General features: G+C 38.4%; 1 protein-coding gene, 1 long non-coding RNA gene and 2 pseudogenes across 2 annotated transcripts; all 4 read left to right on the plus strand.

The window, feature by feature from the left end:
* Positions 1-5,104: 5,104 nt before the first annotated feature.
* Positions 5,105-13,533, plus strand: LOC141352797 (uncharacterized). The gene is made up of 6 exons (XM_073858808.1): positions 5,105-5,376; positions 6,223-6,467; positions 7,513-7,693; positions 12,197-12,233; positions 12,352-13,164; positions 13,327-13,533. Exons 1-6 carry the CDS (start codon positions 5,105-5,107, stop codon positions 13,531-13,533), a joined length of 1,755 nt encoding a protein of 584 aa, XP_073714909.1.
* Positions 13,534-20,746: 7,213 nt separating this feature from the next.
* On the plus strand, positions 20,747-23,068 carry LOC129420979 (general transcription factor II-I repeat domain-containing protein 2A-like; annotated as a pseudogene).
* A 3,275-nt stretch (positions 23,069-26,343) lies between these two features.
* On the plus strand, positions 26,344-28,369 carry LOC141352798 (E3 SUMO-protein ligase ZBED1-like; annotated as a pseudogene).
* A 40,831-nt stretch (positions 28,370-69,200) lies between these two features.
* Positions 69,201-71,960, plus strand: LOC129446033 (uncharacterized). The gene is made up of 4 exons (XR_012360186.1): positions 69,201-69,732; positions 69,949-70,052; positions 71,406-71,469; positions 71,559-71,960. It is a non-coding gene; the product is annotated as an uncharacterized lncRNA (long non-coding RNA).
* Positions 71,961-72,089: the final 129 nt, after the last annotated feature.

Genomic DNA, 72,089 nt, shown 5'->3' on the forward strand with positions numbered 1-72,089 from the left:
AAATGGTGTTTGATCCTAGAGGAGTGGGTGATCATACGCCACTGAGCATCTGCAATCAAAATGTAACACAGGTCTCATCATACAAGTATCTAGGTGTCTTTCTTGATGACGCTCTTACATGGCATATATCCATGTTGATAATCTTTGTAGTAAGATAAAACAAAGATTGCATTTTTACGTCGTCTGAGAGTTCATGGGGTGGATCAAAAATGTATGGTTATCTTTTACCAGGCAGTAATTGAGAGTTTGATCAGATACTGTATCACAGTATGGTTTGGAAATCTATCTGTGCAGTTGAGGTAAAAAATGATATGTTTGATACATACTGCCTGGAAAATTATTGGAGTAAAAGATTTGACACCACTGCAGACTATATATGAACATGCGACTTTAAAACACGCTGAGAGGATTGTTTCTGATTTTTCACATGTCTTAAATGTAGAGTATGAGTTATTGCCTTCTGGCAGGAGGTTCAGAGTTCCTCGCTGCAGATTAAATAGGTTTAAAAACTCTTTTATTCCAGAGTCTGTACGGTTGCTAAATAGGGGAAGTATAGAGAGGTAATTTTATGTATTCTGTGTATTTTGTGAAATGTTTTTGTCTAATGTGTGTACTGTACGGCTGCAGCATGGGTGTTGGCCCAAGACAAATTTCCCCCACGGGGGACAATAAAGTTTACCTACCTACCTACCTAATAAAACCTTCTTCACACCTCTTCTTTGTATGGGTTCATCTGAGAAATGACAGGGGGTCTAGCTTATGCCAAAAGTGCAGTAAACAAAACACACACATGCATTCTCATTTTTCCTAATTTATGTTATTTTAAAATAAATATTTTCTGTACACACTGATAAAGATAAAAGTTTTGTGATAATTTACTTAGAACCAAACCTGCATTATTTCCTTAGTTTTGCTGACGATAGCCTATTTAGCCTATTGATTTTTATTTTAATTGATTGGAATTTTTTGTTTACAGATAAAGATTATGCAGCATACATAATGCAACAAGTGAGATCTGCAGCACAGAAAACTGGTAAGATATTTGTTATCCACATTTCAAATGATCCTAGGGATTTTTTATTATGTTTTCCTTTTCAGATATTACCCCTCAACCATCAACCAAGCATCATAATCAACTGTCCCCCTCCAATTACAATTCATCATCCAGCCTCTCTTGTCGACTGTTCTGTTGAAAAAAGTGAAATAAATGTCACTCCACAAGCCCCACAAACCCAAAATCCTCATCCAAACAGTTGGAATGTCAAGAAACCCAACAAGGTATAGCATTTTAAAATGCACTATGCAAATATGCAATATCCATTATCTTTTCAAATTAATACTTTTCAATTATAAACTGCTGTTTTCACACAATTCACATTCAGGACCACACTGCTGCTGCTTGACCTCACCCAAAAGTACCTGCATCTTTAGTATAAAAACAAATAGCATTTTACAAAAAGCTTGAGTAGGCATTTAAAGAAAAAGGTTACAACATTAACAATGAAAAATTAAGAAAAAAAGTGGGTAACACGATAACGACCTAAAAAAGTGCTACAGACCGGTGTCAGACAACAGGGGAAGGAAAGGTTACTTGGGAGCATTACAAGGTTGACATGTTTTATTTATTGCAATTACTGCAGGATCACTGGGTTTACATTTAAAATATTTTGTAATATATTTTATTTACATTGTTTTACATGTTTTCTTATAGCAAATGAAAGACCTATTTGGAAAATGTGGAGTTGGCAGTGGACCTTCAGGCACAATATGTTCAACTCCTCTCTTCAACACAACCTCATCCCAGACTACAGCTTCGCAGGCCTCACCAGCATCAAGTTCCAAAAAACAGCCTCCCCTAGAAGAGCAACCAGGTCCCTCCACTGCACACCCAGTCACAGAAAAAACAGAAAACAGTCAAGACAATCAACATTCTATGAAGATTTTGAGGCACATTCAGAGAGGAGAAGAGCTGCTTTGGAGTCACTGGTGCGGCTCGACTTGGAACGCCGTAGAAGGCTTAAAGAAAAATGTAGGAGACTCTGTCTTCAAAAATCAATAAATCCCAAGAAATGTTAATCGGTCTGTTAAAAAATAAAGTTTAACTATACAGACAGTTCTTGAGTATTTCTCTTTTTTTTATTGCTCATTGTTACAGTGGGTTCCCTTTCGAGGAACTCGAGCTGCGTCGCCATAGCAACGCTTTGGGGAACGCCTCGGCGTGACTGATCTGAAGCACGTGTAACACATAATCAATAATTTGATGATTGGATATAGGCTGGATGCCGTGCGGACCAAGGGTATAAGAAGGCATCCCACACAAACACACTCGCTTTTAGTGCCTCAGCAAGTGACTGCGTGTACGTTTGCATAAATCTGAAGTATGTTTTATGAAGTTCAAGTATGTGTATCTCCCTGTCGGCGCGATATCACAGACAAGGATACACATGTATATGTGTCTTCGAGCGAAGCACGCACAGTTGGCTTTTGAGAAACCTGGCTGTGTGCACTGTGAGCATCCCCGTGCACGTGTTGCGCTCCAGCTTCGCGCTTAGAGAAGGATATATCGGGCTCGCGCCCTTACGGATCCGGTCCCGCTTCTGTCGAGGCAAAGCGGTGACTGCACTCGTGCGTGCAGGCGGCGGTATCCCTGCCTACACCCATGACATCTGTCTTTCGCTCTCTAGGAAGCTTGGGCTCGCGGCTGCGATCCCGCTTCTCAGCAGCGGTTGCACTCGTGGGAGTCGCCATATGATTTCGTGCAGGCGGCGGTATCTCTGCTTGCACGTAACGTCCGCTCTCTCTCTCTTTCGCCGGATCGGGAAGGCGCCTTGCGTGAGAGCCACATATATTTCAGCTATCTGTCTCTGGAGAGATGAACCATCTTCATAATCCGCCTACTGTTTAAGGCTAAACGTGCAGTCTCCACGTGAAGCCTCCTCTCTTCTTACAGTATGGAGGTATTATATGTATGTACATACACATAATAATGAAAATAATAATATTTTTTCGATTTCTACACCTGTATATGTGTAGGCTATGTATGTATATCTGCTTGTCACAGCCTGTGTGAGCTGTGTCAAACAGTGATTTTGTGTTTATGCTGAGTGTTGCTTGTACAGCTGTACACAGCATATTCTCCTGATCGTCCGCTGGTCAAGATATGATCTTTTGTGTTACGATTCGAGTCCTTCATCCGCTGAGGCGGGTAACGTCTTCGTTCGTGGCACTCACTATTTCTTATTGAAGCGAAGCAGCTCACACCCCATTTATGGTGCCTGCTTCCCTTCAGTGCCCTCGCAGGGCACACTCACTGCTGTGCGTAGTACCACAGGCAGCTGCAATTAACCTTCACCTGCACTGGTGGAACTGCATACTGCCGGCTCCAGTGGGGAGCATGTATACATTCTTGTGCAGGAGGCTGTAGAACCTCCACATGAGAGAAATGATGACCTACAGCCGTTGCTTTATTGTTTCAAAAGGAGGGATTTGTAATTGTTCAATGATGCAGCTCAGTCCTATCCTGTGACTGAGACAGACTGTGATTTAATCAGATCCGAGGACTGATTCCTTACATTGGAGCTTATGTCTTCATTCAACACGGGAGGGTTTCCCCGAGGGGAAACCCATCTCGCATGATCAAAGTCACGCACCGTTTTTTGCGTGCTGTGGTAACAGGAAGAAAGCATGGCTTCTGTCCCAAGGTCCTGTGTTGGGTGCGCGTTGTCGATGTGTGAAGCTGACAGAAGCTTCCCTTACAGGTTGGTGCGATTATGGAAAGCCAAAAGGGTCAAAATCGCTGAAACTCATCATCGGCTATGGCACTGAAATTGCCTTGGAAATTATGGTGGTATGGGTTGGACTCCCATTTCCTTCTAGACCTAAGGAGCCATCATGTGTTTGTCTAGACAGACATCACATCGGTGGTTTCTTAAATTTCTAAGGAGGTCTGGAATCAAAGTCACGCATCGTTGTCTGCGTGCTCTGGTGGTGTGAAGAAAACCTTGGTTTCTATCCTAAGGACTGTTTTGGGTGTCCGCTGCTGGCGTGTGTTGCTGACAACAGGCACATCCCTTACAGGTTGGAGTACAGTTATGGAAAGCCGATAGGGCCAAAATCACAACATTGTTGATTTTGGGATAATGGCATTTGTGGTCTCTGGACAAACTGTACTCGTTGACGACAGTTTAGACCCAGGCCACTTGCATATGGCAGATGCCCTGTAAGGCAAAGCCCATTCCCGTGGAGTTGAGATTCCAGCCAGATGTGGTGAACCACATCTGGAGAGTATTTGGACGCGCAGAGGTGGATCTGTTTGCATCTCAGGACACCACACACTGCCTGATGTGGCTTTCTCTTCTTTCCCCCAACCACTCTGCCACAGAAGTTCTGGAGAAAGTTTGCCAGAGATCTGGTAGCTGTCAGCCTGGCCTCTGAGGGGGCCAGGCTCGCAGGCTCAGGTCTCCCAACTGAGGTTGTGGAGACCATACTTTACTCCTGACAGTCCCAGTCAACTGCCCTGTTGTTGTAGTGCTGAAGTTTCTGCAGGAGCAAATCTCTGCTGGCTTAACTCCTTCCACTCTTAAGGTTTAGGTGGCAGCAGTCTCTGCCTACCATACTCTTTTGGAGGGATGTCAGGTTCCCAACTGAGGTTGTGGAGACCATATGATTACTCCAGAGCTCCCTCAGGGAGCTTAGGCCCTAAGTGGAAAAACTTCACCTCATGGTGTTCAGCTCACGTGACAGACCCAATCACCTGCCCTGTTTATGTGGTGCTGAGGTTTCTGCAGGAGCAATTCTCCCCTGACTTAATTCCTTCCACTCTTAAGGCTTAGGTGGCAGCGGTTTCTGCCTTCCGTATTCCTTCTGGAAGGACCTCATATTTCATCTGGACTACCCTCAAGAGAGCTTTATGCTCTTAAGTGGAAAATCTTTCACCTATTGGTGTTTAATTCCCCTTACAAACCCAGTCAACTGCCGTGTTTATGTGGTACTGAGGTTTCTGCAGCAGCAATTCTCTGCTGGCTCACCTACTTCCACCCCTTAAGGTCTAGGTGGCAGCAGTCTCTGCCTACCATGCTCCTTTGGAGGGACCTCATGCTCCTGAATGAGGTTGTGGGAACCAGATGATTACTTCAGAGCTCCCTCAACGAGCCCTAAAGTAGAGAAACTTCACCTTTCGGTGTTCAGCTCACCTGACAGACCCAGTCAACTGCCCCTTGACGTGGTACTGAGGTTTCTGCAGGAGCATATCTCTGTTGGGTTAACTTCTTCCACCCTAAGGTTTAGGGGGCAGCAGTCTCTGCCTACCATACTCCTTTGGAAGAATGTCATGCTACCAACTGAGGTTGTGGAGACCATCATTACTCCACCTTTAAGGTATAGGTGGCAGCAGTTTCTGCCTACCATAAACTTCTGGACTCTCTGAGGGCAGTCTACATACCAGGCCACCTGAATGTGGCAGATGCCCCTTCGAGACATCTCCGGTGGGAGTGGAAACTTCATCTAGATGTGGTGAACCACATCTGGAAAAGGTTAGGACGCGCAGAGGTAGATCTGTTTGCATCCCAGGACACCACACTTTTCCCACTGTGGTTTTCCATGGTACAGGCATGGGCGAGGCTACGTCTGTATGCTTTCCCCCGTGGTTGTGTTTATCCCTCCACGGGGCGACTTTATTCCCTTAAGTGGGAAATGTTCACCTCTTGGTGTTCAGCTCATCTGACAGACCCAGTTATAACTGCCTGTCAACGTAGTGCTGAGGTTTCTGCAGGAGCGTTTCTCTGAGTTTACTCCTTTCACCATTAAGGTTTAAACGGCAGCAGTTTCTGCCTACCATACTTCGGTGGAAGGCTCATCAGTGGGTAGACACCCGTTACTGGCTCGCTTTCTTTGTGGCACTCGCAGGTTGCGACATGTTAGCCGCACAAGGGTGCCAACTTGGGACCTACCAGTCATGCTGGAAGGGCTCTCGTCGGCTCCGCTCGAGCCATTTGAGACTTTGCCAGATAGGTTTCTGGCCTTTAAGGCTGTGTTCCTTCTGCTATCACCTCTTTAAAGCGAGTGGGGGACCTTCAGGCCCTGTCAGTATCGCCGACATGTCTGGAGTTTGCACCTGGGATGGCTAAGGCTTTTTTACACCCGAAGCCAGGTTATATTCCCAAGGTGCTGAACAATGTGCCGAGGCCCATTGTTCTACAGGCCCTTTGTCCTCCCCCCCTTCAGGTGCGCGGACCAAGAAAAGCTGAATTTGTTGTGTCCTGTGCGAGCACTGCACTGGACACATACGTTCACAGGACTGCTCAGTGGAGGAAGTCCGAGCAGCTATTTGTGTGCTTTGGTTCACCCAGAAAAGGTTTTACCGGCGACCAAGCAGACTTTGAGCAGATGGATAGTAGATGCTATCTCACTGGATTATGAACATCAGGGCTTACCCTCACCTGTCGCTGTGAGGGCCCACTCTACCCGGGGTATGGCTGCCTCTAAGGCCTTAGGGTCAGGCGCCTCTCTTGACGTGTGTAATGCGGCCGGTTGGTCTTCGCCGCTCACCTACGTCAGATTTTATGGTCTAGACCTAGACCCCTGTAGGGTCCCAGGTTCTTTGCCTTGACTGTGTTCAGTTATACACGCTACAGGCATTTGGTAGTATGGAAGCGTGGGCATCTTGTTCCCCAAAGCGTTGCTATGGCGACGCAGCTCGAGTTCCTCGAAAGGGAACGTCTCGGGTTACGTAGGTAACCCTGGTTCCCTGAGAAGGGAACGAGACGCTGCGTCTCCATGCCATACTCCCTGCATCCCTGTAGGCACTTGCTTCGGCACTGGTAGCGAGTGTGTTTGTGTGGGATGCCTTCTTATACCCTTGGTCCGCACGGCATCCAGCCTATATCCAATCATCAAATTATTGATTATGTGTTACACGTGCTTCAGATCAGTCACGCCGAGGCGTTCCCCAAAGCGTTGCTATGGCGACGCAGCGTCTCGTTCCCTTCTCAGGGAACCAGGGTTACCTACGTAACCCGAGACGATTTTCCTTTTTTCCAAAATAACATAAAACAAACAACATCACAAAAAATCCCCCCCAGACAGGGGCAAGTGGTGGTAATAGTTCATTTTTGTTCATCTTGAACAAACCCATTCACATGCTAACAAAACATTGAAATAAAAAAGCTGTGTTTAAGTCAAGGGTTGAAGGTAACATGGAGTCAATGTAATGTTTACAGGCGGCCACAGTTTGTATCTCTATAGTGTGAGGCATCATTGTGAATGTGGCCTTGTGGTGGGTATGGTTTATCCTCCATTTCATCTGTCTGCTCATCCTCCTCTACATGGTCACTGGATTTCAGGCACATGTTATGAAGAATGCAACAGGCTGTGACCGCGGATGAAATGTTTCCTGAATTTAGTTTTTAATATACTAAATGCATGCTTAATTATTACACGGGCTGTGTTCAGTGTCTTATTAAAATGTCTCTGCCTGACAGTCAAGTGACCATTGTCCCTGTATGGTTTCATTAGCTGAGGTAAAAGAGGGTATGCAGAGTCACCAATTATATGCATGCCCTCTGAAACCAGAGAATGTGGATCTTCCTCAAGAAGGCGACCTACATCTGACAAACGAAATGACCCTGATTCATACCAGCTACGAGGGTGACCTACACAGACATGAGAAAACCGCTGCTGACTATCACAGAATGCTGTGAGTATAATCGAATAGAACTGTTTCCTATTAATGTAGGCCGCAGGATTTTCACTGTGTCATTTTACAATTGGAATATGGCATCCATCAACTTCACAGACAGTGTAAGGTCCTTAGGAAACCCAGCTTTTTCAAATCCTAACTGGGAAATGTGCAGGGCTTGTCCTCTGGGCCAGGATATGTAATCTGACAAATGAGTTCTTGCAAGAGAACAGAACTCATGCAGATGTTTTGAAACTGTGGATTTAGTGAAGTTAAATGTGTCTGCCACACCTCTATAGGACTCTTGGTTGGAAAGAGTCCATAAAGCAAGTATGCTGTTTGTCAGAGGCACTTTGGTCTGCTGTTTGTTCATGTAGAAAGGGCCAAGTGTTATTATAAGATCCTGCATTTGAATAAAAATACATATGAATTATATAATAATGGAAAACATGGAAACATGATTACATATCATATACAACGAAGGACATCTGACAATTTCCTTGTGCATTTGGAGCGATGTTAAATTCTATAATGTAGTGTTGCCTATATTCTATATAGCATATATTTTGTATAGTATACTTAATTCTATATTACTGTATTAGCAGTGTTAATTAATAACACTGCATCTCTATCCTCTGTTATGGACTTGCAGCTTCTCACATCATGTACTGTAGGCTACATACCTCCACATGCTCTCTAGAAAGTCTAAAATGACTTTGAAACTCAGAGGGACTGTATAGATGGATCACTTGTGCAACAAAATTAGGAATCTTAGGGACAATCCTAGCCAAAAGACAAACCATGTCCTCAATCCCTCAAACGCAACTTGCTATTGTTTGTATATCCTCCTGAGAACCAGGATATAGGCGGAAATCCCGGGGGGGTCGGGGGGACAGGACCCCCCATCTGAGGGTTGTCCCCTCCTAAAATGTCATTAAAATGTGTATTGAAAATAATTTCATGATTTATAATACTTAAAATAGTTGTGTAAGAAGTAAAACAATACAAATGCAAACAGAGCAACAACAAAAAACTTTTAAACATTTTGATTCCCCCCTCCCTTGCCTCACAGTGGTTTGGTCCACTGCCCGCGCCCCTTTTACCTCACCACCGTCACACAGTCCGGTGGTAGAGAAGTGTACGGAGCCGACGGGTTAATCAGCTATATACCTACAATACAACGTTTCCCATCACTTATCAGTTTATCCTCATATGTTTTAAAACTGGACTATTTGGACATATAAACATGAACATATTTCGTTTCATGAGAACAGAAGCAGATAAACGATCAAGAAAACATTTTTATGCATGTAAAAATAAAATGACTTACTATTTACTTGAGTAGATTTTTAGACCAGTAACTTTACTTTTACTTAAGTAGAACATTTTATTACTCTTTTCACCTCTGACCCTTCACCTTCATGTGTATTAAAATTAAATTTGTCTCCGTTCATAGAGAAAGAGAAACGTTTTCTATCTCTACACATTTCCTTGCAAGTACAATTTTGCCTGTATTATTGGTGTCCCCTTCAAAAATTGTTCTTGAAAAATGTTATGTTTATTGTCCCCCCCAACATTTAGATGAAATTTTCGCCCCTGAACCAGGAAAAAGTTATAGACTTTTTAAAATTAAGTGTTAACCAAGTAAGACTAAAAATGCTAAATAAAACTCAGTAAATCAAAGTGTGTTCACACCAGAAGCAGAAGAGGCGACGAAAACGCGCTATTTGAACGTAGTTGGATGCTTGAACATTTTGTGTTAACTTGCTTCAGTCGCGCGGAAATTCTAGTCATTCAAGACATTAGGCTTGTTTGAGATGCAGCTTGCCTCGCCTGAAATGTAGGCGAGAGTAGGCGGCTGCAATGAGAGGAGGAGTAAAAAAAAAGTGCAGGCAAGCCGGACACTTCCTGATTTTCGCTCTTCTGTAACCCCCACACTTCAGATATGGAGGAGATCGCATTCGTGGTTTTTATCGCAGATGAAGCAGATGGTAATGAGGACAACCACCAAAGGTGAACCTTGGTTATTACTTAAAAGCCCTTATTTAGTAAATGTATATTCTCCTGAGACCCACAATTCATTTTTGTCCTCTGTAGTGGACATGAGTTTTATGTCTCTACGTCGAGCACAATTTGTCTACTTTCCTGAGAAGAGGAAATCCTGGGCTTTCTAGTAATACCATATTTGGGGTATTTTGGGTCAAAAATTATAATTTTCATATTTTATGGCAACAAGGGAAATAATTTATAATTTTTTCTTCTTCCAGCTTGGTTTTAGCTGGTTTTGCTGGTGAAGCAAACGGGTCTAGCTGAGTTTTGGTTATTTTTTTAAGCTGGTCTACATCCAGATGTGAGATTTAGGAGATATGGTGCAATACATTTGCCTCAAGTGATGGACAATCTAATAGGTTTCTAAATGCAGAATCTCCAGTTGCTAAGACTAATATTTGTGAGATGAAATAAGAGCAACATGTTCCTACTGTATGTGTCTTCAAGAAGTCAGAAAGCTAGGCTAGATTAAATATTATATTGGATCAAATATCTTATATAAAACTCATAACTTTTAAATGCACATTGTGGTGTAACTGAAAGCTAAAATTAATGTATAAAATAAAATAAATGTGAAAATTGAATCAAATGGCAAAAACACTGAATTAAGATGGATGTAATTCAGAACATTAAAGTCCTATTGTCCACTACAGTTGTAATATAATTAAAATAAGTGTATTTTCATTTTTTTTGCAATGTGTTTCTTAACTCATGTGCTCTATCACATCATTTAAAAGTCTTTTTATTGGCTAGTGTCATGACAAGATTTGTGAAGGGTCTTGACAGTATTTACTGCTGTTGTTAATACATGTTTTAAAGTGTTTGTCTAGGGTTTTTTGTGTTTCTTTTCAGTTAATCTTCTACACCCCTGCACCACTTTTAATATATTCATTAGAAGTTAATCTATTTATGCTTTACTAGCATGTTTTTCATGCACCTAAATGTATATTATATGATCTATACTGATATAACTGGTATATACCAGCTAATAAATGTAGTCTTACTTCGGGTGGTCAATCTGCATTTGAAAGTCAATCTGCAACTTATCTACTGCTGCTCGACTGCTGCAAACGCTTCGAAGGAGTTTATAATAAAAAGGGTGTACTCAGAGTGAAGTTAGTGTCTTGTTAGCATTTTGTGAACTAATTTGTATCATAAACCCTTTCAACATATGTGCAGCAGGCATGTGTTTTGACATGACGCATGATGCACATATGTTGACATTATGCACCAAACACATATTTGGGATGATAAGTAACGTTAACGCTCGTATCAGTCATGTAAAAATAAATACATCCATTACGTTATGGGTCAAACTGACATGAACTGTTTAAACACACTGGACAGTCAAATAATCAATATAACTACAAATTGGTGTATAGATTTCAAAACGATTATATTTCTTGAGACCGTGCACAGGACCGCGTGCGTCCATAGCATCGCTCTACTTTTCATGGCAATAAGGTGTTACACTTTACAGTGGTCTGTTGCACACTGATAAACACATGCAATGGTAAAATATGTGATAAACCAAAAAAAGACTAAGCTATATGAAGTAAGATTTACAAGGTGAATCACTGGCAAAAGGGAACAGCTTTAAATCCCCCCTGTGTAAGTTATGCCAATACGTTTAAAGGGATACTTCACCCAAAAATGAAAATTCAGTCTTCATTTAGTAACTGCAATGTTGTTTCAAACCTGCATAAATGTCTTTGTCCTGATCAACAGAAAGGAAGATATTTTGAGAAACATTTGTAACCAAACCGCCTGCGTAGCCCATTCACTTCCCTAATAGGAAAAAGAGTGCTATGCAAGTAAGGGGCTGTCCAAACGGAGACGTGTATCATTGTATACGTATACATTTTTATCGTATTGGCCTTTTATCCACACGGATCCGGCGTTTTGGGTGACTGAAACCGCTATTTTTTAAAACCGTGTCCTAAAGTGGATAAATCTGAAATCGACACCCTTGCGGTTTCGTGTGTACAGCCAATCAGTATATTTTGTGAAGCGAAAACGTCATCACATGTCGGAAGCGTCACACGTAAAAGCAACAACAATAACGGCGGACTACATGATTGTGTTCGTGCTACAGAAGCTAAGCCTACTAGCTTTATTACAGCAAAATCTATTGCTTCTATGCAATTGTGGTGAGCAACAAGCGATAATGGACAACACCATACGTTGGTTATGCGCATGCTCAAATTCTTCTTCTCCGTGTATAGTGTATATCTGTGGCAGAATTACAGCGCCCCATACTGGTCCGGCATATATACTACACCGCTTTCAGTGGTTTCGTGTGTGCGCAGATATTTCTTGAGACGACGCCGTGTTTACGGATTATTTTTTTAGAACAAGGAAAAAATGATCAGATAGGGAATGCACCGGCTTCATGTGGACAAACCCTAAATGGGGTCAAGGAATGGTTTAATTACAAACATTGCTCAAAATATGTTCCTTTGTGTTCTCCAGAACTACAAAATGTCTACAGGTTTGTAACAACATGATAGTGAGTAAATGATGACAGAATTTCTGTGTGAAGTGTCCCTTTAGTAGTTTAACAATCATTAAATAATGTCAAACCTGAAATTAAACTTAAACCTTCATCTCTTGTACATGTTGTACAGGCTCGGCACTACTGTACCATCAATACTACAGTGCCAGTACTGCAGCGGTACTACAGAGGGGAGTACACTTGGCCAGACTTTAGGCTTCAGCAGCTGATGGTGGCCCTGAAGACTGACAGGGAGCATGGATGGGCCCCCCTGGAGACACTCGTGTTCCTGTTCTGGCTGGCATCCGGTTCAGCCTACAGAGTTGTCGTCAGGGCCTTTAGCATGCCTCTTTCCACAGTGCACAGAGTTGTCCACAAGATGGTGGATGAAGTGGTGGCTGTGCTACCCCAATTTGTCCGCTTCCCTCGCACACAGGAGGAGCTCCAATTGGTCGGGGATGGTTTTGCTTTATTGGCTAATCACCAAGCATTTCGCAAGGCAGCAGGGACAGTAGACAGCTGCCATATAAGTATAAAATGTCCCGGTGGTCCTGATGGTCATGATTACAACAACAGAAAGCTGTTCCCTTCAGTGGTGCTCCAGGCAGTCTGTGACCATCAGGGTCGCTTTATTGACATCTTTGTGGATTACCCAGGTTGTGTGCATGATGCACGCACACTCAAGAACAGTCCTATCCACACTAGGCTGATTTACCCTCCGCCTGGGTATTTTCTTCTAGCTGACGGTGGCTTTCCATGTCTCCAGGAACCCCTGGCCCTTATCACACCATATAAGAGGCCAGTGAGAGGCATGGCTAAGCAAAGGTTTAATTACCATCCTTCCAAAGGTCGCACAATCATTGAGCGTGCATTTGGAATAATGAAAATCTGCTTCAGGTGCATCTTTTTAGAAGCACTTGAAGTACATACGCTATTTGTCCCTAAGGTAATAATAAATCATTGCAATACTTCTGTGGTACATTTGTTAATCAAATCAAAGTGAAAAGAACAGTTAATACTTAACAACTTGTATATTAACACTGTGATGTGTCCATGATTATTTCATATTTCTGCATTCTTGTGTCCTTTTGCTCTGCCCTGTGCACAGGTGGTGACGGCATGTGCAATTTTGCATAACATTTGTGTTGGTGTCGGGAATGTGCTGGAAGAGGTTGTGGAGGACGAGGAGAACCAGCCACTTGTGGAGCTTGATGGTGGGGATAGCCGGAGTGGAGCTGCTTGGCGGGCTGCGCTGACCAATGAGGTTTCTGCACTCCTCGAGGCACCTCTTGATCATGATCGTATTGCCAGGTGAATAATTAAGTGTGGACTATGACCTGCTGTACATACATCCAAGTACATGCAACACCACCATTGGTAAACAGCCATACAGTGAAGAAGGTAAATGAAATATACTCAAAACAGATCACCGAAAAATGACAGTTCTGTTACTGTTACCTCATCCTTATGTTGTTCTAAAGCTGTATGAATGTCTATTTTCTGATGAGCACAAAATAAGATATTTTGTGAAACGATGGTATGCACACAGCTTTTTTAACCATTGAGTTCCACGGTCGGAATAGAAATATATGATGGAATTCGATGGGTACCATGATCTGTGTACTACCGTCATTTATCAAAAATTCTTCTTTTGTGTTCATCAAAATAAGAAATATTCACACAGGATTAGATCAACATGAGGAAAGTAAATGACAAGAGTTTCCATTTTGTGTGAACTATCCCTGTAATGTACCAGTGATGTACTGTATTGTGGTCTCAACTGACCATAAAAGTACATTAAGTATGTTTTCTTTACCTTCAGTGAGACAACATTAAATATACTGCAACAGTTGTCGAATCAATTATCATCTACATGACAGATTGAATTACCACTGGACTAACCTAAAGATTCTTCTGTCTGCAGCCTTAGAGCAACAACAGCAGCACCGGCGGTGCTGTACGCAGTGTGGCTGATGGCCGATTGGGTTCTTTTGGTGTTGTTGTACATAGTTGTAAATATAAGACTATGACTATATAAGTTGTGACTATAGAATTGTTTAAATAAATTTGTTAAATGTCACAAACTAAATGAAATTAAGGCTTTGTGTCTATCTCGGAATTACACATCACAAAACTTTGAAAAGAAGTTGTAAGTAAGGGAGATATTGTGCCATACATTCTTTTGTTTCTCTATTGCACTCTGAAGAACAAGGTTTGTTATAAATGTATATAGAGTTGTTATAAAATAATGAAGAGACAAAGACAAAACCAGTTCAATTTAATTTGCTTTATTTTTCTACCAACCTCTCCAAGAGCAAAAAAAAAGCGCTCGGACCTCTCTTTGACCTCGGCTTCCCTCTTCTCATCTGCCTCCCTTTGGTATTTCATATCCTCCTTTAGAAGCTGTAGGACTGGATCCTCTCGCTCCCTTCTCCTCTTGTCTCCTCTGTGCCCTGCTCTGTCTTTGCTCCTGTTTCTCACTGTCTCGTCCTCATCATCTTCATCTCTTCCTTCTTCTACCTGTTGAGCAGTGCTTGGCCCTGGTTGTTCCTCTTGGATCGAGGCAATAAGGCAAGGGGCGAGACTGCTGCAGACTTCCCTAATGTCTCGTCCATGAGGGCAAACCAGGGCCAATTTCTTGCCGTCGCCTTGCCATCCTCTGTCCCTTGACCTTTGCCAGGACACTTGCATTCCTAAATAGTGAAGATGAAGAAATTGAGATGATGTACATATACTTACTGGAAGCAAGTCTGTTATGTTACAGTACAGGCCGACTTGGAAATTCACAAGTGACATTTAAATGTGTTATTTCCATAGTTGGGTCCCACCTTGTACTTGGTTTTTAAATTGTCCCATTTTTTTTGCCTGTGCGTGGGAAACCCTCCCTTCGAGCCCAATCTAATCAAAATAAGCCTACATGAATGGGGGGGGGGAGATTATACAACTATCAGTTCTGTATATTACAAACTTTGCTTCTCATCGATATCCGTTCACCGCGGTGTCTCTCCCCCCGGTAAACAGCAGCTTGTTCTCTACACGGATTCCTTGGTCCCTGTTAAAAAAGATGAGAAAGCTATGAATAATGCCATGAATGGTATACTATTAACATTACATTACTTTGTGAAATGTAGCTTCTTATTTATGAAATAAATGTAGGTCAAGCCAACCAAGTCAATGTTAATTGATAAAGGACAAGTCCATTAGCCATCAATAACGTAATTTCTATATATTTGTGTAAGGTAACATAACATTAGTAATTTGAACTGCCATTAAAATGTTACATAAAACATTTACTGCTGTTCAATAAAGTAAAAAATACTTACATTTGAAAGCATACTGCCCCGTCACCGGTCCGTTCGCGCTGCCGTCCAACATTTTTTTTAAATATGCACATTAACGGCGCATAGGATTGTGGGTGATTTGAGATTGTGAAGGCTACACATATGCATCCTTTCCTGTGTATGGGATATTTGCTGAACGAAGGACTCAATCCTTGGTTGCAATTTCGAGGATCCTCGACATTGGAACAGTCCTTCAACGGATGACAATGACGTAGCATCCTCAAAATTCTGGCTTCCGAGGATCCTTCCTTGACATTGAGAAATGGCTACTGGCTACCACTGGTGAGGATTTTCTAACTAACATGCAATGTATCGTCAGGAAGCTGAATGCACCAATTAGGTTGAATTTAGTCTTACCATGGGTTCACACCAGCCATGTTTGAGTTGTCAAAATCCCTTCTACCGCACCTAGTTTGCCGCTTGAACAGTTTCAGTTTGCTCACTTCATTTGCATGTGAAATTCTAGGCATTGAGACATTCACGCAGAAATTTGTGTCATGGGAGGGGCTTCTGCGACTCCGCTCGCTTCCTGTAATCACATCACTTCTAGAACAAGCTCCTGATTGGTTAACATGGTGCATTTTTTTAGCAAAGTTTAAAATTTTCAACGTGGCAACGCTCAATTTGCACAAACTAGATGCGCGAATGAGGCGGAGTCGCGTCTACTGGCCACGCAAAACGCCTCATTCACGCCACGAGACCTCCAGACACGCGTCAACGTGTCTTTACATTGACTTAACATTGAAATCACTCGTGCTTGACGCCTCTACCGTGGCTGGTCTGAACGCAGCATTAGCCTCAGACGTAACGTGGATGTTTAAAAATATCCGAGGTATTTTAACATGTTTGCTATTGTTGTTATCAAAACAACCGGGCCATCATGGTGGCAGGGTTACCAACTCTCACGCATCTGGCGTGACAGTCACACATTCAGCCTCACTCTCACGCTCAAAAAAGAAATCATACGCTAAAATAGACATTCTTCTGTGCTGTATATTTTTCACTCATGTGAACTAATTTCCGAATTACTATAAACAAGTTCAGGCTTGTAACTACTGATTGGACCACTGATGTGTCTAATGCCTTTCTCTGATTGTTGATTCGTGGGAAACATTTGTTGTCGTTACGTCAGTGACGTCCGTCTGCTGGCATCTTCTATGGCATCTTCACCTTCAACGCCAGGAAAACATTTAGTGGCCTGTTTGGTGTAGAATCAGAATGTTTATCAAGGTAAGAAACATAATATCAAAACGATATACTTGCTCAACTGTATGTCTTTATTAAACTTTGTCTGATAGAAAGTCGCATTATTATACTCTTAGTGAAGCAAAGAAACGGTACCGTTAAAGTTTTAGGTGTAACGTTAAAGTGCCCATATTATGAAAAACTCACTCTTTCTGGGTTTTGGGGTGTTATTTTGTGTCTCTGATGCTCCCACACACATACAAACTTGGAAAAAAATCCATCCATGCTGATTTGAGTGAGATACCGGTTTCTGAATGTCCTCTGCCTTGAGTCTCAGATTGCATGAGTTCAAACTCAGCTCCGTTGTTACGTAACTAGCCGTTTCGTCACATTCAGTTTGAATTTTCCCGCCCACCAACCCACTCGCAGGTCTCCATCCACCAGGGAGCTTGAGAGAGCACAGAGCAGTCAGTCACTTCGCTGATACCCTGCTGTTATCATGTCTCACTGAAATAACAGTGCTATTTGGATATTATGGATTATACTCCCGCCTACTTTTAAAAACAAAGTTTTAACACGTGGTTATTGGAACCCGGAGTAATCTTATATAAAGTGTGTTACGACGCAAATAGTCATCAGATTGTAGGCGATAAGACCTTCACGCGAAATCTGATGTAAACAACAGACTACTATGTATCTATATTTCACGGATTATACGCATTTGTGGACAAAAATGGTCATTGGATGTATTTTATTGGACTTTCATGGATCATTCACACATCTGAAACAGACTGGATTCGATTCGCGATCGTTGTATCAACACAAAAGGTAAGTCACGTTATATTTTGCATGTTGTCATCTTCTGTCACAAAATACTACATTTATGATGCTAGAGCATCTGTATCTCAAAACAGAGATCATACATTGATGCTCATCCCGTAAATTATACCTTTTAAATGTATAATGATGTTAAAATTGGTTGTAAACAGTAGGCTATATAGATATTTTTGCAGGCTAGATAGTTTACAGCGTGGTTTCGAAAGTAAAAAAAATATATAACGGCTTTATTTTACAATTCTACAAGAACTAAGTAATAGTCAGTGTTGGGAGTAACGCATTACAAAATATAATATATTACAGTAATATAGTTTTTGCTGTAACGCAGTAATATAACGCATTACTCGTAAAATTTTGGTAATATTTTACTCGTTACAGTCTTAGTAACGAGCGCGTTACAACAATGCATTTCAAAATTAGACCGTGTTATTTTAAATTTTTATTTTTGACCAATGCGCGCGACCAGCATCCACACATGAAAAAGCTGTGTAAATGGCTGCGTCCCAAACCGCATACTTCCATACTATATAGTGGGCGAAAAGCACTGCTTCTCGTACTCTTTGCCTACTATATAGTATGGAAGTAGGCGGTTTGAGACGCAGCGTATGTCTACTTCCACGTGCTGTATGCAACAAGTTCTTTAACTTTGTATTTGAAATGCGATTTGGACGCGGTGCGCGTCAAATATAGAGATGTTTCTTAAAGAGCCGAATCTGGGAAGTCCGCGGCTGTATTATAAGCATTGACTAAAGTGGTCGCAATCAGGTCCGGTAGCGCCGCACACGCATAATTTTGCGAATAAGAGCACTAAGTAAGAGCAACAGAACGTTTCTATCGGTCTCCTGTGCTGCTTGAACCTCAGAAGTAAAGAGACTTTTACAAATGTTGCCAGTAAAATCCATATCACACCAGCAATGACAAGGTAAGCTTTGCTATGATTACAGTCCATATACATAATAGATTGCTAGGCTATTCCTATGCTATTTACAGTTTTATTACAAACAGCAACCTAAACTACAACATAACATTAGTGAAGACTTAAACATGGTTATCTAAATAGTACATTTAAACATCACTGTTTAAAGTTTTTACCAGCCTTTGTATGGGAGCCTATATTCATTGTTTGGCAAAAAGCAGTGCTCCTCTGTTTGTCTGTTTTATTAAGCAATGATATGTTAGCCTACATGTAATCCTATTGGACTGAAATGAGCTGTATTCCTTGAGGCCTAATCCTCCAATAGGACTTTTTGATAAGTTGTGTCAACCCAGTGCATGCCAGGTTTGTGCTGTGAATCTGAATTAAAAGTGATCAAAAGAATAGAAATGAAAAGAGGTTGCGTGTCTTACCATGTTATTAGGCTATAGGTTGCATTATAGTGGGCTCTATTGTGTTTGGTATGTGTACCATAATTTACCAGACTTTTACCAGATCATTTGTCTATGTTTATGATTATGACAGTAATTGTTACTGTATTTTGCCATAAGTCTTCACTTTGCCTATTCAAAGCTCGAGGGCCAACACATAACTTCTAGATTTATAAGCAGCAACAAACTACATTTTAACATTTTATAATGCCTAGTCATACTTCTGTTCTTTTGATGAAAGTAACTCAAAAGTAACGCAAAAGTAGTGTAACTCATTACAGTTCAGAGACAGTAATATTGTAATGTAACTAATTACTTTCAAATGACAGTAATTTGTAATATATAATGTATTACACTTTGGAAGTAACTTGCCCAACACTGGTAATAGTGCTTTGCCAAACTAAACGTTTTTTTGCCAAACTAACCGAGACCGGGCCTTACCGCCACGGCTTTTCTGACGAGGCTAACCCCCGAGCCTCTTATAACTTTACGGTCCGGACCTCCCGCTAGATTCTAGCAATTAGTATGCGGTCCACAAGCAGTATACATCCCCTGCCGGTCTTAATTTCTGTAATTTGCGAAAATAATGCGTTTGAAAATGTTTTATAACGGGAACATGTTAGTATTGTCCAGGGAAAATGAGTTTATTGTTGAGACTGCTACATCAAAATTTACGCTGGAATCTTTGTGTGTCATGATGAGTTTGACACACCGAGACCGGGCCTTACCGCCACGGCTTTTCTAACGAGGCTAACCCCCGAGCCTCTTATAACTTTACGGTCCGGACCTCCCGCTAGCTTCTAGCAATTAGCACGCGGTCCACAAGCAGTATACATCCCCCGCCAGGTCTTAATTTCTATAATTTGTGAAAATAATGCGTTTGAAAATGTTTTATAACGGGAATATGTTAGCATTGTCCAGGAAAAACGAGTGTATTGTTGAAACTGCTACATCACAATTTACTCTGGAATCATTGTGTGTCATGAGTTTCTTCTCCAGTAGTGTACTTATTAGTGATACTTTTCTGCATGATTTGTCTGTTGGCAACATAAACTGTTCATAATTATAATATATAAAATAATAACACAGTATGATCTGTACTGCTCACGATATCACTATGCACGCGCACATGACGTTAGTAGTGGGGCGTGATCAAAGGAGCAGCAGCTCATAAATATGTTATGACTAGCTCAAAACGGAACAATCTGAAATGCCCTGAAACAGAGGCTCCTAGAGATGGGTAACAATCTTTTCCTACAAGCTATTTCGAGCAAACAACTTTTGAAACATGGTTAATGGAACTCATACACACCTATTTAACTTGTGGAAAAGCAGTCATAAGATGGGCACTTTAATGAAAACTAGTTTAGGTCAGCTAGGTAGCTAACGTTACGTTATCTTTAAATTAGAATTTGAACTCTGCTGTGGCAAACTGATGAGCACAATGGTAGAGCGACCTGTGGTAGTGTGCACGGCACAAACTTTGAAAATATAAAGTCTTACCTAGCTAGATGTCTTTATGTTTGTGTGGATGCAAACAGCCAGCAGACTCAGAGTTAGCCTGCTATTTGCAAGGGAAAGAAACTGATAATAGGTGATTACCCACTTGCTTGGAGTCGGAACAATGAGTCAAGATATTCTATTCTCTCTTGGTTAAGGTTGAGAAAAATTATTAATCTGCACTACCAAAACACCATCAGAACATGTTTTTAGCTCAGTAAGGGGGCGCTTCGCATTTTGCGTCTAAACCACACAAAAACCACACAGCTTGACGTTGTGAAACCATAGTTCAAACGAACATTCGCAAGCTGCATTACAAACTTGTGTTGTTTTAACGACACCTCTTCACCTGTTGTTAGAAGCATAGTTCCTTGTTATTATAATATGTAGACTTACATTGATCATGCTTTCGAACAAAATAAGCAAAAAACATGTAATACATTCTATATCCATCATTCTAAATATATAATTTTTTTTATTTTACGTCTTTAAGTTTGTAAACAGAATTAAAGAGCTGCATTTGAAAACTGCGCATGTGCATAGTCCTACGAGCTTTAAGACCCTGGGGAATCCCTGGGAGGACTGATTTAAGAGTGAACTTGTGCATTAATTGAATATCATAAAAAATAAACAACAGGTAACGAAATCATGATAACAATGTTTTCCTCTGTTATTTACAGCAATAATCTAACATTAAATCGATTTGCACAGATTAATTAGTACTTCGCCTCCCAAGTGACATCATGAACTATGTTGTCAAATTTGCGACAAAGTTACGATGCTTTCGGGAAACAGTTGTGACAAGGTAGTTAGTAACGCCGTTGTTCGGGAAACGCACCCCAGATCCGCATTTATTATTAAAATCCGAGAATTTACTAAAAACTGTATTGAGAAGGTATGTGGTATTGTGTGCCCCGACAAAAAGCAAGCCTTTGCTAACTTCAGCCTTTCCCGAAATACCATTGCTAGTCGGGTGGATGAGCTGGGCTCCGACTTACAAATCCAGCTAAAGGAAAAGGCTAAGCACTTTGTTGCCTATTCATTGGCTATAGATGAGAGTGCAGACCGGACGGACACTGCCCAGCTCTCTGTATTCTGTATTCTAGATGCTAAGTTTTCCGTCACAGAGGAACTTTTGGATTTAAGAGCGATTCACGGGACAATATCTGGTCAGGACATTTTCTCACAGGTGGAGCAATGCGTCAGCAACATGGAACTGCAGTGGAATAAACTTGTTGCCCTGACAACTGATGGTATGCCTGCGATGTGCGGGGGGTCCGTGATTTAGTCGGTTTGGTACAAGAAAGGCACACAGGAGAAAACCTAACTACCTACCACTGCATCATTCACCAGGAAGCCCTCTGTGTAAAGTGCTAGGCATGGCGCATGTAATGACAGTTGTTAACAAAACGGTAAACTTTATTAGTTAGCGGGGTTTGAATATCCGGCAGTTCAGATCACTTTTGGAGGAGGAAACTGTGTGCATGAGGATTTCCCAGCAATGAGATTGCTCGTTTCATGGAAAGCAAACAAAAAGCCATACCCGACCTTGAGGATGAAAACTGGCTAAGTGACTTGTCATTGGTCATTATCTACTTTTAAAAATGAGTTAAAATCTTATCTGTTATCAAAAGCTTTTATTTCTTCTAGTTAATTATATACTGATGTATCACGTGTTAATGTTTTATTTATTTAGTCCTATTTATTGTTTGTATGGTGTTGAAGTTTTTCTTTACCTTGGTATTATAATGTATTTATGATGTGTTTCTTTTATATAATTTGCTTGTACAGCAGCTTGGGCTGCATAGCGCTGTAGTTGTGTGCTATATAAACAAACAAACAAACAAACAAACATTTTTGTGTGACATAACGGATCACCTAAATGGCCTTAATGTAAAACTCCAGGGTCGAAAGCAGCTGATCACTGAAATGCGAGACTCTGCGTTTCAAATGAAACTGTGTCCTGTGGGAGGGCCAGATGCGCCAAGGCAACCTGTCTCACTTTCCTGTTTGTCAGTCAGTCAGTGACGCAGTCACCATCCCGTTACCGACGGAAGTGTATGCCGACAAACTGAATACACTGAAAGTGGAATTCAGCAGGAGATTTGCTGATTTTGAAAGACAGAAAATCAACTTTTACTTGATCGCGAATCCGAAATGCAGTTGATGCTGACACTGCCCCTGTGCACTTGCAGTTGGAACTCATCGAATTGCAATGTAATACTCATCTAAAAGACCCAATATGAGTCAATTGGGGCAGCTGAGTTTGCACCTCTACTACCTGAATCAATCCCACATCTGCGCCTTAACGCTGCACGCATCATGTCTATGTTCGGGAGCACCTACATGTGTGAGCAGATGTTCTCTATAATGAAGTTGACCAAAACTGTTATAATGAAGAAAGTTCCAAGGCAGATTTCACAGGGAATTAGAGTCTTTAATAAAAGATAACAAAGGCAGTCTGGAGATTTCACACAGCACTGGAATGAAACAAAGATACTTGAGTCCCGATCCGGGAAAACGACACGGATCTAATCCCTGGAGCTGGCCTGGAGCACAGCAGTCAATAAATCAGGCACGGAGAATTCTCCTCAGCTTCACACGCAGCTGAACCTCAATGAACTTAAAGGAGACACTGGACAGGACAGACAAGACAGGACAGGACCGGACCGGGTGAGTTACTCCTATGACACAACACGATAAAGCTGTAGAGTATACAGAGAACATGTGTAATTCAATAATTCGACAAAGAGACTGCCAAAACAGCCACCAGATAAATGCTAAGGGCAGAGTGGGAACAGGTGTCACAGCAATCAGCGCGAGCGCAGATTGCAATGACACACAGGTGAGAGGGGAGAGAGAGGGAGAGAGAGAGTTTGGTATACCACTAAAAATGAAGGGATGTATGCGAGAGATGGCGTGTGTATGTGTGAATAAATGTGTGTATGTGACAAAAAGGCAGACAGAGAAAACCAGACTCATGACACAAAACATCCCACTGATCCCGCCTCACAGACCAGCATCTGGTTTCTGTAATGAAAGTGGCTATGGCAAAGGACATTAGTCCTAAAATAGATGAGATTGTTTTTAAGAAAAGATGCAAGGTCTCTGGTCAGAGTTAAAAATGCCTAATTTCTTATGTTTGGCATGTACTGTAAACCCACATTAATTAACATCTGTTGCCATGTGGTAGTTATATCTATCACTTGTTGATCAAACAGTTTTTCTGAAATTGAAAGTTTCTAAATGACTGTTTTAAGCTGGTGTTTTTAAGTTTGAGAAATGCCTCTTTGAGTGTTGAGGACACCAGAGTGGGAAGAGCCCTATCTATTCCTGTGACCTGGAGAAAGGGTTTTTCAGGTTAGCAATTTTTTATGTGTTTTACCTGTTGTATTTACATGTTATTTATGTTTTAACAGGCTTGATCTTTATGTATGTTTGTGCTTTCTCTTTCAGGACTGCAGGAGAGGTGTTTTCAATCAGTCTTTTCTCAGGGTGGACTAGCCCCCTGATTCTTAAGACATTGGTGCTTTGACTCTCAGCAGGAGATTTGTATGAAGTAAATCTCAGGAAAGATGATGTGGATGATGCTGAACTTTTTGAACTGATTCAAAAGGTAGGGAAAAATGCCTGATTAAATGTGTATGAACTTGTTTTAAATTAGAGCCCGACCGATTTATCGTTTTGCCGATTTTATCGGCCGATATGAGCATGTCGCAGATATATCTGTATCGTCTTATAAACCGCAGATATGCGCCAATATGAATGTTTGTTACAGAACACATTAAATGCATTTGAAAGATGTAAGTACTTGTTTGTCCAGCAGAGTGCGCCATACTGGTTGCTAATGGCGACCCAGATCACTCACTGTAGTGACACCAGCCAATCCCCCACCCCCTTCACTTCAGTCAGTCAGTCTCTCAGTTCAGGTGGCTGCAGTCACGCAGTGTCTTCTTCACAACATTTTTACACCTGGTATTAAGACGCGCTTTGGTCGATTGGATTATAAATGGACAAGAGAGACGCATTCCTGTTTACATTTGGTGTTTTTAATCCGTCTCTTTGTCGACTTGCGAGTTAAAACGCAAGCGGGAGAAATGACGCGAGACGGAGAAATGACACGTTTAAACTACGCGCAGCCGTGCACTTATATAACACTATATGAGGTTACTGCTGCTTGTGTTGTTAGTTAACACGCTCATTTCAGAGCAATTGATTCAATAAGCTCGCGTAACTCTACACCCTTGCTAAATAAAAGAGGCGGAGTGAAGACGCATTAGTTTTATTAAAGTCTAAAGTTTGCACGGAACCCTGGGTTTGTGTTATAAAAACGTTGTGCACAAGCACAACATTAAACATAGCGTACATTAGTATGTGCTCTGTCAAGCATTGTCTTCGTAACTGTGAGTGGCTAACTAATTTGTGAAGTACACAACTTACTGTAAAGCTAATATTAATCAATGACTTCATAAGTTTCTCTTTATAACGTTATTCTCGTCAAAACTGCAAATGATGCAAGTTTTATGTATTTTGTTCTCTTTGTGTTTTAAAGTTATTTATAATAAGTCAAGTTTACTGTTTAGTGCACTGATATCCAACTAATTTTGGATAATAAAGTTTATTGTTAACTTCTTGCCTATAGTACATATCTTTGTCACATCAATATAAGTGTTGGATCACCACATTTGTGAGTGATCACCACATTTGTGAGTGATCATTGCATTGCATTGTATTTATTCATAGTATATTATGTTAAAGTATATAGTGTATTCTATGTACAGTACTTTAGTATAATATACTGTAGTATATACTGAACTATAATGTACACATAAAGAATATCGGCCGATATATCGTTATCGGTCTTTTTTACTCCCTAATATCTGTATCGGCATCGGCCCGAAAAAACGCATATCGGTCGGGCTCTATTTTAAATGTATAATAATACATTTCATTATTTCAGGTGGAAGAAGAAACTGATCTCTCCGCATGGACTGATGCTATAATTAGATGCGGTTTCACTGGGATCATCAAACCGGAGATCAAAGAGGCCATGATAAGGTGAGAAATAGAAAAATTCATAGTTTTATATTATATTCAAACATGTATTAGACCACACATAGGCATATGTTTCAGCTAATAGGGCAACAATAGATTTATGATACACACACACCAGTCTCTAGGATTTACTTAAAAAAAACTCTTTATGCAAGGCTTTCTTAAAAATGTGTGTATTTCAGATCTATTGTGCTGCATGCAAGCCTGCGTCTGATCCCTTTGCTTAAGCAACTCCGAAAAGGTCTTCAAGTGTACAATTTTGTGGACATCCTGAAAGAGCATTTAGGATTGTGCCAACATTTCTTCGTCCCCAGTGTGGGGAATGATGACTATAAGTTATCATTTATAGTATTTTTTTATTAATTGGTAATCATTATTTTTTCTTGATTCTTATTGAATGTGAATATTTATGCTGAGTTCAAATAATAAAGTTGGCTTGAGAGAGCCAACCTATTGAAATCCTATTGTCTTCTGACCGTAAAATTTCAGACAACTCTGTCTACTCCTAGAGCTTTAACTCTACAAACTCAGCTCAGACCTTCAGACTGTTCTGACTCTGTGTGCTACATCTTTTCTAACTGATCCAACTTAAGGTTTTCCTAAAAGCAGGCTATTATAGACAGTGACTAAACGCTACTACAGTTAGCCATCTCATTCCCATTTCCAGGATATTTTTGTGTGAAGTGAACAAATCCCTCACACTAATTTTTTATAACTCGTCTGTTTGTACTTATAAACCAATAAAAACATTTGGCATGAGGCCACTGCGTTCGGGTTCTGGCGCGAGGTCACACAGCGTGGGTTTGCGCGCTCACAAGGTTTGCGACACTCGAGACGACAGGATGAAGCGCGCAAAGAAAAGTAGTGTGTGGGATCATTTCACCAAAAAGAATGACACAGATGTAAGTTGCAACTTGTGTGATACAATGCTTAAATACAGTAGTAGCACATCATCTATGATGTATCACCTGAAAACGCGACACCCGCAAGCCTCTTCGGGTGAGAAAGGTAGCCAAAGCCAACCTACCGTGTCATCTATGCTGCTGGTAGGAAATACCAGCGCTCAGAGATTATTACCCAAGGAATGATTGAAAAAGACATGCTGCCCCTTGACTTTGTAAACGGTGAGGGCTTTTTAGAGATTCTGCAATTCCTTGAACCCAACTACACAGTCCCGTCCCGTCTCGACAGACCACAACCACACGCATTGAAGAGCGTTTTGTCAAGAAAAAGGTTGAGCTTAAAGTGCGCCTGTATGGTGCCAGATGTGTAGCCATCACGACTGACTGCTGGACAGCACTAACCACAGAGAGTTATGTGACAGCCACCTGCCATTGGATTGACAAGGTCTGTCAGGTTAAATCAGCAGTACTCCTCACAAAAAGTATGCCATTTTTTGACGAACTGGGGACTTCAATACTATTACGTCCGTTGCATTCTCTTTCCTATTTTCTTACCATTTTCGCGTCGGTTTAGGGTTAGATTACGCGAAATTAAACAGTTGTCACCTGGCGTTGGGGTTAGAGTTAGGTATGACAGTTGTCACCTGGCGTTGGGGTTAGAGTTAGGTTTGGGTAGGGATGTCATTATGTAAATCTAACCCTAAACCGACGCGAAAATGGTAAGAAAATCGGAAAAAGAATGCAACGGACGTAATAGTATTGAAGTCCCCAGTTTGTCAAAAAATGACGCGAAAGGTAACCCTCCGCGTCACATATTGACGCATGGTCAAGTGCGTCAAATATTGACGCCATGGGGTGAGAATGGGTTGCCATACACTACAACTGGTGATCAATGACGCATTTAAGCTGTTTGTGTATAAAGTTATATCTGCAGCCGGCAAACTAGTTCGCCATTTCAATCACAGCACTGTAACGGCAAAGCACTCCAGGACAAACAAAACAGATGCAGCTCCCCAAACACAAGCTCATCCAGTCCTGCAAAACTAGATGGAATTCTGTGTTCGACATGTTCGAGAGGCTTCTCGAACAGCGATGGGCAGTGACAGCGGTCTTGTCCGACCGTAACGTCACAAAGCTGCAGGATGCCAGAATTCTCGAGATCAAGGATGAATACTGGGCAATAATGGCTGATCTTAAACCTGTCATGGAAACCCTCAAATGCGCAACCACTATCATGTCTTCTGAGAAGACCGTGTCGATCTCCCACATCTATCCCATCACCTTCAGCATCATTAATAAGCACATGGCCATCGCTACCGATGACAGGCCTCGGGTAGCGGAGTTCAAGGCCACGGTTCGACAGTCATTAAGTGAATGCGTGGAGGTAGGATATAATTTTGTCTTTAGGAGTACCGTTATTTCTTCATATAATTCATAAATCATATAATACACATAGTCAGGTTCAGTGTTGGTCAAGTTACTTGGAAATACTAATTATTTACTGATTAATTTCTTACTTTAGTTATTTTACTAAGTTACGTTTCAAAAACATGATGCACGACCTGAATACGCTATAAAGCAAAAGACCTTTCAGCCTAATTCTATTATTTCTGCATATTCCATTTTCAATCATTGAAAATTGAATCTAATGGAACTTTTTTGAAAACTTGTTTTATTAGTTTTAATATATTAGTTTTATTCACATTGCATCAAGCAAACATTTAATTAAATGCAACAGTCTCAGACTTGAAGAAAATTGCTGAACATTTAAACCTATTTTCTGCACAGCATATAAATAAAATATATATTTTTAAATCTTTCAATCAAATAGTAAATAAAATAGAGCAATAAAATAATTAAAATGAAACTCTCTCCTGATTGTATTCCAAATAATTAACATTTACGTCTTTTAACAGTAAAGTGCAGATTAAGTTTTGATTTTGTAAATCGTCAGGCATGATTTTCACCACTTAATTAAGTTTTGCTTTGCTTGGTCACTTCTTTAAAGTGAATTTCGTTTGTATAAATTGTATCTTCATTTTAATAAATGTTTTATCGACCAATTGCATGTATTTAATAAACAAAAAGCAAATATAGCAGACAATATAATAACCATGACATGGAGGCACCAGGATGTTGCATTCACTTGCATTGCATTGAACGCACCTTATTATAAATTAATAAAACTCAGCGTAGGCCTATATGCCTCATACATTAGCATTAAATATCTTTGCTGCATTCTTTCTAGAACAGACAAGGGCTTTTTCGCGGCTCACATCAGCAGAGTATTGCATTGCGCGCTTTGAGCTAATGCGCTACTGCCCATCACAGACTATAGGCAGATAAAGTAAAGGAACTCTGTGCTGACTTGACGAGGACATGGGTGATGAAGAAGAGCCTGGTGCTGCAGAAGGAGATGATGATGTTGCTGTGACCGCGGGTCCATCCAGTGGAGCCAGCCACAAGGAGAGTGCAATGAGTCTACTACTGGGAGATGATTACAGCGCTGCCGATGCCACGGATCCACAGTTGGAAGTGGATACTTTGTGAAAGACCGCTGGATTGGTGGAGGGCAAACCAGACGCGCTTTCCCAGACTGGCAAGATTGGCACAGCGCTACCTTTGCATCCCCGGGACTTCTGTTCCATCAGAGAGGGTTTTCTTCGCTGCGGGCCTTGTGGTTAATCGACTGCGTACCCGCTTGACCCCAGAGCACGTAGACATGCTTGTGTTTTTGAATAAAAATAAGTGACTGACTCGAGAGTGGTTGGGGCCTAACCCTTGACACCTGAGAAAAATAAGTTAAGGCGTCTTTTACGCATTCATTAAAGTCTATTTTGTAGGCCACAGTATTCTCTATTTCAGTGATTCCCAACCGGGGTAAGCAGATTCCAGGGGGTACGCGAGATATTTTTTTTTGCCATAACTTTACAAAGGACGCGAGTAGATGTGGCGCATTGCCTCATTCGTGTATTCCGACAGACAACAATTTTGCAAAATTATGTTTTTTTATTTGTGCTACGTTGCAGTGTTTTATTTTGGTTTTGGTTTTAATAATTTTGCAGTTGTGTTTGCAGGGGAATCTATTTATCTATAAAAATGTTTCGGGTACGTGTCCGAGTTTCCAGTTTCTTATTCAAAGGTTCCTATTGTGTTTAACTACGTCTTTTATTGCAATCAGTAAAACCTAATTATTTTAAGATAACCGTAGTAAATATAAACATAATGATTTAAATTATAATTAAATTAATAAAATTATCAAATCTTAAAGGGGCCATGGCATGAAAATCTGACATGTTTAAGTGCTATAATTGGGTCCCCAGTGCTTCTATCAACCTAGGAAATGTGAAAAAGATCATCCCAGTAACTTAGTTTTGGTAAACCATTCTCTACAAGCACATGGAAAAATAGGTAGTTGAAATGTGGCTCTCCTTACGATGTCATAAGGAGCTCTTATTTTAACTCATTCACCGCCAGCCTTTTTGAGAAAAGTTGCCCACCTGCATTTTTGTGATTTTAACAAAATTTTCACAAAATTCCTTGCAGGAAAAATTATTTTCTATAAATATATAAACATGCAAATTATATCAAATTAAAGAACACACCCTCTGCTTTCAAACAAGCAATAACCCAGATAGCAAAAAATAGCAATGAGTCGGCGGACCACCGGCGGTGCTCTGGCGGCAGTAAGCGTCATAAGGGCGTAATCGCAAACAGGTCTGACGGCGGACCGCCGCGGCAGCCGCTTTTGCATAAATTAAGCAGTCGGTCCGCCGGCTGCATGCTGGCGGCATCTCGCAACAAATGAGAGTGACGTATTCGGCGGCAAAAGTTTCATCCCCGCCAGCGGGACGCACCTATAGCCGACAGCTTGGGGCGGCATATAGACCCCTTCAAGGTTTGTAAACATTGAATGATTATCGGGTGCGCGCGCAGCACGGGGTCGAACTGTTCATACCATTTAGGCTTTATAATTTAATCTAACAGTGCTGAAAAACGATGACTTACCTCAAATGAAGTGAGCACTACAAACACAAGCCTCTTTGATCTTTGCATTGTCCCAGTCTGCACGTTAATTGCTTGCAGCTGCAGATGTTGTATTTTTTTGTTTTTGAGATTCTGCGTGAATCGCGAAAACTTAACGGAAGACCTCGTGCGATTTTCACAGCCCACGACGTAAGTAGGCATTTTTGACGATACCGAATAATACGCAACTCAATCTGCTGTAATGACTTTTCTGACCCCGACATGCGCAGTGGGAACAGCCTGTGACGTGAACCGTGAAGGGGTCTATAGAAGCCATGCGGATATTTTTTGCTATCTGGGAAACAAACAAACAAACAAACAAAATGGGGAAAAAACGTTTCATTATATATTTACTTTTTCTACTTAATTTAACCACTGAAATATGGATATTTCTCTTCAAAAATACAACATTTTGAGCAAAAAGCTTAAAAAATTGCGTTTTTGTAAAGAAATTTATGTTAGAGATCAGACTCAGAATGACTATCAAACATAAAGAGAGTTAAAATAAAACGTGAGTTAATAATACCACCCCTTAATCTGCACTATCCAACCACAGCAGTGCCATTTAGTGCAGAGAAAAGCACAATTGAGTTTTAATTGCAACAAACCACCATCATTGTGATCAGTGTTTGAATTTCATCAGCTCATTTGCATTTTAAAGGACACACCCAATACGGCACATTTTTGCACACACCTACAAAGTGACAATTTTAACATGCTATAATAAATTATTTATATGGTATTTTGAGCTAAAACTTCACATATGTGCTCTGGGGACACCAAGGATTTATTTGACATCTTAAAAAAGTCTTGTGCCATGGCCCCTTTAATCAATCATATTTAATGATCTTAATTGTTAAGTGCTTGATTTAAAATAACTAATCGCATTAATCTCTTAACAGCAATGATTTTAAAAGAATGAAAAGCAGAAAAATAATTCTTTGGTGTATTTAACAAGTATTTATTAATTAATCTAAAACTAAAAATGCTCACCATAATTTCCAGAACCGGTCTGTGTTTACTGCAACGCGCTACTGCTGAGGCATACGGGATCGCGCCAGAAACACTTCATTCACGATGGATAAGTGGTTGAAACGGTCAGCTGTTAACACATCGGGTGGTACACAGTCAGGTGAGCCTCCCGAAAAAAGAAATAAAGAAAAAGAAACCAAGTCCAAACATCGTCAATTCCAAGATCATTATGTACTGCATGGTTTTTACATGTACGGACACAGTATTTCACCGCATAGAAAACACAGCGGCTGTGGAGGGTCTGTCTAACAGTTCAATGAAACCAGCCCATTTACAACGGCACCTGAGCACGAACCTTCCAACATATGTTGGTAAGAGTGATTAATTTTTTAAACGAAAATGTGATGAATTTAGAAAGACTCAAATAAAAATGAAAAAGGCAACAAGTACATCAACCAAAGCACTGGAGGCATCTTATGCTGTGTCGCTTCTGGTGGCAAAATCCAAGAAAGCTCATTCTGTAGCTGAGGAACTCATTCTTCCTGCAGCCATAATTTTAACAGAGACCATGGTTGACAAGAAAGCTGCTGATTCACTTAAAATGGTTCTTTGATCAAATAATACAGTTTGTCGTCGTATCAATGACATGTCTTTGGAGCTGTCATTTTCTTAAATGAGCCGCGGCAATGTTTCAAATGAGCTTTTAACGCTAGATAAACACCTTTAATTTTAATGCAATTACTTTGTACCCAAACCATTTTGAAATTAACCCCCTGGGGTCCAAAAACGCGGGGCCGCGTTTTGACGCATTTTTTCCTGTTTCCTGTGACATCCACTTAAAATACTCCGTCATTCATAATCATACACATACATGTAATACATCATTCGAAACTGTGAAGTCTCTACTTTAATGTGAGTGCCTTCATAATAACAACAAAACTGTGTGCTTTTGGCAAATAAAGAAAATAAACAGGGAGTGCATTTCGACATCTCTGTCTCCTTGACTATTTTCCTCAAACACGTTTCAAACATGAACTGATAACTCCGCCAATACTTGTCACACGAACATGATACATATGTCTAAAGAAAGCCTGAAATGTCTACTTTTACATGATGTAATTAAATTCTGAAGAACTCATTGTCTGTTTGTGTAATCGACATGTAAGTAAAGAGAGGTACAGTTTTTCTGGCTCGACCTCATTAGCGCTAATGTGATCCCACCTTCCCTTGTGCGCGCCATTCATATGGAAATTACCTGATGCGGGCTATGCAAACAAGATCAACGCCCACAAACAATGCTTTAAGAACCAGTGAGTTTTGACAGTTTCATTCACTTATCAACGCGCTGGGAAGATGACACGCTTTACAGGTGAGGAAGCTCTATGCTCCTGGACAGCGAGGAAGAAGAGTTCACTGTTTCTTCAGACGAAGAGCAGGACTCCGACGATGAACGTTTGTATTTTGAAGAGCGACTTGATCCAGCTGAGGATATAATTTCTGAAGAGTAAGTTTTACCTACATTTGTTGAAATGTTGTGTAACTTTTATATACTGTATACTGACTATTTGCAAGCAGATATTCATAATGACTTTATAAAAAACGTCTCGTAATTGGCAATTTGTATTAACATTAAAATGATAGTTCTTACATTAAACCGTATGCTGATTAGTGTAATGTGAATGTTATAAAGCAATATCACTACTATAACTATAGTGTCCATGCCGACTTATCAATAAGGCTTCTTTATTTGCTTGGATGTAACATTGTGCTGTAAATGAGCCCGAAGATATGTCATGCGTTAAACAGTATGATTGTATGGTGTAAATATTCAATATGTCATAAAACAATATCACTATTTAGAATATATTTTGACTAGTGTGTTTATGCCTCAACAAGTCTTGTTTACGCGACTATCTGTTCGGGTGTAAATGTATCGATGTAGTATCGATGTGCTGTAAATGTGTCCGGAGATATGTAATGTGTTAATGTTTAGCCATAAATATGTCCGGTAATGGCCCGTTAACAAAGATATACCGCATCTATGTACCCAATTATCTTATCTCAACTATGCTTTACCGCTTTAGTATTGCTTTATAAGTTTGTTACTGTGGAGAATACGTTATATTAATTATTAAAAACTTTTGTAGGAATGTGGCAGCATCACTCTCCTCTTCAGCGGGCATTTGCAGAAATGCGACGGACATTCATACAGGGTAAGTCACATTTGCGGGCTTTTCTGTTTTATTAGTAGACTTTTACTGATGTTTTGCGTAGTAATTTGGAAAATTCAAGATGTATATATATAAACATATCTGTATTTTCCGAAAATACATGATACAAATAATGTTTTTAATTTTTTTTTTAGTAACGTGGCTTCATCATCATTTACTCGCACGGGGGCATGCAGAAACGAACCCGAAATAAATAAAGTGATACAATTTATATATATATTTTTTAAGGTAAAATGTAAGGCAAAATTTGTTTAATTATTCCTCATAACATTTTAATGCCACGATCTACAGAACATCACACAAAAAACATTTTGAGAACTAAACCTAAAAAATAACAAAGGTGATCCTGCCTTGGAAACCCCGGCTACAATTTAGTATTTTTATTTAATTCGGAGATTAAGCGCGTCAAAGCCATGACCAAAAAAAGACAAATGACAAATAATTTGTAATTGTTACTGTAAATGATAAAAACTATAAGCTATAATGTATACAATTCATTAAACGTTAATTTATAACAAGAAAAACACTGAAATTAATGATTTTATAGACACTCCGCGTTATTGTTTAGCACAGAAATACCTGCTTGCTTGCTTTGACTTTGATCATCTCTGTATTCACTTTAGATACAGAAATACCTGATGATAATATTTATTTCAGGAATCTCTTTGCTATCACTTGAAAGTGAACACCGACCATAATAGATAACCACTCGGTTTTAAATACATTTTAAAACTTATGCCCGCCGAAAAACATCCGTTTTGTAATGTTTAGTTTGATGAAATTCTAAATATGAGACGCAGAGCACCTATAGCACGTTCGGCTAAATTGCATGCGCAAACATGGCCAGAACGCAATAGCGCAACATCGATAGAACGAAAAACAATCCAAAATGTACAGACTTAAATTATATCAGAATTTACGTTTATAATAAATACAATAATGTGTGCACCCATATACGGCCAAAATTGAATGATCCTCATTTCATAACACATCTGCAACGATTCGACTGTGAGATTGGTAGTCGAATCCGGCTTCTCCGATGCATCGAATCTTCAACTATTCGGGGTCACCCCTATTAATTATTAAAAAAAGTTCTCAATATTAGTAATACTGATGTGTTGCTTTGTACTTTGAGAATACATGATATTAATTAAGATATGTTTTCAGGAATGTGTCTGCAACACCAACTTCGTCTGGTACTCGCACGTTTTGAACAATGGCACGACAACATTTAACTCCATTCCCAAAGAGTTACAGTGTGTGATGGTTTACAAATGTATACCTTATTTTTTATATTTGGAAGTATTTTTAGATGCACACCAAACTTTCACAGCTGACATTTAGAATCCTTTTCTTTTAATTAGAGCCATATTGTACTGGTCATATAGAATATTGTTACATGTATACATATTGTTACTTTATTATTTATAAGTACAATGAAGCTTCTTTATTTATAATTACAATAAAGCTTCTTAAATCTATTGTATTGTTCATGTTGTTAGCATTTTTTGCATCCCTGTAAGACTTTTATTTTACTAAAAAAGTCTTTTGTACTTTATTTTAACCTATTTTTTTTAACTACAAGCAAAAGTTTTTCTCTTTAAGTCTCCCCACAGTCACAGTTCTTTTGTCCCAACATTCCTCACTGAGCCATTAGGGGGTTGGGTCTCCTCAGGTGTAAAACACATCAATATTCATGACCATTGACCCTCCCTTGCATATTGCCTTTACACAGCAAAAAGTGTCTTACAAAAGTTAAATCAATGTATTTTTGTCATGGTCCTGTCAGACATCCGTGCTAGATGTAGGTCTGAGTGCATCTGACAGGACCGTGGCAGTATCATGTTCTGTGTGGGGACATGTGGGATCACATTCTGTGTGTGGCTGCCACATGTCCCCGGTGTCTTGTTGCTGTCGTGATCTTGCCAGACCTTAGTGTAGATCAGGTCTATGTTCTGTGGGCAAGGTCAGGGCAGCAGTGTGTGTACGTGGGAACACGTGTGTTCACATCATATCTGTGTGACACGTGTTCCCAGTGTTTTGTGGCTGTCATGGTCTTGCCTGACCTTGGTTATTATCCAGAGGGTAGGACCAGGGCAGCATTGTTTTATGTGGGAATACGTGTGTATTCACATCATGTATGTGTAACACGTGTTCCCAGTGTCTTGTCACTTTTACCCTACTCCCTTATGTAATCATGTCTTAAGTGATTAATTATGTTCACCTGTTCCCCATTGATGTGGTGTCTTTATAATGCCCTTGTGTTCTCTGTGTGGTGTGCGTGCGTTGTTTGTAGTTGCTGTGTTTATGTGTTACCAGTTTTCATATCCGAGTTCTTCTCGTGTTCTGTTTATTTTGTGTTCCAACACAGTGTTTCTGTTTCTTTCTGTTTTTACCCCCTCGTGGGTGTTTTAGTTTCTGTTAATAAATAGTTATATTTTCATACATCTTGCGTTTGGGTTCATCTCTTATTATTTTCCATTATCCGGTTATACCAACCGTGACATAACGCACGCACCCAACAGAACCCAGCGAGATGTTTGCCGGTAGCCGCCTGGCGGTACGGGGAAGGGGTTCACGCCCCGCATACGAGTCGGGTTACGAATTCTATGACCCACTCGTATGCGGACCCGAAGTTTACGCCAGGCGGCGGCCAACCGGACCTGCTGGATCCCGCCAGACGCAGGCCAGCGTGAGGGCCATTAGGACCGGGGCTATCCGGCTGGAGGGATCGACTCCTGTCTCCCCGGTGTTAGAGACTACTCCCGGGGCCAGTCTCGGCCCTGCACTCCCTGCGTCCAGAGGGAGGAGGAGGAGGACGAGGAGGGCCTCGGAATCGGCGAAGCTGGAGACACGTCACCCGCCGGTGCAGCCGGAGACACGTCATCCGCCGGTGCAGCCGGAGACACGTCATCCGCCGGTGCAGCCGGAGACACGTCATCCGCCGGTGCAGCCGGAGACACGTCATCCGCCGGTGCAGCCGGAGACACGTCACCCGCCGGTGCAGCCGGAGACACGTCACCCGCCGGTGCAGCCGGAGACACGTCACCCGCCGGTGCAGCCGGGGACACGTCATCCGCCGGTGCATCCGGAGACACGTCACCCGTCGATGCAGCCGGAGACACGTCACCCGCCGGCGCAGCCGGAGACACGTCACCAGCCGGCGCAGCCGGAGACACGTCACCAGCCGGCGCAGCCGGAGACACGTCACCAGCCGGCGCAGCCGGAGACACGTCACCAGCCGGCGCAGCCGGAGACACGTCACCAGCCGGCGCAGCCGGAGACACGTCACCAGCCGGCGCAGCCGGAGACACGTCACCCGCCGGCGCAGCCGGAGACACGTCACCCGCCGGCGCAGCCGGAGACACGTCACCCGCCGGCGCAGCCGGGGACACGTCACCGGTCGGCTTTTCAGCCGCGGGACCCTAAGACTTATGTGCCCCATGGACATTTTGTTTCCCCTGTTTTTTCCCCACCTCCCCTTCATCATTTATTATTTTTGTTAAATCATCCCAATCCTTTTGTCACCTATGTTTGTTTACCTCTGTTGTTCGTAGTAATGTTGTCGTGGTTGTCTTCTGTTGTGCAGTCTTTCGTTCCTCGTGTTTAATGTTTTTGTTTGTTTTTGTTTGTGACGTCTTGTATCCGTCTTTTAAGTGGGGGGTACTGTCATGGTCCTGTCAGACATCCGTGCTAGATGTAGGTCTGAGTGCATCTGACAGGACCGTGGCAGTATCATGTTCTGTGTGGGGACATGTGGGATCACATTCTGTGTGTGGCTGCCACATGTCCCCGGGGTCTTGTTGCTGTCGTGATCTTGCCAGACCTTAGTGTAGATCAGGTCTATGTTCTGTGGGCAAGGTCAGGGCAGCAGTGTGTGTACGTGGGAACACGTGTGTTCACATCATATCTGTGTGACACGTGTTCCCAGTGTTTTGTGGCTGTCATGGTCTTGCCTGACCTTGGTTATTATCCAGAGGGCAGGACCAGGGCAGCATTGTTTTATGTGGGAATACGTGTGTATTCACATCATGTATGTGTAACACGTGTTCCCAGTGTCTTGTCACTTTTACCCTACTCCCTTATGTAATCATGTCTTAAGTGATTAATTATGTTCACCTGTTCCCCATTGATGTGGTGTCTTTATAATGCCCTTGTGTTCTCTGTGTGGTGTGCGTGCGTTGTTTGTAGTTGCTGTGTTTATGTGTTACCAGTTTTCATATCCGAGTTCTTCTCGTGTTCTGTTTATTTTGTGTTCCAACACAGTGTTTCTGTTTCTTTCTGTTTTTACCCCCTCGTGGGTGTTTTAGTTTCTGTTAATAAATAGTTATATTTTCATACATCTTGCGTTTGGGTTCATCTCTTATTATTTTCCATTATCCGGTTATACCAACCGTGACAATTTTTTCCACGTGAATGAGTGGGTTAAATGGTTTTTACATCTTTTTGTAGCAAATTCTCTACTCTACAAAAGTAGATAACTTTTTTGCTTGTTAACAAATGTTTAGGATGTGTTCCTTGGCCTTATTTCAGCAACTTTTTGTTTTCTTTTTTTTACTAACCACGCATAAACATCATTTACTTAAAAATACAAACATGTACATACATTTATCTTACATATTATTATAGCACAGTTTGTGCTGAATACAGTGTTATGTGATATTAGCCATTAATGTGTTTTAAAGCAACTGAAAAAAGACCAAATGTGAGAGCATCTCAGAACCTCTGACTGTGTCCAAAAAGGGTCCGACCCCAGAGGGTTAAGGAGCCATTTGTCCTCCGATTACATACAAGCAGGGTTCTAAATTAAAACCCGCCAACCCGCCGAATGGGGTTAAAATTAATTTTGGCGGGTGTTAATTAAAACGTACACGCCAGTTTGGCCGGTGATGCATGAGGCATTGCATGAATGATACATAAAGCTCTGTTCTCAGACATTTATCCCTCTGGCAGTACTTCCTACATTTCCCATAAACACTGTGCCGTAATGCTACGTGATGATGTTTCATACACCCATTGGCTGCGCGCAGTTTGAGTGAAACCAGCGCGAGAAACCATGGAAACGAATGGACCGCGTCCACCAAAACACAAGGAAGGCGGAACGTGCCTCAGTGTTAATCTCAAGTTTAAATTTTAGCAGTTAACTAGTGTATTAATAGCGGCAAAACGGATCTTTATTAAATGTAGTTACCCAACTTACGCTTGTAAAAGCGACGCAGCAGTTGCAGTGACGCATACAAACACAAATCCATGTCTGCGCGTGTCTTTGCGTTCATGCATGCACAACCGCATTCAAAAGGTGACGCCACGCGATTGAATAAGCAGCTAATGAAAACATGAAGAAACTAAAGTAAGTTTCTACATCCTTACATCCTTACTCAGTCAGGTCTCAAACATTAAAGGAAATATCTCAGGGAAATCTCTTGTCAAGTCTATAGGATTGCATTGTTGCTGAGAAAATTAACACATTTATGTCTTATACTGTTCTGTATTTTCAGATGTGAAACTAATAATATTTAACTCTAGGACACTATAAACACTTAGCAGTAACTATGACTAAGATTATTTTAGTATAGCAGTTATAAAATGACTGGTTTCTTAAAATATTGTAAAAATATTCTTGTAAAAATAAGTTATTAATCATTGCTATCATTGTATAATGTTGAAAATATTTCTCTGCTGTCATTATTTCCAAATATTTTATGCCATTTATGCCTCCAAACATGTTAATAATATTAGGTATGATGAGGGAGACTTTTGGGAGCGAGAGGAGGCAAGGATATAGACAGAGAAACAAAGAAAGCTTGTGTTTGATCACAAAAATGTCATCATGTTTTGTCAGGATTGTCGCATGTACGCGAAAGAAAAAATGAAATGAACAATTTCGTGGTGGGAACTAATAATTTTAAAGTTGAGGCAGTAAAGGACCATGAGAGAGCCCAAAGTCATCACAGAACCTAACGTTAATTAAAACTGCCAAGACAGGTCGTATTGAAGAGAGCCTTGCTGGGAGAAGCCTCACTTTAAAGCAATAAACCCCAAGAAGAAGTGGGTTACCAGTGCATTTTATAACAGCTAAGGGGCGTTGCCTAAAACCCCCTTAGCTGTTATAAAATGCACTGGTAACCCAACGCTTCGAGGAGTTTATTGCGTTTATAAAACGGTTACTTCATATGCATAACGTTAGCGGGATTTTATAAAATAAAACACAAATAAGTTGTAATTATATAAGTACAAATAGTACTCTTCCGCCAAACAAAGTAGTTCCTCAGAATCAAGTGTGGCTGCAACAGAGCGCAGTTCACAAACAACACAGACGCAGCAAAGGCGCAATGAAAATATGATTTAAGACTGTGGTGTTTACTTTTATATATCAACATTCATCTAAAATATACATTAACATTTATATCGTGCAACTGTTGAAGTGATGATCAAATATGCTTGGAAGCATGATTAACTCTTTCCCCGTCAGCGTTTTTTTTTTTTAAGTTGCCACCCAGTTTTAGTTGAATGCCTTACAGAAAAATTATCTTCTTTAAATAAACATAAAATATCAAATGAAAGAACAGTCCATCCGCTTTCCAACAACATCAAAAAACGTTTCATCCTACCTTAATTTGTTCTCTTATCCGTTATCACCTCTCAAATTTTCAGCTAAATGCGGAGATAATTCCATTTTTGTGAAGAACTTTGTAAGAGATCAGATTCAGAGCCTGATAAAAACACACGTCACGCTAAATCCACCACAACGCTGTTGTGTCGAGTGAATGCCTCAGTGTTTAAGTTGGGTAAGATTGCCATCTTGTAGATAATAGCGGAAATATCAATAAGACAAAAAAAAACTCAGAGAACGTTTTCTCTTTATTGACGAAATGTTTTATTTATTGACATTTATCTGGATATCGCCATAATTGTGTAAAGGTAGAAAAATTAAAAAATGATTAAAGACTGAGGTGTTTATTTTCATAAATCAGTACAGCAACAGTGGCGCAGTGATATAGGTGCGGTCTGAACCGTGGGTTTACCGGGGTATTTTATCACGGCTTAGAACGCGTTTCAACCAATCAGAATGAAGAACCAGAACGAGCCGTTTTATAATATGTGTTTTCATGCCAACAATGTTAATAAAATTATCAAATGCATTCAGTGGCACACATTGGCTGGTGATCAAAAAAGTTAATTTAGAACCCTGCATACAAGCTCCTCGGCGCCACGTTTGCGGGATTCATCTTTCATGTTTCACTCATGTTTCGCGCTGTAGGGGATTTTACTCATGGTCCTTTACTGCCTCAACTTTAAAATTATTAGTTCCCACCACGAAATTGTTCATTTCATTTTTTCGTTTTATGCTGCACTGACAGGAATGTTCATCTGACAGGAAATTTCGTTTTATCAGGTAAGACACTAACTTACTTCACAACAAATAAAACGATTTTTATGAAAACGTGTAGATGTTCTCCAACCTTTATTTATTTTATTGTCTTTATTTTAAAGTTTTGTGGGACACGTTTGGTGTTTTGGACTGGTAAAGGTTAGAGCAGCGTTACCCTGGCAACCGGAACATGAAGAGGACACTCTCTCACTTTCTCCGTCTGACAAAACTACGCTAGCACAATTCAGAAATGACATCCTCGTTTAAATTATATGGAGAATCCATTTAAATGTTTATTTTAACATATGTTTATTTAAATGTTTGTAATGTAATGTTCATGTTCAATAAAATGAAGTATTCTACTCGGAGTCTGTCATTCATATGTTATGGTAAGTCTTTTAAATTAGTTGTACTGCAGATGTCCGCCCAAAGAATATTAAATAAAAGATTTAAATTACTAACTGGTTACCAACATAAAACTTTTAATCCATTACGTTGTCACGACGTGCCCACGACAGGCAGATTACGTTGCGAAGTTACGTGCAGGCGACGAATCCAGGAATTTCACTTTTCCGGTCGCCACGACGTTACGTAATAGTTACGTATTTGTGTTAGCTGGGTTTTGAATAAAAAGTAGTTTAAAACCATTATTAACCGTCTGTTTTTTACAATTTTCATTCAGGAGCAAAAATCTGCCTTTAAATTTGACAGGAATAAAGATTTGTTATTTATCATGATAATTATCACTATCGACTGATACGAAAACATTTCCTGCATACATTTTTTTTTGCCATATCGCCCCGCCCTACTCACAGGTAAAAAATGACCAGAGCCCTAAACATAACTAATGTCAATTTATGTGTCAAATGTAGTGTAATTTGCATGCAATAAATCTCTGTTTTATTTACAGCAGAATAATAAGTGGGACATTTAAGGAGATGGAGGTTAATAAAAAAAGGTGAGACTGTCAGTTACAGGCAGTTCTGTAACTCAGTAAGTTTAGCAAATTCTATTTTTTAACATAATCATTTTATAATGTTTAGCTTTGGTCATTTACAGTATTTCATTTGCTTAGTTTTTGAATAGTTGCAGAAATAGGTTTTAACAATATTGTTTTATGAATTTATAGATCTTCATCTCGATAAGTCTGACCTGCACCTGTCCATGCGTCTTGCAAGGGCTGTACTGCTGCTGTTTCAAAGGAAAATTTACCAGAGCCCTAAACATAACTAGTATAATTTATATTTAAATGTATTTATATGTAGTGTAATATCCATGCATTCAATCTCTGTTTGTTTTATTTACATCAGAATAACAAGGGCATAGTTGAGGAGATGAAGGGTAATCGAAAATGGACGAGACGATTGGTTACAGGCAGTTCTGTAGCTCAGTAAGTTCGGCAAATTCTCTGTTTTAACTTAAACATTTGTAATATGCTTTTTATAGGCAGCATTCGGTTAGTGTTTAAATGTTTGCAGAATCAGGTCTTGACAATATTATTTTGTGTATTTTAAGAACTTCATCTCCTCAACTAAGCCCATGACTGCGCAGATGTCTGGCAAGCGCTGTGCAGATTCACAGGTAGAAACAATTGTAATGTAATGTTTAGCTGTGGTCATTGTAATATTTTTATAGACAGCAAATTTTTAGTCCTCAACCGCTCATAATATAGGGCCTTTACCTGCTGCTGCTGTCTCTCAGGTAGAAATTTACCAGAACTCTAAACATATCTACTGCCAATTTATTTCTAATTTGTAGTGTAATAAACATGCATTAAATCTTTATTGGTTTCATTTGCAGCAAAATAATAGAAAGAAAAAGAAGTGCAGGAAACGAAAAAGGAGAAGGTGGATGGCCAATTCTGTAGCTCAGTAAGTTTAGCATAATCTCAGTTTTAACAATAGTTTAGTGTTTGAGTATCAGATATTAAGAATTTTGGAGGTCGTTAAAATAATTGTTTTATGTATTAATAGACATTTATCTCAAGTCCAAACCGCACCTCCCCAGACTTCTTTTAAAGGGACCATTTAAAATATCCGCCAAAAAAAAATCAATTCATACTCCACACTCCAAACAGATGGGGGCAGTATACCTCCAGAAAGTGAGTTGGTCTATTTTAATTTAGCAGCTGCTAATTTAGCAGCATATCAAGTCTGATTTACATTAGAAACTAAGTTATCATTAGTCACAAAAAAAAAAACATTCAGTCACAAAAAAAAAAACATTCGGTCTCATTAAAATTGCAATGTTTTCCGCTACGTTTCGTGCGTCGATTTGGTGTTCATTATCATCGAAGACATTTCAAGCTTCTTAGCTAATGTTACATTTTAGCATCAGCTTGGTAGATAACGGGTGAAAACCGGATCGGATCGTGGGTAGCGTTTAATAGTTAGCTCTAACAGCTAAGGATGCGCGATAATTTGCATGCAATAGTCATTGCGCTTCTCGTCAGTGAAGCCTGTTTCTTGATTAAAAGTGAATCGCCATTAGCTGCTTTCAGATGGAGCCACATTTACTGCACAAAGCCGTAGTTCATGTACAAGCTGAGCATGGGTTATCGCAATGCCTATTATAAGTGAACTTCTAGCGAAATACTAACAGCATCTTACTTACCAATCGAAAAGAAATGTTGTCATTTCGGAGTCGAACCTCATTTCTTTCATGTCCATTAGTTCTCTCCAGCGATGAAAAGCAGTGCCAGTATTTACTCTGGTTCGGTTCCTTTATTTATCATATTATATTTGTGATTCTGAGCGCGTTGTTCCCTGCACAAATGGTTGTGGTAGTGGTAAATGTCTCTTGCTTTAGCCATTCTTCCGCTCTCTTCCCTGAACTGAAATACGTCCGAAAACCCTATTGCAAGGCAGGAAGGCATGTCCGAATCCATGGCTGTCCCGAGTTGCATTTCTCTGAGCTGCCTTCATGCTTCTTAAGTCAACAAGTCAGCTTCGGATGCAGCGGTAGTAGTAGAGGGCCGTACTCCCACACACGCGACTTATTCGTGTATTGCAGTTTGGCTGGCGGTTATGTGCGTGGCCCGCATACCGCCTCCCATGGTCAAAACTGGTATTACAACACCAGTCGGGCTGTAGCTAGTAATTTAGCATGCTAATTCAGATTGATATTTCTGCAGCACTATACCTTGTCATTTTTTTAATGACATCTTTGCCCTTATTTATTCTCATTCTTTTGATGCGTGTAGCTAATTTTCTAAAATCTTTTACCTCAATTATTACAAATGGCACCTTTGACGCTGCTGCTTCTGTCTCACTGGTAAAAATTTACCAGAACACTAAATATAACATGTGTCAATATATTTGTAATATGTAGAGTAATGTACATGCATTAAATCTCCCTTTGTTTTATTTGTTTTATCGGTGCAGACAAAAAAATGAAGCACTTGAAATATGTATTGGGGGTATTTGTTGATCTTAAAAAAACTTTTGATACAATTAACCATTACATTCTTATATAGAAACTGGACAGGTATGGTATCAGGGGCATAGTATTAAATTGGGTGAGGAGTTATTTCAGTAAGTTTGTGAAGTTTGTTCAGTATCTAAGTTGCTGAGGATGGTTTTATTTGCGTATGACACTAATATTTTGGTTAGGTGAAAAGTTACAGCAATTAATATTAAATGTAACTAAGAAATGAACAAATTAAAAACATGGTTTGATATAAATAAACTATCGAAATAAATCTCTGTTCTGATGTTTACTACCAGTGATCACAGCTTGAATGAGTGACGTTGTTCAGGTGGTTTCCCGGTGGGAGGGATCAGGTAGCACAGAGGGGCGGGAAGAGTTTTTTAAAACTTACTAACCGTATCAGGCTTTCTCGACCGATTTTCGACATCAAAGACTACAGCTTCAAGTCACTCCACATTGTATTGTTCACTAGTTTCACCATATATTAATTAATGTGCTGAGATTTTGGGTCACAATTATAAAAGTTCACTACATTCAATAGTTGTTCTGGAGTCAAACACACTTGATCATTCTAAAGGCTTTAACCAAGCATTCATTTTTATGTTTTAATAGTGAGCTTGACCCGAACCAAACACACATCTATTTATCTATTATTGTAAACCCTGTACATTATATATCAGCAGCCTCCAAACTGATATCAGCTTGTTTTGTCTGCATTTCTCATCCTTTTGTTCCCAAAGAGACATGAAGAAACTGACAGACCCAACTCTGGTTCAATGTAATGCTCATCTTTGTGCTGCCTAATGATGACTACAGCCATAGCCTAAGTCAACCAGAAGAAATGGAATCTATGATGATCAAAGCCTTTAATTAACTTTGCATCCCATGATCTATTGACCTTATTGTCCACGACCATACACTAGATCAGGGGTCTTCAACCACTTTCCTTCGAGGGCCAGATTTTAAAAATGTAAATATGTCGAGGGCCAACCCCTATTTTTACCTTTCTTAACTGGTACCCATTATAAATATATATATATTAAAAACATACACACACATTTTGTATTCAGTATTTTGCCTTTAATTGCTTGAAAACTCATATTTGACTTTTTAAATATTTTAAAAACAATTGCCAAATTTTAATAGTTCAAGTATGAACATTGTACAAAAGTGCAAACGTAAATAAATAACATTTTTGATCAGCACTGTAACTAATGCAGAGCTCTTAAACTTCTTCTTATAAATGTTTAACTTCAAACATTGTACAAAAAAGTGCAAGGGTAAATAAATAACATTTTTAAACAGCACTGTAACTGTAATGCATAGCTCTTAAACTACTTCTTATAACTGTTTAACTTATGAATATCTTAATTTAAGAAAATATGTATGCATTCACAACAGCTAGTATTCCCTAAAATACTAAACTAAAATTGCACTTCATGTTATTTTTTTATATTGTAAAAACAATTTCATTTGAACACAATTGCTAAATGTTAATAGTTCAAAGAACATTGTACAAAAAATTCAAAGCAAGTCTAAATATTAAACACATGTATACAGTATTTGTACAGCACTGTAACTGTAAAGCAGAGCTCTTCTTTTATCTATAACTGATTAACTTTCATACATTGTTACACTTCAACAAAATATATGCATGCATTCACAACAGTGGTGTTCTCCTAATGACTAAAATTGCATTTGCTTGACCTTAAAAAAGAGCAACAAAATTGGGCTCATAAGAAGTTAACGCGATCCGCAAGCACTGATGGAGGTGTTCACTTGAAAGGGAGGAACGAGTATTTTTTTTTATTACATTCATATGTGAAAAGCTTGACTCACATGTGTAAGTTGTACCAAACATAGTCAAAATATAAATGGCCAAACTTCTGGTGTTTGGGAACTGGTCCCGGTTCAGTCAACCCAGAACTGTACACATCCTCCGGACCGAAATCTACTCTTTAAATCAGATGACGTCTGGATGTCTACCAGCTCTAATTGAAGCAATCATTCATCGAGTGAAATGAACATTTCTTTGGCTTTAGAAGCAAACGCTCCTCCCGCATCCACACTAAATGGGTCCTTGATACACTGCATCACCTCGTGGGGTATGTTGAAATCCTGAAACCTTGCAGCAACATTTAAATGCAGTTTTTCCAAAAAATCTGTCATACCTCTAGTAGTTTGTGCTATGGGATCGAGATTTTCACCTGATTATGCTTGTCTATTTATGGGATATCTAGAGGAGAGATATTTGTGGAATAATAATCCATTCTATGATAACATTGTTATGTGGAAAAGATATGTGGATGATGTGTTTTGTGTATTTGAAGGGAGTGTTGAATTGTTCAATGAGTTTCTGGTACATTTGAATAATATGATTGAAACAATCAAATTCAGTGCGGTTTGGGATGCTAGATCTGTCTCTTTCCTTGACACTAGAGTATTCAGAGAGGGTAATAAGTTTGTCACCACCTTGTATACTAAACCTACCGACAAAAACAGCATTTTACATGCTTCGAGCGCACATCCTACGTATTTGAAAAGAGGGCTTCCATATACGCAGTTTTTGAGAATTAAACGTATCTGCACTAACGAGTCTGACTTTAATACAGAAATTAGGAAGATGTACAAACAATTTAGTTTGAGAGGGTATCCATCTACCTGGCTTGAAGGAGCTTTGAATGAGTCAATAATAATGAGATCATCCCTAAGAGAGCGAAAAATGCCCTGTTGATCTGCACTACAACTTATACACGACAGAGTCATCACATCAAAGAATCTATACGTAAACATTGGCATGTACTGAGGAGTGACCCGATAGGGCATACTTTGTTTGCTGGATTACCCCTATTTTCTCATTATAGAGCTAGAAATATTAGGGACATGCTGGTTAAAGCTGATAGTCATATAATGCAGAACTCGAAGGAAGGACGTTTAAGAAACATTAGTGGTATTTTTCCCTGTCGCACATGCGTGGCATGTAGGTATAATACTAAAAAAGCTACATCTTTCACTTGTTCCGTCACGGATCAGACATATAAAATTAAACAATTTACGACTTGTCTAACATTGAACGTGGTATATTTAATCACATGTCCGTGCGGAAAACAATACGTAGGGAAAACAAATAGAGCCATAAAAAAACACGTATCATTGAACATAACAGTGCGATTAGACGCAAGGATGAAAAATCTCAGATTGCTAAACATTTTTCTGACGCAGAACATCCTTTATCCTCCCTGAGTTTTACAATTATTGAACATGTTAGACCCGCACGTAGGGGTGGGGATCTAGAAAGAAAACTGCTCCAAAGGGAATGTTTTTGGATCTCCACCTTAAGAACAGTGCATCCGGGCGGTTTAAATGAAGAATTAAATTTATCATGTTTCTTGTGAACCATTCTGGTTTTGTGATGATATTTTGGGAAACAGTGGTGTATCTGTTGTTTTCGAGAATTTCTTCATTCACAGCATAGACTATAATGGGTATGTATAGAGTCTTGATGTAGGTCCTTTGATATTATTCTCTATGTCATACATATAATATTTAAGCAATATCGCTCGAGTAGGAGTGTGATATAGCTCTATATCATCACGGCTGTGATTAGGCCAGAGGCACGAGGCCGCAGGCCGAGCGCCGGAGGCAATCACAGCCGTGATGATACAGAGCCACACCACACGACTCCGAGAGCGACATTGCTTTTATACAACAGTTCGACGGCACTCGTTTGAAAAACGAAAACTAGAAAACAACAACGGAGTTATTTTAAAAGCCTCTTTGTTTGAGAACTACTTCTTCCGCCACGGATTTGAGGGCGGCCAGAATGACAGGTAAAACTTTCGGCTGCTTTGAAGCTCATAACAACTCAATGGACGGAAAAGCCGTTTCTTTATATTACTGTTTCTTGGTCACAAAGTGTAGTTTTAAGATGAGTTCAGTCGAGAATGTATCTGTATTATATTTAAATCTGCAGTCGATTAGTAAAGATAGCGCCTGTTTGAACGTTTGCTTAGTGAGATTCGGTACAAATGAGAACCAAAGCATGAGCGGACATCAGTGTTCACTCGCCCCGCTGACCACCGCCCTCTCTGGGCTACATTTCTGAAAGGTATTCCCTGGCTCTCATGTTGGCCTTGTTTGTTTATGATGATCGTCAAAATGAGATCAAATCAGCAGTATTTGGTGTCATGATCAAACTTGTACTTGTTATTTTATTCATATTTAGTGTCTTTTGTGTTGTTATTGTTTTGGCGCGAGGTAAAAGTTAATAAAACTATACTTGTGAAACGTTACTATTGCTTTCTCATGTATTCTTAATGCGATACGAGCACTCGATTATTATTATTAAACTTTGTTCTTGTCAGTACTATACAAAACGGTGTCAGAGAGATGTTTTTGCATGCTGCTTATAAATATACCAGTGGCGATATCTCATAACATGTTTTAATAGTCACGTCACGATAAAGTAAATGATCAATGTCCACATTTAAAAGCTGCGGGGCTTACCTGCAGTTCCACGGTGTTTTCGCGTTCTGATAAAAGATATAGCTCCAGAAAAAAACGAGTGTTTATATTCCTCTTTCCAAGTGATAAGCGTCCACACGATGTGACAAGACATTTCTCCCATTAACTGTAACGTAACATCCAAGAGCGCTGATCTTTGACGGAATAATACTTCTGATTGGGGATTCACAGACTGATTTATGAGCTAGTAAACTAATGAGACACACACACGGAGAGTGATTCACACAGCGCGTCTGTGTTTTTCCATTCAGAGATGAGCCTGCTTAGGACCTCCATTCACTAGGTGGCGGAATAATACGAAAGGTGAAGCGGCTACAGTGCCGTTATCAGTACAATATCGTATAGCTCTTAGCCAATCAGATTCGAGAACCAGAGAGAACTGTTGTATAAATGGTTATATTATATAACATTGCTGAACATATGGTTATATATATATTTATATTTATATATATTTATATATATATATTTTTATATAATTTGTTGTCTGATAATTCGGGGTAATATATGACTTTATATGTTTAGTGGATCTACGTATTTGTATGTCCATACACGATATTCATGATTAATCAGGTTGCTTTTGAATAGAAATTGAAGAAGTGTATTGGCATTCAAAAGTTTCAAATGTAAGTTCTGTGATCTACCATTAGAGACACTCTATACAAGCAAACATGGTATGTATTGTCTGAGTAGCGGATACGTAGATATATAAGTGACGTCACAGAGTCAGGTGGACTAATTACATTGATGATGGGCTAAGCCCGAAACGTTTGTATCTTTGTATCGTCGGCCATTTGATTTTTTCGGCATTGAATAAATGTTTCACATTAGTAGGATTTCTGTGTGCGGACTTTTCTTCTTTGCATCCTTCCAGTACTCTCAGCTCAGTTAATCATTCTTAAAACTGATTGTTTAGTATCCCTGCAACAACAATTCCTTACACAGTTTCTTCCTTAGACTTTTGCTCAGTTGCAGAGTATGAACCTTTGCCACATGTTGTTGTCTCAACTTATGAAAGATACAGACAACCAGTAGTAGTAGTAGCAGCTTATATTTGTCATTCAACTGTACATACAGAATGCACATCTGAACAAAATTTAATCCACTGGCTCACAAATACTGCACTAAACAAACAAAACACACACACACACACACACACACACACACACACACCATAAAATCAGTATATAAATAATAATAATAATTGAGGGCAGTGAAGAGCCAATAATCTTTTCTGCTGTCCTCACCACTCTCTGCACAGCCCTCCAGTCAGAGGCTTTGCAGTTCCCAGACCATAAAAAGATGCAGTTGGTCAATATGCTCTCTATAATGCCTCTGTAGACAGTGATGAGGATAGGAGAAGGAAGATGTGCTTTCTTTCATCCGATGCAGACAAAAAAGACATTGATGTGCTCTCTTCACTAGAGAAGCGGAATCAACGGACCATGTTAGACTGTCTGTGATTTCCATTTCCAAAAACTCCATACTATTAACTCCTTCCACCGCAGTGTCATTAATGATGAGTAGTGTGCCTGTGCTGCTTTTTCCTGAGATCTCCTTTGTTTTTTCACATTCATGAGCAAGTTATTTGTATTGCACCAGTCCACAAGCTGTCTCACCTCCTCCCTGTAGGCCTGTTTGTCGTCATCCTGAATGAGGCCCACCAATGTCGTGTCATCCACATACTTCACAACATGATTTGTCCTTAACCTGGCATGGCAGTCATGGGTCATCATGGTGAAACGTAATGGGCTCAGTACGCAGCCCTGAGGGGAGCCAGTGCTCAGAGAGATGGTACTAGAGGTGTGATGTCCAACCCTCACAAACTGAATTCTGTCTGTTAAAAAAGTCCAGTAGCCAGTAACACAAAAGAGTACCAAGGCCCAAAGGCACCAGTTTGCTTACCAGATACTGGGGGATAATCATATTAAATGTGGAACTAAAATCCACAAATAGCATTCGCACATGAGTATTCTTCTCTTCCAGATGGGCCAGGCTCAGATGGAGTACAGAGGATTTAACGTCCTCTGTGGAACAGTTGGGTCAGTAAGCAAACTGGAAAGGATCAAAACTATGTGAACCAGTGAAATTAAGCTAAAGTGGTGGTTGTCTATGCCATCTTGAGTCTGAGCAATGTGATCACGAAGACCAAATATGTCCTCAGAGCCTACTTCTGCTTTCACGACTCTGTTTAATAAAGACACTGGTCAGCCAAATGAATCACTTTAAGAGTACCTTGACTTGTTATTCCCTGCTGAAAAAAAACAGCATCAAACCAGCATGGGAATTATGCTGGTCTATGCTGGTTTAGCTGGTGGTCACCAGCATACCAGCACCAAAACACAACATATGCTTGTATGACCAGCATGGGATGCTGGTGCTAATGCTGGTTTAGCTGGTGCTGATGCTGGTTTGATGCTGGTTTAGCTGGTGCTGATGCTGGTTTGATGCTGGTTTAGCTGGTGTTCACTAGCAAACCAGCACCAAAACACAACATATGCTGGTCTTGCTGGTTTTTTCAGCAGGGTACTAGGCCTCCATTGTTTTTAATGGGAAATCAGATGGTATGTATAGCCAAAGGATGTTATATTCGAAGCTACCAAACTACTACGGCATTCATTGCATGCAAGTTTTCTCATGGCTTTCCTAACTACAAATCCCGCCATGTAAACAAGCACATTGTCAATTAGGCACCCATAGTTTGTTGCTAAATAGCTATAGTCCAACATAACACCAGTGATTTGCTCAAATGGAGAGAATGCAATGTTTTTGTCATCATCATCCTCAGCTGGTACCACAGATGACATGTCAACAGCTGAGAGACATGTGGTGTCATCCTGTGATTGAACATGGCCTGTCTTCACTGGAGCATCTATCTATCTATCTTACTATCCACACACACGTAATGTTTGTTTTATCTGAATAACATTGCTCACTTAAATATCAGCTCCTACCTGAGGAGATGGAATTAAAACACAATTCCAAGGGGTCTTGGCTAAAGCGGTATGTGCACAAATCGCTGTCCCTCAAGCAGCTCTGGTATCATCATGGTGAAGGAGTCAATGTTGATGACAAAACCAGTCACAGATTTAAAATAAAGAAAATAAACTTTAATATTATAACACTGACTATACAAAACCATAAACTTGGTCTGTTAATATTTACTTTAAATATGTTAAATAATACAATGATATTTAAACTGGGACATACAAGGTAAGTAAGACAAATTAGCCTCTTATGGAACGGCTGAAATTCCACAAGGGGGCGTATTTGTTCCTCAGATGTTGCACAATAAACGTGACATCCGAATATATTCATTATAAATCGTGAATGAAAAGTGAGATTCGAACGAATGTCTGTTAGTGAACTAATTGTATACACGATTTATATCGTAATTCAGTCAGAAACGTCAAGATTGTGAGATGAACAAATCGTTTTGGATTAAAAGGCTTGGATATTCCGTTTCCTTTGACTTTTGGGGATTTATGAACAATTTGTTTCGGACAATTTCACCGAAGCGGATATAGGGAAGATTTTGAAGGTAAGTAAATATCCTAAATCGGCGCCACCCGGTTCAGGTAACTAACAACTAGATTACAGTTTTATGACTGCTAAAAATCATATTATGCTTTGTGCTTAATGGAATCCCGAAAGTCTAAGCTTTACAACGATGTGCCGCATGACCGCATATTTTGAAGCTTTAATGCTTCAAAGTTACAATGACGTAATGCATCCTCACGTGCAAGGGAGGGGGTGTACCGTGTACGGCACAGTGTTCCTTATCAGGTTAAATGTCAGGTCAGAGTGAGTCTAATTAGTGACTGGCTCCTGCACCCCCAAAAACTTCTGATTTAAGTCAGACAGAGAGTGCGATGAGAACTTAGAAAATATTCACATTTAACAAGCAAAGAATTTTTCTTAATCTTAAAAAAATGATCAAACTGACTAAACAATATCAAAATAGTTGGCGATTAACTCAGCATTTTTTGTGATTTTCACAAAAGTTTCACAAAAAGACTTCCAGAAAATTTTTATTCTAAAAATATATAAGCATACAAATATATCAAATAAATGAACAGACCCTCTGCTTTAAAAGAAACAGGAAACATTTTTTTTCATCTTATATATATTTTTTCTCTGCTTACTAACAAAATTACGGTTATTAGAGAAAACATTGTAGCTACGCAAGCAGCCACCACTCTATCTAGTAGTACATTTAATACTATATTACCATAAGAGCATCTTGAGTCATTTAATGCTACTACAATAGAAGAGCTCTCTAAATTAGAAACATCATCCAAATCATCGTAATGTATATGTATATTAGACACTAAGGTGTGGTGTTCGACAGGAATTTATCCTTCGATAGTCAAATCTCCGATGTCTGCCGCACAGCATTCTTCCAATCTTAGAAATATCTCAAAAATACGCCATATGCTGTCTGCATCAGATGCAGAGAAGCTTAACCACGCTTTTATGATCTCTACAATAGACTATTGTTACTCGAGGGATGCCATTCAAATCAGGTAAACAGACTTCAGTTAGTTTACCTAGTAACGCCCCTGCAAGAGTGCTTACTCATTCTAAGAAGTATGACCACATTAGCCCAATTCTGGCATCTTTACACTGGCTGCCAGTCAAATATCGCATACAATTTAAAATATTACTAATCGCCTACAAAGCCTTAAATGGCCTAGCACCCTCATATCTTAGAGAATTAATGTCAGAATACAATCCATCACATACACTGCTATCGCAAAATTCTGGTCTGTTAACTATCCCTACAATATCAAGGGTCTAAAGGTGGTAGATCCTTTTCCTACCTAAGACAGCTTAGCTTCTGTTTTTAACAATGTTTTAATGCATTTCTGTAAGCGCGTATGAACTTTAAAAACACATCACATATGGCCGTGTGAATTCGCCAACTCATTTGTAAACAATGCGAAAGTTTTTCAATCCGAAGCGTGCAGTCTGATGAGGTTGCTTATGTAGGCTGAACTGCACAAGCCATAAACATATTTCATGATAGAAAATATAAATGAGGATAAATGTCTTACTTCAGGAATATTATCCGCCTCCGAGTGCGTGTTCCATTGTTCTTCTTCTTGGGTAACGTTAAAGATAAACGCTTCTCTTCCTCAATGTCCAGACATAAATGAAGATCTTCCTCACGTGTGTGTATAAAGTTTATCATCCAAACATGCGATTAAGTCTTTAAATCTGATAAAACTTTATGCTTTGTTTGTTATTGTTTTAACTGTTCATCTGTTCATTACCATGTGAATGGCGGGTATCGCCTGTGGGTGTGACAGGATTAGAGATAATGAAGTCAGCCAGGAAAACTGTACTCTCTTTACTTCAATGCAGATTATATAAACAGGCAATATTTGTTTTCGATTATAATTAGTTTGTTTAAAAGTAGACCTTTAGTTAGTAGTTCCTTTGGATATGTGTATCATGTTTGTGTGACGAGTATTCGCGGAGTTTCAATTGATTTTTGTAACGTGTTTTGAGAGACAGCTGGCGGAGACAGAAATGTCTGAACACGTAAGTGTATGATTATTAATAATGGAGTATTTTAAGTTGATTCTGCTATAATGCGTATTCACACGGGGCGTAAGCGTTAACGCATGACGGAGGGCGTGTCTGAAGCTTGGCCCTGATGCGACCGTCATAGTGACAACAGCCAATCACAGTGAACCACAACACTAGTGACAGGACCATAAACACATAGTGACACTGACAGGACCGCAACACAACAAAAAAGGCGGCTTTTGTTTTGACAGCTATGGACGCTGGTTTGGTTGCGTTAGCGTTTGGTGTTGGTGTAGGCAACGACATACCCGCCGTTGTTGGGTACATTCGATCCTTAAAAAGCTCCAACAGCAGGGAGAGTATCACGGATTTGTCCAGGTGTTGCGCATGGATGAGGAACTGTTTGAGCAGTACTTCAGGATGTCCCCGGACACCTTTGATGAGTTGCTCGGCAAGGTGGGCCCTATCATCACAAAGACCAATCCCATGATGCTGTTGCCAATTGAGCCTGCCCAAAGGCTTGCTATCTGACATAAAATCAAAATAATTCCCTTAATACAAGTAAATTCATTAAAACTTCTGTTATGCATTCTAATTTTTTTCAACAGGGTAAATGGTTTTAAATTACCATTATAAACTCGTTAATTATGTCTAAGTTCAGCTTATTTCAGTATGTAAATACTATGTAAAAGTACATAGGTACAATATGCAGTACATACAAAACAGACACTGTACACACTACTACTGTTTTTCTACCTTGTATAGTAAATGCATAAAATTCAGTAAAAGTAGATTATCTGATAGATATGTCCTTAGTAGGACACGGAACATTGATACACAGACAGCAAATCTTATTAATGTTATTTTTTTAATACCATATGTCTTGCTTTTTCCCAGGTACCTAGCTACAGGTGATTCGTTTATAAAACAATTGCCTTCAGTTACCATGTTGGGCACTCTACTGTCTCAGGCATTGTGAAAGAGGTGGCTAGTGCCATCTTGAAAGCCCTGGTGGGGGAGACTATGGCAGTTCCCAAAATGGAAGACTGGAGGGCCATCGCTGACCAGTTCTATGTGTGCTGGAATTTCCCCAATTGTCTTGGTGCCATCGATGGGAACCATGTGGTCTTACAAGCACCGGCAAATTCTGGGTCGCTGTTTTATAATTACAGAAGCATCTACTCACTGGTGCTCCTGGCTGTCGTCAATGCCAATAATCTGTTTCGGGTTGTGGATGTTGGTGGCTATGGCAGGACCAGTGACAGTGGGACTCTAAGAAATTCTTCATTTGGAGAGGGCCTCAGAGATGGCATAATTGATTTACCACCAGATGCTGTTATCCCAGGAGCAGAGCTGTGGGGGCCTCTTCCCTGTGTGTTTGTGGGGTATTAGGCTTTCCCGTTAATGACAAACCACTTGCGGCCAAACCCTGGACATCACGTCCCACCTGAGAGAAGGGTGTTCATTTACCGCCTCAGCCATGCCAGGTTGGTAGTTGAGTGCACCTTTGGCATCCTCTCTGTTCGGTGGCAGATGTACCGCCGTGTCATCGCAACAAGTCCAGAGGTTACAGAGCTGTGTGTAAGGACCACATGTGTATTGCATAACTTCCTGCGCATAAAGACACTGGAAGGAGGGAGATGTGCACACAGAGCTGAACTCACCATTGACCCATCTTCAGCTTCTGATGCCCTGAGAGATGGACCCAGGATGGGTCCCAACAATGCCACCGATAGAGCCATTGAATTCAGGGAGACATACTGTGTCTACTTCAACCAGGAGGGTGCAGTGCCATGTCAGCCCAGTACATAGAGCACACCAACGGCTCTTTTCAAAGCCACAAAAGCTCTTTTAAGAGCTACCCATATCTGTCTTAGAGTTTATTTCAAGTATGTCATTAAAATAATGAATATGTTGTATAATGATAATTTATTATTTCATTACTGTGTGTCATAACCTACACAGCTTTTGCATTTTTATGATTTAAATAGATTAATTACAGGAGAAACATACAAAGTCTTGCACATTCCAGGTCACAGCAAAGTTGCTACTAAAGCTGACATTATGGTATATCATAAGGTGAGTAAAAATGGCATCCACAAGTAAACCTTAGCTGATTGTATTATGTTTAGACACACCATTAAAACTTTACTGTTGTAAAAATACTGTACTTTATATATAAACAAACGAAAACACAGTAGGCCTACCACTCTCGTTGAACATTTCAGAAATGTATTTACACAGTGTAGTGTGAGAAATAATGCAAAAAAGTCAAATTTATATGGTAACGTGAATCTGGCATTGCACTTGAAATTAATAGTGGTGTTTTCTGTTCAGTTCCAGTGTCACGTCTGAGGGTCGAACCAAGCAAAAGTTATTTTCTTTTGATAGTTATAACAGCGTTTTGTCTTTCTGGTGATGCACCAAGATGAGGGTGCTGAGAAAAAATACAGAAAAAATACAGAGTCCAGTTGGGGTTACATGGAAATTGCAGTGTTTTGATGGCATGGCATGGATGTATGCCTCCTTTGCCTTGTTCTCCTGGTGAATGCCCCATCTGGAAATTTTACAACACTGAGTTAGATTTGGTGTATAAATACATAATATATCAATAATATATTTTCAATATATTTTTATAAGGTTTTATCATTCCTTATGTTTATCCTTCATCCTGGTCAAAATACAACAACTTTAAAGCTTTGTAATTTCCCCTTCATCATAATTTAAATAAATTATACCTGGTTGCTCCAGTTGTAAACTTTGCCAACTCAGGGTAGCATATGGCTTTCACAAGTGATTTGGGGGGTTGTTTCTCATCACTCTTTATAATGGCACCAAACTTCGAAGCAGTTATTCTGCCACATCTATAGGTGAACCACATTTTTGATGACACCTGTGCCTTTGTCTCCTGTTCAACTAGCTTACACTGAGCATCTGTGATTGACATATCCCTAAACACCTGGTCACATTTGACAAGCAGCTCACTGTATGTCAAATATATGTTTTCAGCATCATAAAGATTTCCTAATGGGGTAGGATACCCAGGTGAAAAAAAAGTTGTATTTAATGTATTAAAAATATACTTAAAATGTAAGTAATATGCTTTTAATACATTTGTATTCCCACCGTGCTTATTTAAAGTGTATTAAAAAAATTTAAATAGCTTTTAAATGTATTTCAAAAAAGTGTACTAGAAGTACGTTGGTAATAAATATATGCTTAATTACACTTTTTAAAAGTATGCTAAACTCAAGAATACTTTTAATGTATTTCTAAAAAGGTGCACTAGAGGTACGCTGGTAATAAATATATGCTTAATTACACTTTTTAAAAGTATGCTAAACTCAAGAATACTTTTAATGTATTTCTAAAAAGGTGCACTAGAGGTACGCTGGTAATAATTATATCTTTAATTACACTTTTTATAAGTATGCTAAACTCAAGCATACTTTTAATGTATTTGTAAAAAGTGCACTAGAGGTACGCTGGTAATAATTATATCTTTAATTACACTTTTAAAAAGTATGCTAAACTCAAGCATACTTTTAATGTATTTATAAAAACTGCCCTAGAGGTACACTAGTAATAAATATATTTTTAATTACACTTTTTATAAGTATGCTTAACTCAAGCATACTTTTAATGTATTTCTAAAAAGTGCACTAGAGGTACGCTGGTAATAATTATATCTTTAATTACACTTTTAAAAAGTATGCTAAACTCAAGCATACTTTTAATGTATTTATAAAAACTGCACTAGAGGTACACTAGTAATAAATATATTTTTAATTACACTTTTTATAAGTATGCTTAACTCAAGCATACTTTTAATGTATTTCTAAAAAGTGCACTAGAGGTACGCTGGTAATAATTATATCTTTAATTACACTTTTAAAAAGTATGCTAAACTCAAGCATACTTTTAATGTATTTATAAAAACTGCACTAGAGGTACACTGGTAATAATTATATCTTTAATTACACTTTTTATAAGTATGCTAAACTCAAGCATACTTTATATGTATTTCTAAAAAGTGCACTAGAGGTACGCTGGTAATAATTATATCTTTAATTACACTTTTTATAAGTATGCTAAACTCAAGCATACTTTATATGTATTTCTAAAAAGTGCACTAGAGGTACGCTGGTAATAATTATATCTTTAATTACACTTTTTATAAGTATGCTAAACTCAAGCATACTTTATATGTATTTCTAAAAAGTGCACTAGAGGTACGCTGGTAATAATTATATCTTTAATTACACTTTTTATCAGTATGCTAAACTCATGCATACTTTTAATGTATTTCTAAAAAGTGCACTAGAGGTACACTGGTAATAAATATATCTTTATTTACACTTTAAAAAAGTATGCTAAACTCAAGCATACATTTAACATATTTCTAAAAAGAGCACTAGAGGTACGCTGGGAAAAAAATATATCTTAAATTACACATTTAAAAAAAAAAAGTTAAACACAAGCATACTTTTACAGAAGTTTTAGAGGTTTTACAGAAGTTTTAGTGTTGAGAAAAAAACATATATTTTTAAAAAACATGTACATTAATTTTTATAGGCTAACATTGCAATTTCAACATCATATCATTGAACGTGCATTATATAATAATTTTACAAAGTTAATCCACATACATTTGTTAGTGTTTATATTCAAACAAGACACGTGACGGACGTGACTAAACCTCATTGGTTCTTGGGATTCAATACGTCACATTGGCTTCCTGATTCAGTTGTTTGATACACAACGTGCGTGATCGGGGGCGATCCTGGACGTGGAGTGGGGGTGGCAACACTGGACTGTGACTGGAGCACTGATGGCAGGAAATGACGGTAGCTCAGGTAGTGATCCGGAAATGGAAGATGAATCGTGTGGCGGGAGTGTAGGGAGTGAATGGTGGAAAATTGTGAATCGGAAAAGGAAGAAAACAAATAGTCGAGGATCAATGACGGATAGTGGAAAGGAGGATAACGGGAGTAAGGAAAACATAGAAGAATATAAAGTGATGATGAAATTTGCAGAATCAGGTATGACAATTAACCCAATTAAACTAACAAAATCTCTTAATAAAGCGTTAGGAGTGATTAATGGTGCAAAAACATTAAGAGATGGTAATTTGATTATTATGTGTAAGGATGGAAACCAACAAAAGAAGGCTCTAAGTATAACCTCGATGCTTGGACACTTGGTGTCTTGCACATTGATGAAGACCAAAACTTGGGTTAGGGGAGTGATTACTGGAATTCCTACTGATGTAAATGCTGATCAAATTAAAAGTTGCATCAAAGGGGGAAAGGTAGTTGGAGCCAAACGGCTTCAATTCGTGAAAAATAAAGAAAGGATGGATAGTTTATCAGTAATGCTTCAGTTTGATGAGGAAAAAATGCCAGAAAGGGTAAAAATAGGATATGTAAGTTATCCGGTAAGACCATACGTGCCCCCTCCGCTTAGATGCTTCAAGTGCCAGAAGTATGGACATGTAAGTGCAGTTTGTAGAGGAAATCAACGTTGTGCGAGATGTGGGGGTGACCATGAATATGGTAAATGTGGCGAAGGTGTTAAGGCAAAATGCTGCAATTGCGGAGGTGAGCATAGTGCTGGATTTGGGGGATGTGTTGTTCACAAACAGGCTGTGAAAATTCAGAATGTGCGAATATCTGAGGGGTTAACATACGCTGAAGCAGCACAAAAAACAAAGCAAAAGGAGCAGTCACCGAGAGAGGTAAAAGCACAAGAACGGACTGAAAATTCTCTCGCGCAAAGTAAGGCAAATGAGGATAGGTTGGTGTTTGGGAAATTGGAATTTGTCTCATTTATGGCTGAAGTGATTAATTGTTCTGCTCAAACAGAAAGCAGAACGGAGAGAATTAAAATCATAATAAGGGCAGCAGAGAGATACTTGGAAGTAGCAGGAGTTACATTGGAAATAATAAATGAGATGCTTAAGACTCAAATAAGTTCTCAAACAGCATGTGGAAGTACATAACAATTGTTATGGTTTTAACGATTCTTCAATGGAATGCCAGAAGTATTATTGCTAATGGACCAGAATTTAAAAAATTTATAGATCAATTGGATGAGAAACCAAATATAATCTGTTTACAAGAAACATGGTTAAAACCTCATCTTAATTTTGTTCTGCAAGGCTATAATATTGTAAGGAAAGACAGGAAGGCAGGTAATGGAGGTGGAGTGGCAACTTTTATAAAAAATGAATTGGAATTTAGAGTTATTGATGAAACAGTAGATTTTGAATTGGTAGTCATAGAAATATTTGCTGAGAAACATAACATTAGAATAATAAATTATTATAATCCTTGTGATAAATTAAGTAAAGATTTAGAAAAGGTTGTAGGGTCAGGGAATCATAAAATAATTTGGTGTGGAGATTTTAATGCACATAGCACTTTATGGGGAAGTAGCAAAGATAATCATAATGGGGAGGTTGTAGAAGAAATAATAGATAGTAATGGGTTAGTATGTCTTAATGATGGCAGGAACACAAGAATAGATTTGGTACGTGGTAGTGGGTCAGCTATAGATTTGACATTGGTTTCAGAAGGAATAGCTAGTAAATGTGTATGGGATGTTTGGGAAGATAATAGTATGGGTAGTGATCATTATTTTATTGTATGTAAGGTAGGGATGAGTGTAATAGAGCATAGTGTGAGTTTTGTTCCTAGATGGAGATTCAGTAAAGCAAATTGGGAAGCATATAAATATTTAAGTGAAGTAGAATTATCAACATTAGAAATAGATAAGATGGAAGACATAGATGAATGTAATGAAGAAGTGTGTAGAGTATTGTTTGATGTAACTTATAATATTATAGGGAAAAAGGGAAAATGTAAGAAAAGGAAGGCTGTCCCTTGGTGGACAGATCAGTGTAGTAATGCTATTCATAATAGGAATAAAGCTTTTAGGAAAATTAAAAAGTCTAAATTATTTGAAGATTTTATTAAATATAAGAAAGCACAAGCTGAAGTAAGGAGAATAGTACGTGGAGCTAAAAAGAAGTATTGGAGAGATTGGTGTACAACTATAGGAGAGGATATTGATGTAAGTGAAGTATGGGGATCAATTAGGAAAATGGGAGGAATTTATAGAAGTCTAAAGTTACCTGTTTTAAAAAATGAGGTAGGGAAAATAGCTGTGGCAGATGATGAAAAAGCTGAAATGTTGGCTGAAGTTTTTGTTAAAGTCCATAGTGATGATAATGTATCAGAGGATATCAAAAAGTGTAGAAATCAAAAAATAAATAAATATCCTGATTTAATGATTAAAAGATGTCCTTCTGATGAAGCGTTGGATGTAGATTTTACTATGTATGAACTAAAGATGGCACTAGGGGGAGTTAAACATTCATCGCCTGGAAAAGATGATATATGTTATGTTATGATTCAACATCTATCAGATAGATCTTTAAAGACTATTCTTAATCTTTTTAATAAGATATGGAATGCAGGAAAGATTCCTTCCTCTTGGAAGCATGGAATAGTTGTACCTGTTGGCAAACCTGGAAAGGATAAATCTAATCCTATTAATTATAGGCCAATTGCTTTAACCTCTAATTTATGCAAGTTGATGGAAAAAATGATTATACGTAGGCTAAATTATATATTGGAAACAAGAGGTCTGTTATCACCATATCAGAGTGGATTTAGGGCAGGACGGAATACTATGGACGCTGTTTTGAGTTTAGAAGCAGATGTTAGGAAAGCTCAGGCAAATAAAGAAGTTTTGATAGGGGTTTTATTTGATATTGAGAAAGCATATGATATGCTTTGGAAAGAAGGACTTTTAATTAAACTTAAATGCATGGGAATTGGAGGAAAGATGTACAATTGGATTATGGATTTCCTTCTAGAAAGAACTATACAAGTTAGGATAGGGGTAGAGTATTCAGCGACTTATAGGATTGATAATGGAACTCCGCAAGGGAGTGTATGTAGCCCAGTATTTTTTAATATAATGATTAATGATATTTTTAGTAACATTGGGAATGACATTGGAAGGGCATTATTTGCAGATGATGGGGCAATATGGAAAAGAGGGCGTAATATTGCATGTGTGTCCCAAAAGTTACAAAAATCTGTAGATAATGTGGAGATATGGGCAAATAATTGGAGTTTTCGATTGTCTGTGGCTAAAACTCAGGTTATATGTTTTACTAAAGGGAAGAAAGTACCTGAAGTTAGATTAAAGTTGTACAATCAGGAGCTGGAGCAAGTCCCGGTGGTTAAATATCTTGGTGTATGGATGGATTCTAGATTGACATTTGCAACTCATGCTAAAAAGGTGATTAATAAATGTAAAACAGGAGTAAATATTTTAAGATGTTTATCTGGAATAGAATGGGGAGCTTGTAGGTTGTCTTTGAAAAGAATATATTGTACTTTGATAAGACCTAGGTTAGATTACGGAAGTATTGTATTTGGATTTGCATCTGAAACTACTATGAAAAAGATTGAAACAATACAAAATCAAGCTTTAAGAATATGTTGTGGGGCGTTTAAAACATCTCCCATTTCAGCTTTACAGGTAGAGGTAGGGGAAGCTCCTTTACACCTTCGTAGGTATAAATTGAGAATGAACTATTGGGTTAATTTAAGAGGACATAAAGAGTCTCATCCAGTAAAGGGGGTAAATGTAGAGTGTTGGGAGCATGGAAATAAAAACATTAAAAGTTTTGGATGGACTGCTAATGGGGAAGCAGAAGTAGTGGGTATTGTTGACTGTAATGTTACTCCAACTGTGATCGTATCTAGAATCCCACCTTGGTTTTTTCCTATGCCAATTGTAGATTTTCAAATTCATACAAAAATGAAAAAGGAGGAAGATACCCCTAAGAACATAATTGCACAACAATATGTAGAGCAGAATTATTCTTCATGGCTACATATATACACTGATGGTTCGAAAGACCCTATCTCTGGTAGAACTGCTGCTGCAGTATATATCCCGCAGTTTAAAACTAGTATTAAAAAAAGAATATCAGATCATGTATCTGTGTACGCAACAGAATTAATTGCTATGGTGCTAGCTCTTCAGTGGGTAGAGGATGTAAAACCAAGCTTAGTAACAATTTGTTCTGATTCTTATGCAGCATTAATGAGTCTTACTAGTGGACTAAAATCATCAAGGCAAGACATTATATTTGAGATACTTGCTAGTTTGTTAAGAGTTAGTAATGTAAGTTTGATAACATTTTTGTGGGTTCCTGCTCATGTGGGAGTGGAGGGGAATGAAGTGGTTGATAAACTAGCTAAGGAAGCTCTGAAACATTCAGAAATAGATGTCCAAATTACTCTGAGCAAAAATGAAGTTAAAGGGATAATTAAAGAATTCATAAAAAACAAATGGCAAGAGGCATGGAATTGTGACAGCAAGGGTAGGTTTATGTATAACATTCAACAGAAAGTAGGAAATGGAAGATATGTTGTCAGGAACAGAAAAGAAGATACAGCAATTTCTCGAATCCGGATGGGTCATACTAGATTGAATCATTCTTTGTTTAAAATAGGAAAACATGAATCAGGGCAATGTAATTATTGTATTCAGCCAGAAACCATAGAACATGTATTAATAAAGTGTAAGAAATATGAGAATGAAAGGTTAAAACTCAGCAATGAAGTTAAAAATATGGGTGTTGAAGCATTCAGTTTGATAAATATATTGAAAGAACAAGAAAAACAAAGTATTATATATGGTTCTATAATAAAATATATTAAAGAAATAGGAGTATTTGATAGAATTTAGTTTAATTTTTTTTTTTTTTTTTTTTTATACTTTTATGCGAATGTCATATGCTTACCAGTGCTTCACACTCCAGTCCAGTTGGTGGCGGTAAATGCACCATAAGTTGGTTTGCCATCCGCCATAAAAAGTTAATAGAAGAAGAAGAAGAAGAACGTGCGTGATCGTTGGTAAATGTGGATTAAAAGTTGAAACTAAAACTGTTAAATTATATATAGTGATCATCAGAGGACTTGGCTGAAACAACGCGATTCACATGGATTACTTCGGCGATGTTTTTATTGTTGTTGCGATTAACTTTTTGAAATGTGAGCAGTTTTTAGTTCAAGTATCAAGTGGATCTGACATCGAGGGGAAATATAACGTTACGTTTCTTGGATTTCATTAAAGTACCTCGGTTTTTGTTTGAAGATGAATGAGAGAACATGAGGGTAAGTTAAGTGATGACAGATTTTTGCTTTTTAGATTTTTTAGTGAACTATTAAATAAGTAGAACATTTAGTATTACAGTATGTCTTAATTTGAACCCAGCTTCTTCAAGCGTGTATGTTGTGTGGCTTTTGGAACATAAATTTTTTTGTGAGTAAAGTTAGGCATTTCATTTCTCTTGTTGTATTTCAGAAATCATAACAGCCTGTATTTTTTTAGCACAGCGGCAAATTGACCAATCAGAGCCGAGACTTTCTAATAAGTCAAAGTAGAGATGAACAGATGAAGATACAGCCCATAAAAATACTTATTCTTGGTGGTAAGTTTTTAGTTCTAAAGTATTCGTATAACATTTAGATCACTTTTACCTTTTTCTAATGCTATTGTTTAAAGAGTAACTAAACCCTAAACCAACTTTTTTTAGTTAATGATCTGTAAGAATGATGCTTTATTAGTGTACGTTTTTTGACATTTGGATATAAATTGTTTCAATACTACAATATATGGTGTAAAAACGTCTGAGTGCTGCCCTCTTCAGGTTGATCGGTGGCTACTGCAGTTGAATTTTCCTATTGGATGTTGGGTCCAAAAAATATGTCGTGACTAACCAGGTTCAAACTCACTACACCCTTGTTACGATCTCACCACACACTTGGTACAAGCTTAGTTCGTCCTCTCTATCTCCGTTGGGATCTGCCAACTTTTCTTGCATTTTTCAAATATTGCCAGTGGGTGGAGTCAGGCTCTGACCAGGGGTTTAGTTACGCTTTAATGCAATGCTAGTACTAGACTAAAAGGTATGTTTGTCTTCTCTGAAAATAACATCTGTGGTTATGAATTTTACCATAGTATTTTTTGCTTTGTTTTTTACATCCTCTAATGTTTCAAGATACTAACTCAAAAATAACCAAGTAAAAATGTTTTGACAATCAGCGTGAATATACCACAATAAAACAGTAAAACTCAGAACAGAACTCTGAATGTCACATTTTACACTATCAGCATCATATCATAATATGTAATTCTGTTCGTTTTGCTTTTTCCTCATATAGCAGTAACAATGAGATCTCACTTGTCTCTCTTATTTTACCTGACACTTTATACAACATTACAAAGACAACAATATTTTACTAATGTGATTAGCCTGCTGGACGAATTGAAAAAAACAGCACAATGTAAGCACTGCTAGTACAGGCTAGCTGAATATATCTTACATAGATAAGACACATAAAACTTGCAACCTTTCTCAGTTTGCACATCTGGACAATTCTTCACACATCATAGGTTGTAAATTTGGGTAAATCCAGCAAATGAGTAAATTTTAGCGATGCTGCTGTCACTCTGCTTTAAATCTCCCGTATCAGAAACTTAACCTTGAGTCAAACGTGGAAGTTAAGCGTGCATAGAGTGCATTGGCATGACTTCTGATTTCCTTAAATCTCCTTAAACAGAGGCAAACTTTTCTTGTAAGCAAGACCACAATAGACATGTCAATGGAAAATGCCCTTGGTTAAAATAAAACACAATTATCAAAGTAAAGCATATCCTGTGCACACAGGTTGCATTTTATCAGTGTCAGTGAGTTAAGCCTCCTATAACCCTACTGTATGTTCAATGTAACTTGTAGAGTGCCATGTAGTGACGGATCAAACGGACACTCATGTCAAGCTTGATGAGGACACAGTCAAAGCTTTAAAAGGTAAACTGAGGAGTTAACAAAATTCTAATGCATATCTATGTTCATTAATTATTGGATAATTTTGTATATATTCTGTTTCCTTTTCACAGACCTTGTGATTAAGTCTTCAGTGTCTGAATGGCAAGAAGAAGTGACCCTCCACTTAAACGTGACATTTACACTGCTCTGTGTTTTGGTTCAGCCATTTGCAGGTTTATCTCGAGTTAGTTCAAATGCACTTCTGCATTTTTCCCAGTAACTTTTTGTTTAGAGAATTACATTATTATGATTATATGAATATTCAATGGTTGCATATTCATAGTGTACTTTTCATATTGATGTATAAATGTTCCACAATTTGATAAAAGTAGCTCATTGCATTTCACTGATCTTTGTTTTATATTGTAAAATCATTTCAATAGCAGTAAATACATACTTAGTTGTTTCTTTAACATTTAATTAGTTGTTAATGATGGAAGAAACAGTATCATTTTAGAATGAGTTAAAACATGTTTTGGTGGCAAACATGCAGGTAAAATACTACATATATAACATTCTAATAGTATACTGTACTGTAATTCAAATGTCACATACAGTACATTAGAAATGATGTATTTTATGTATACAAATGTGTGGGCAATATATTATTATTTCATTTTGTATGCTATATTATTTATGTAATATTATTATATCTGAAATTATTAAATTATATTTATAAATGTTTAATAGGTGGCTTCAAATGTGCTTCAAGTTGAAACTGAATACAGTTTTAGAAAATAGCACAGTTGACTACACTTAGATTGTCTTAAGTTTGTCTTAACAAGTACTAAATACTACTTTTTACTAAATAAAGCACAATTTACTGCACGAAAATAAAGCGCTTTTAGTACCTTAAGGTTGTGAACTTACAGTGTATTTTAGTGAACTTTTTCACCTGGGAATACATTTGGTATATTATTTTAACATACTACTAGTATATTTTAAAGTAGATTCGTAAATGTTTAAAGGTGAGTTCAAGTTGTAATTAAAGATATTTTTTTTTAATACAAACCTAGTATATTAAAATGACATTTTAGTTCAACTTCATGGTGTCTCAAAATAGCACAGTTGAGTACACTAAGATGGTCTTAAGTTCATCTTAAAAAGTACTTAATACTACTTTTTAGTATACTAAGTTCAAAATTAGTGTGCGAAAATAGAGCACTTTTAGTATAATGTGGAAAGTGTATTTAAGTGAACTTTTTTCACCTAGGAATACATTTGGAATATTATTTTTACATACCATTAGTATACTTTAATGTATATTTAAAAATGCTTAAAGGTGGGTTCAAGTGTACTTTAAGTTATAATGAAATATATTTTTAAAATACAGACATAGTATGTTAAAAATACATTTTAGTTCAACTTCATGGTGTCTCAAAATAGCACAGTTGAGTACACTAAGATGGTATTAAGTTCATCTTAAGAAGTACTAAATACTACTTTTTAGTATACTAAGTTCAAAATTAGTGTGCGAAAATAGAGCACTTTTAGTATAATGTGGAAAGTGTACTTAAATAGTGTATTTTAGTGAACTTTTTTCACCTGGGAATACATTTGGAATATTATTTTAACTTACCATTAGTATACTTTAAAGTATATTTAAAAATGCTTAAAGGTGGGTTCAAGTGTACTTCAAGTTATAATTAAATATATTTTTTTTAAATACAGACCTAGTATGTTAAAAATACATTTTAGTTCAACTTCATGGTGTCTCAAAATAGCACAGTTGAGTACACTAAGATGGTATTAAGTTCATCTTAAGAAGTACTAAATACTACTTTTTAGTATATTAAGTTCAAAATTAGTGTGCGAAAATAGAGCACTTTTAGTATATTGTGGAAAAGTGTACTAAGTGTACTTAAATAAAGTGTATTTTAGTGCACTTTTTTTTCACCTGGGCCCAGGTGAAAAAAAAAGTATTTAATGTATTAAAAATATACTTAAAATTTAAGTAATATGTTTTAATACATTTGTATTCCCAACGTGCTTATTTAAAGTGTATTAAAAAATGTTAAATAGCTTTTAAATGTATTTCAAAAAAGTGTACTAGAAGTACGTTGGTAATAAATATATGCTTAATTACACTTTTTAAAAGTATGCTAAACTCAAGAATACTTTTAATGTATTTCTAAAAAGGTGCACTAGAGGTACGCTGGTAATAATTATATCTTTAAGTACACTTTTTATAAGTATGCTAAACTCAAGCATACTTTTAATGTATTTCTAAAAACTGCACTAGAGGTACACTAGTAATAAATATATCTTTAATTACACTTTTAAAAAGTATGCTAAACTCAAGCATACTTTTAATGTATTTATAAAAACTGCACTAGAGGTACACTAGTAATAAATATATATTTAATTACACTTTTTATAAGTATGCTAAACTCAAGCATACTTTTAATGTATTTCTAAAAAGTGCACTAGAGGTACGCTAGTAATAATTATATCTTTAATTACACTTTTAAAAAGTATGCTAAAGTCAAGCATACTTTTAATGTATTTATAATAACTGCACTAGAGGTACACTAGTAATAAATATATCTTTGATTACACTTTTTATAAGTATGCTAAACTCAAGCACACTTTTAATGTATTTCTAAAAAGTGCACTAGAGGTACGCTGGTAATAAATATATCTTTAATTACACTTTAAAAAAAGTATGCTAAACTCAAGCATACATTTAACGTATTTCTAAAAAGTGCACTAGAGGTACGCTGGGAAAAATATATCTTTACACATTTAAAAAAATGTTAAACACAAGCATAGCATACTTTTACAGAAGTTTTACAGAAGTTTTAGTGTTGAGAAAAAAAACATATATTTTTTAAAAACATGTACATTAATTTTAATAGGCTAACATTGCAATTTCAACATCATATCATTGAACGTGCATTATATAATAATTTTACAAAGTTAATCCACATACATTTGTTAGTGTTTATATTCAAACAAGACACGTGACGGACGTGACTAAACCTCATTGGTTCTTGGGATTCAGTACGTCACATTGGCTTCCTGATTCTGTTGTTTGATACACAACGTGCGTGCGTGATCGTTGGTAAATGTGGATTAAAAGTTTAAACTAAAACTGTTAAATTATATATAGTGATCATCAAAGGACTTGGCTGAAACAACGCGATTCACATGGATTACTGCGGCGATGGTTTTTATTGTTGTTGCGATAATTTTTTTGAAATGTGAGCAGTTTTTAGTTCAAGTATCAAGTGGATCTGACATCGAGGGGAAATATAACGTTACGTTTCTTGGATTTCATTAAAGTACCTCGGTTTTTGTTTGAAGATGAATGAGAGAACATGAGGGTAAGTTAAGTGATGACAGATTTTTGCTTTTTAGATTTTTTAGTGAACTATTAAATAAGTAGAACATTTAGTATTACAGTATGTCTTAATTTTAACCCAGCTTCTTCAAGCGTGTATTTTGTGTGGCTTTTGGAACATACATTTTTTGTGAGTAAAGTTAGGCATTTCATTTCTCTTGTTGTATTTCAGAAATCATAACAGCCTGTCTTTTTTTAGCACAGCGGCATTCAAATTGACCAATCAGAGCCGAGAATTTCTAATAAGTCAAAGTAGAGATGAACAGATGAAGATACAGCCCATAAAAATACTTATTCTTGGTGGTAAGTTTTTAGTTCTACAGTATTCATATAACATTTAGATCACTTTTACCTTTTTCTAATGCTAATGTTTAAAGAGTAACTAAACCCTAAACCAACTTTTTTAAGTTAATGATCTGTAAGAATGATGCTTTATTAGTGTAAGTTTTTTGACATTTGGATATAAAGTGTTTCAATACTAATATATGGTGTAAAAACGTCTGAGTGCTGCCCTCTTCAGGTTGAACGGTGGCTACTGCAGTTGAATTTTCCTATTGGATGTTGGGTCCAAAAAATATGTCGTGACTAACCAGGTTCAAGCTCACTACACCCTTGTTACGATCTCACCACACACACTTGGTGCTTAGTTCGTCCTCTCTATCTCCATTGGGATCTGCCAACTTTTCTTGCATTTTTCAAATATTGCCAGTGGTTGGAGTCAGGCTCTGACCAGGGGTTTAGTTACGCTTTTATGCAATGCTAGTACTAGACTAAAAGGTATGTTTGAGCTGTCTTCTCTGAAAATAACATCTGTGGTTATGAATTTTACCATAGTCCTTTTTGCTTTGTTTTTTACACCCTCTAATGTTTCAAGATACTAACTCAAAAATAACCAAGTAAAAATGTTTTGACAATCGGTGTGAATATACCACAATAAAACAGTAAAACTCAGAACAGAACTCTGAATGTCACATTTTAAACTGTAAAACTCAGAACAGAACTCTGAATGTCACATTTTACACTATCAGCATCATATCATAATATGTAATTCTGTTCGTTTAGCTTTTTCCTCATATAGCAGTAACAGTGAGATCTCACTTGTCTCTCTTATTTTACCTGACACTTTTAGACAACATTACAAAGACAATAATATTTTACTAATGTGATTAGACGAATTGTAAAAAACAGCACAATGTAAGCACTGCTAGTACAGGCTAGCTGAATATATCTTAATGATTACACAGATAAGACACATAAAACTTGCAACCTTTCTCAGTTTGCACATCTGGACAATTCTTCACACATCATAGGTTGTAAATTTGGGTAAATCCAGCAAACGAGTAAATTTTAGCGATTCTGCTGTCACTCTGCTTTAAATCTCCCGTATCAGAAACTTAACCTTGAGTCAAACGTGGAAGTTAAGCGTGCATAGAGTCCATTGGCATGACTTCTGATTTCCTTAAATCTCCTTAAACAGAGGCGAACTTTTCTTGTAAGCAAGACCACAATAGACATGTCAATGGAAAATGCCCTTGGTTAAAATAAAACACAATTATCAAAGTAAAGCATATCCTGTAATACACACAGGTTGCATTATATCAGTGTCAGTGAGTTAAGCCTCCTATAACCCTACTGTATGTTCAATGTAACTTGTAGAGTGCCATGTAGCGACGGATCAAACGGACACTCATGTCAAGCTTGATGAGGACACAGTCAAAAGGTAAACTGAGGAGTTAACAAAATTCTAATGCATATCTATGTTCATTAATTATTGATTAATTTTGTAAATATTCTGTTTCCTTTTCACAGATCTTTTGATTAAGTCTTCAGTGTCTAAATGGCAAGAAGAAGTGACCCTCCACTTAAACGTGACATTTAAACTGCTCTGTGTTTTGGTTCAGCCATTTGCAGGTTTATCTCGAGTTAGTTCAAATGCACTTCTGCATTTTTCCCAGTAAATTTTTGTTTAGAGAATTACATTTTTATGATTATATGAATATTCAATGGTTGCATATTCATAGTGTACTTTTCATATTGATGTATTAATGTTCCACAATTTGATAAAATTAGCTCATTGCATTTCACTGATCTTTGTTTTATATTGTAAAATCATTTCAATAGCAGTAAATACATACTTAGTTGTTTCTTTAACATTTAATTAGTTGTTAATGATGGAAGAAACAGTATCATTTTAGAATGAGTTAAAACATGTTTTGGTTGCAAACAGGTAAAATACTACAACATTCTAATAGTATACTGTACTGTAATTCAAATGTCACACACAGTACATTAGAAATGATGTATTTTATGTATACAAATGTGTGGGCAATATATTATTAT

The sequence above is a fragment of the Misgurnus anguillicaudatus genome, chromosome 21 (genome assembly GCF_027580225.2).
Source record: "Misgurnus anguillicaudatus chromosome 21, ASM2758022v2, whole genome shotgun sequence".
NCBI classification, from domain to species: Eukaryota; Metazoa; Chordata; class Actinopteri; order Cypriniformes; family Cobitidae; genus Misgurnus; species Misgurnus anguillicaudatus.

Bases quoted from the DNA above. Each gene is read 5' to 3' on its own strand.
- LOC141352797 (XM_073858808.1), top strand. From the start codon at position 5,105: ATGAGGTTGTGGGAACCAGATGATTACTTCAGAGCTCCCTCAACGAGC. The intron at 6,468-7,512 runs GTATGGCTGCCT...TGGTTTCATTAG, and splicing joins GAGGGCCCACTCTACCCGGG to CTGAGGTAAAAGAGGGTATG. The intron at 13,165-13,326 runs GTAATAATAAAT...CCCTGTGCACAG, and splicing joins ATACGCTATTTGTCCCTAAG to GTGGTGACGGCATGTGCAAT.